The sequence below is a fragment of the Malaclemys terrapin genome, chromosome 5 (assembly GCF_027887155.1).
Source record: "Malaclemys terrapin pileata isolate rMalTer1 chromosome 5, rMalTer1.hap1, whole genome shotgun sequence".
In the NCBI taxonomy this organism is placed as follows: Eukaryota; Metazoa; Chordata; order Testudines; family Emydidae; genus Malaclemys; species Malaclemys terrapin.
In genome coordinates, this window is record NC_071509.1 from 117834048 (window position 1) to 117906136 (window position 72089).

At 41.9% G+C, this 72089-nt stretch overlaps 1 protein-coding gene across 1 annotated transcript; it reads left to right on the plus strand.

The window, feature by feature from the left end:
* The first annotated feature begins 1044 nt into the window (after positions 1–1044).
* On the plus strand, positions 1045–30539 carry GPAT3 (glycerol-3-phosphate acyltransferase 3). The gene is made up of 13 exons (XM_054030692.1): positions 1045–1125; positions 2476–2683; positions 14652–14724; positions 16819–17089; positions 19048–19122; positions 21244–21333; positions 22140–22233; positions 23683–23798; positions 26343–26398; positions 26945–27030; positions 27606–27734; positions 28475–28554; positions 29382–30539. Exons 2-13 carry the CDS (start codon positions 2540–2542, stop codon positions 29506–29508), a joined length of 1341 nt encoding a protein of 446 aa, XP_053886667.1. The 5' UTR covers positions 1045–1125; positions 2476–2539; the 3' UTR covers positions 29509–30539.
* Positions 30540–72089: the final 41550 nt, after the last annotated feature.

Here is a 72089-nt window from a genome sequence, read left to right on the forward strand (position 1 = left end):
ACTAGGTACTTGGAACTAATCTCTGGTTAGTGAGGTGGCCCCTCTCTGGTGATTTTTTCACCGTTTTGTAGTGAGGTGGAGCTGAATGTTGCAGGACAAATTATGAGCACAATTTTATATACACAAATACATAAATTCCTAACCACAGTTTGTGTACATATCTCATAACAATAATCAGGTTCAGAATATCACATGCTTTCATTAGGGATCGAACTTGATATATATTTATACACAGTAATATTGTATACAACCAGTTGATTGAATAGCATATTCTTTAGGGTTCACACCCCTTGTTCTCTCTTTGGGGTGTCTGGACCCTGATTGTCAGAAATGTAGAAATGGGGGGGAACAATCCCTCCCCCTCCCCAAACTCTGAAGCTTCTCTTTTCCTTGTTGCAGTCTAGTCAGCCATTGCATTCAAGTGGACTAAGCAGTTTTCATGTTTGATTAAACCTTTGCCATGAGAAAGTGCATTTTTCCAATTGCAAAATCCAGATTTGGTAAAATAACCATAGTAGCTCCCATTCCATCAGCATTGCCAGGGTGCATGTACAATCAACAAGGAAAACAAATGGCCCCTCCTCAGCTACAGGGCTGGAGTCAGGAGACTTGGGCTCTGTTATGGGCTCAGAGACATAGATTCATTGAGTGTCCTTGAGCATGTCACTTAATAATGGCTCTAGGTCTCAGTTTCCCCAGCTGTAAATTGGAAATAATGCTACCTTACTTACCTTCATAATGTGCGTTGATATGTACAAATGAAAAGCTCTCTGTATAGACACGAAGTGTTTATCATTTATTCATTCATTCATTATGATTAATCATTATTTTTATTATTATCCCAATAGCTGCAGTTATCCTTAATCTGTTCCTTTCCTCTGTTCTCTCTCCTACTGCATTTCTCTTTTCTTCAAGGGAGAACGCTATTGCAAAGAAAAGTCAGGCCAGGGGGGGGTTGGAGTAATACAAAGTTTATGGTAAAATTGTCTCTCTGCTAAGTGAATTATGGTATACAAACATTGGTAGCTTTTCCTGTCTCTTGATTGCAGCAGGAAATATATATGTGCTAGCCCTTGACTGGCATGTTTTTCCTTTGTACTCTTTGCTTAAGAAACCCTGCGTCGGGTAAGAATTGTGTGGCTATTGTACTACTCTGGGTAATGACCATTACAAAATTATTAGCAGGGTTTAAACAGTGTTTACTTAAAAGTTGAGTTAATTGCCTAGCTAAAGTAAAATGTATTAAGGACATCTGTGCTGTTTGCTCATTGCTATAAGTTTGTTTCTACCTTTAACAATGGTAAAGTAGCCTAAAGCCTTGTTCTTAAAAGAAAAAAATAAACAAAGTTACTGTTCAAGCTAAAGGCTGAATTGTTGGCAGTTATTTTTCAAGAGGGAGAAGCCCCTTCTAGACTTTTAGCAGGGAATTTACAACTCGTGTTCTAAATTAGAAACCTGGTCTTATTTTGCTGGTCTTAGCAAACTGTAGCTCTACTGTGGCTGTTTAAACTTTTCTTGCCTGCATCCAATATCTGCTGAGAGAAGGGATCCCAGAGGAACCATTTTAAGTGAGAAGTAACCCTATGCTCTCCGCAATGATAAAATATAAGATAAGGGAAGTCTTTAAAAAACAACAACAGCAACAACAAAAAAAACGCTTGCGTTTGATAAAATTGTATATCGTCTAATGGCATCATTTGTTGGGGTTTATGGGCTGAGGGGAAGGTGGAAAAACTCATGTAAAGACCAGAATATAATTAAAACTGGTAGACACGGGTAGGTGTCTGAGACTATTTTAAAGTGCTGGGGATTTCTTTGAAACTGGCTAGATTTTTAAGATGTGTTTTTGTTTTTGTTTGGGTTTTTTTTTAAGTGACCTCTTACTCTTCCCCTTTTCACTGCTGCTGTTGAAAGCAAAATACCTGACCCTGGAAAAAGGAAATGAAACCTTATGGGGACGATCCACCATGGTGTCTCTTTTCTGGGCTTTCCTTTTTGATGTGTCCCCAGTACCAGAGGCGCATACGTGTGCCCCAAGCATTGTGCGCTAGCCGTATGCAGTTGAAACTGCTATTATCTCATCCACCTTGTCTCTGCATAACCCCAGTCAGTTACACCTGGGAGAGGAAGCGAGTGACAGGCAAACTGGGTTCCCTTTTCAGTTACCTATTTTAACCCCTCCAAGTTTATGGGACTCAAGGGGAACACCTACTCCGACCCCACCTTCTCTCATCTTGGTATGCATCTGGCTTTCCCCTCACATGCTATAGTTTCATGCTATTCATCTCTGGCTTCTTGCACCAAATGGTCCCATATCTGCCCTCTCTCCCTCGCATTTGTTCTTTCCCTACAGAGAGGGTTTGCAGCTGCTGACTGGATCTTGAACAGAATTAGTTAACGGGGCGGAGCAGGGGAAGGTGGAGGAAGGCAAGGATCGGCCTTGGTTTCTGACCATTTTTTTCGCTTGGCTCTCAGTCGCCAGCAGCGATCCAGGAAGCAGCGGGAAAGGCTCTCCTCTAGAGCGGGGGTTCCAGCGATCATGGAGGACCTCCTCTTTGTTGTAGCTAAGGTCATGTCCGTCTGGCTCACGGTGGGGTTTACACTGATAGTGTTGCCATCGGTGTTCGGAGCGTCGCTGGGGATTTCTGAAGTCTACATGAGAATTTTAGTAAAAACCCTGGAGGTAAGTTGGTGGCCCTTAAAACTTTATACTTAATACAAGGGAGGGGGGCGACTGGGACATGTTTTTGTTTTTTTGGTGGTGGTAACGGTGTTTCTAGTAAAAGCTTCTAGTCTGCAGCCGTAATTCTGTTGTAACTTCTGCATAAATACTTATTCTCCTTGCATGAATCAGTTTCTCTAACGCAAGAGGGTGTTTTCTCTCTCTGGATGAGTCTGCCAAAGGCTGGCTAGTCAAGACTAGAAAACAGAGTTCCTGGAAATGCTATATGCTTTAGGAACCTAAATCAGGACTAACTTTGCTCCGGGGTGACATTAAATCTGTCTCCCTTTCCATTGGACGAATAAATGACCTGATAGTCAAGCTGTGCATAAAGAGATCATCCCCATGAGGTATAGACCGTGGAGGAGCCTGCTTTAGAAGAAACTATTATGAAACTCCATAAATTTAGACTAATTTCATGCCAGTCTGAACCAAAAATCGGTTTCCTTGCTAAAATGTTCTGCTGTGTGCTCATCCACCCTTGTGATCGCATAATACTAAACTGTGAATGTAAAACCCCAAACAGCCAGTGATTATTCTAAAATCCCACGTATTAACACCTTGGTCCCTCAGCCTAGAATGTTATTACATGACAGAAATTCAATCTCTGGACAGAGAAGGGCAAGAATATAATGTACCTTGCACTGCACAGTGCAGTAGGGTTCTGCCTTCCTCTCCTTTTTAATGACTCTGACAATAATCATCTGTGCCAAGCTGCTTATGAACTATAGTTTAGGGGACCAGCTATGAATCTTGTATCTAGCTCGGTCCTGCTGACCTTTATGCCCGTTGAATGCCTATATTTTCTAAATCACCTTCTCCTGTTGACTAACATTGAAATTAACTTATTTTTAAATTGTTTTGACCAAACAATGTGTGGGAATATCACAAACGATAGCTCAGGCCAAGCAGGAACGTTGGGTGTGTGTGTGTGTGTGTGTGTGTGTGTGTGCTACATCACAGGTAGCTTGTCTAACCAATCCTGTGCAATGGATAGCTACCCAAGCAGATGGGGGGGGGGGGGAGGCGGGAATCCAGTTTTGGTGCTCTATCGAGCACTTTCTCAAGGCTATTCTTAACAAAACACTTGTCTCACTTTCTTCAGGTGAGGCAAGAATCTCGCTGGGGTTAGGTGCTTAATTTGTAATGCCTTGCATTTGATGTGGCCCCTTGACCTGAGTACGATGCCAGTGTTCAGATTCCACATGGTGTTAATTCCTGGCAGTCCCTGCTGTGCTGTACTTCATTCACTTGGCACATAAATTCTCACCATACTGGCAACAATGGCCACATGCGCAGCTTCTTGAGTGCTGAACTTATGCAGCAATTCAGCTTCCCATCATCTTCTCAGTGGAGTGGGCATGTGAGCTGATCTCCTTCTTTTCCTCTGCCAGTTTCCTCCTCTACAGAAATCTACTTTTCCAGGAGAGTGCTGGTTAGGGATAGGTTGAAGATGGAATGTGCGTGAAGTTCTAGAGGAGCAAAGGGAAAGGAGGAGCTAATGTTGTATTGGCCTCTTTAAAAAAAGGCCATTAATCAGGATGATCTGGGTAACTGTAAGCTGTTTAGCTCAACATTGGTCCTGGGTGAAATTGTGGCATGACCTACTGGGAAGCAACCAGTAAATCATGCTGCCTTTGTTCATCCCAGTCATCATGCGTTCCATTGAAAATGGATCTTGTTAAACTTGGTGGTGGTGGTCTATGAGGTTACCAGTTTGGTTGAGATAATATATTCAGATGCCTTACGGAAGCAGGACTTGGTATCACACAACATTCTGAATTTTTTTTTTAAATGCTATGCCAAAAAGAAGCGCCTATTAAATGGCTTTTTAAAAACTGGCTGATAGATCTTAGAGTAACTTTAAATAAATGAGTGATCCAAAAGTTATTTCTAGTGGGGTTCCCTCCTGGGATCTGTTCTTGGCCCAACGCCATTCAATGTTTTTGTTGAGATGACACAGGTTGATCTGCCATTTAACGCTCCACCAGTTGTACAGGGCAATCTGGATAGCTTGGAAAACTGGCCTTACTTGAGTAATACAAATTTTATCTATTTAAAGTTACAAGACGATGCCTTTTTAGAAGCTAAAAATGTTCATTGTACTGATAGAATGAGGGATGGTTGCTTGGAAATCAGTGACCAAAAAGTCACTTAAAAAAAAAAAAAGGGTGCTAAGGGGAGGGCGTGAGGGATAACCAGCTGAACGTGGGCTGGCTTTGCTGTGCCAGGGATGAGCAAAGGCTATCCTTGTATGTATAAACAGGGGAATATTGAATAAAACTAGGGAGACATTACTACTGTAGATAGCACTAGTGAAATTATTACTGGAATACTGTGTCCAGTTCTGGTGTCATCCTAAAAAGGATGTTGACAAATTAGATGAGGCTCAAAAAAGAGCTATAAAAATGATCTTGCATTTGGAAAACCTGACTTGGAGTGAGAGACTAAGCAGCTCAAACTCTTGGATAAATAAATAGATCTTTGGAGGTGACTTGATCATGGACAGCTTCTAACAGAGTTAGAGTAGACTGTAGAGTCTGCTACTAGACAAAGGCATGACATTATCTAGTGGCTAGAAGGTGAAGTTAAAGGAACTCCGACTAGAAATAACTCTCAAACTTTTAACAGTGAGAGTAATAATCATTAGAACAACTTGCCTAGCGATGCGGTCGTTTTTGTCACCTAATATTTTAAAGATTAGGTGGATTTCCCACCCCTCTTTTCCCCCCTCCTCCCCTAAAAATCTCAACCAGAAGCTATGGGTTTGATGCAGGAAGCACTTCATGAAATTCTAAGGCCTGTGCCATGCAGGACTAGATCACAATGGTCCCTTCTGGCCTTAAATTCTAGGTGAATTGCATCAGTTCCTCTCTCAGAAACCCAGCAAGGTACAAACAACAAATATGCGTTCTGTACTGGAGTAAGAGGGAGTGGAGGCTGTATAAACTAACTGGTCTAAACATATGAATTTTTGTGGCTAGCAAAACTGCTGGATGAATACATCTTGCTTCCCTAGTCATGGTTTTAGTGAATATCATCACTGAGTGACATCTTTTTTTGGCCAAAACGTCTGTTTAAAAAACAAAACAAAACTGCTATTTCTTAAGCACTAAAACGTTTTGTGAACTCCTGTCAGTTTTGCCAAATGGTTTCAGTGGAAACAATCGCTGCCCCTCAAAAGAAAACAAAATGGAATATTTTGGTATGTTCAAAACCCAGCATTTTGAATGTTTGGTTTAAAACCACTTATTATTTTAAAATTTAATTTAGTGTTGTTGAAAATATTTAAATAGTGAAAATCAAAACAAAAATGTATCATTTGACCAGAAATGTGTGTATGTGAGAATTGCCAGCAAACCAAAAATCTGTTATTCATACAGCTCTGCTGGACAGCATCAGCAAATGCCTTTAACTACTTGGTTTTTATCATTGCACGGATCTCTAGGAGAGAGAGGTAGGAATTCAGAGCTATGTAGCATTACTCTGTTTAACAAATTGTTCTAAGTGTCTTCTATTTAGATTTTCTTTGTTTGAAATTTCAAAACCATTAACTTCTTAAATGTAGAAAATACCCTTAAGCTCCCCTACAACTCCCACTTGTGAGGGCTTCTAATAGAGCTGCCTTTAATTAATTGTTTAATTAATGTTTTTGAAGAAGTCCTAATGTGCCTGTCCTTACTGTATATACTTAAGGGACATGAACTAGTGGTGGATTTCTGCCCTCCCCCAACCAATGCAAAAAACCCTAATTGACTTCACTTTCTGATTCTGTTGCATTGAACAACACTGCTTTTTTTGCAGTGCAGGGGAAATTCTCTTTTTAAGAGCCATATCTATTGATCTTGAGGTCTTCCTCTCCCCTCACCCCACGCTTACAAAAGTAGCATAGAAACATCTGGTCCAAACACAAGCTGCCTTAGGGTGACCAGATAGCAAATGTGAAAAATCGGGATGTGGGGGTAATTAGAGCCTATATAAGAGAGACCCAAAAATTGGGACTGTCCCTAGAAAATCAGGACATCTGGTCACCCTAAGCTGCCTGCATCCCTCTACGATGGCACCACTGAATAGATAGCTGAAACCAGGACTGATGTTTCTAATGCTGTACTTCTGAGAACTTGACTGGTCTTTGCTTCTAATCACTGCTCTTGTCTTTTAACTGCAGATGCCTCTTTGCTCAGTTTTAACCAAACAACAAGACCCACTTTTCCTATGCTTGCTCTACTAGAGTTTCAAATAGCACTGTGTGGAAAGCCTCTAAACTCTTTCTAATAATTTGTGGTCTAGCTTTGTAGCATCTCTCTGTGCTTAAGGAAAGCCAAAGTCAAACTGAGCTTAAAAACTAGATTTTTTTTTTTTATTTAAAGGAGGGAATAGGGGGTTTGCAAAACCTAGGACAAATTGTGATTTCCACTTTGAGTTCTAATGTCAGGTTTTTAGTGTGTGCTTCCCAGGGATTATGGAAACTCACAGGTGTACAGTGTTGTGCTAATCCATAAGGATGCAAAAATAAAATTGCCTGGTTCACACTAAGAATTGTAAAAAGTAATGAGGTGGCTTTGTTTTTTATTATTATTATTAAGTGTCAGTGATCTAAGGCATTTGTAACAAAGGTCAGGAAGTAAACTTTGTTTACAAAAGGCATTATCAAGTTTTTCTCAACTAAGATTTACTTGGTCTTGTGACGTACAATATATTCTCTCAGGAATGTGCATATGTGACTTTCATTAGCATGAAGGCTAGTTCGGTATGAACTGAAGGAAGAATACCTTTCTGAAATAGAATGCCCTGGTTTGGCTAATGCTTTAGGCACAGCTCGAAAAGTATATAGCAGCCTAGCTATAGAAGGGTAGGAATAGATGAGAGGTAAATAGCAGGGTCTCAAAGGATCTGTACTGGGACCAGTGTTGCTCAACATTGAGGTGGCAAAGTTTGCAGCTGATACAAAATTACTCGGGATAGTTAAGTCCAAAGCAGGCTGGAGAGTTACAAAGGGATTTCACAAAACTACATGACTAGGCAACAAAATGGCATATGAAATTCAATCTTGATAAATGCCAAGTAATGCACACTGGGGGGAAAAAATCCCAACTATATATATGAAATGGGTTGGGTCTAAATTAGCTATTACCACCAAGAAAGAAATCTTGACGTCTGTTTGGATAGTTCCCTGAAAACATGCTCTCAATGTGCAGCGGCAATCAAAAAAGCTAACAACGTTAGGAGCCATTAGGAAAGGGATCAATAATAAGACCGACAAGATCATTATGCCACTATAAATATGTGGTACACTCACACCTTGAATACTGCATGCAGTTCTGGTCTCCCCATCTCAAAAAAAGCTATATTAGAATTGGAAAAAGTACAGAAAAGGGCATAAATGATTAAGGATATGGAAAAAGTTCCATATGAGGAGAGGTTAAAAAGGCTGTGACTGTTAGCTTGGAAAAGAGATGACTAAAGGGGTGAGATATGATAGAGATCTATAAAATTATGAATGGCATGGAGAAAGTGAATAAGGAACAGTTATTTATCCCTTCACAAACTACAAGAACCCTGGTCACCCAACGAAATTAATAGGTAGTAGATTTAAAACAAACATAAGAAAGTACTTTTTCACACTACGCACAGTCAACCCATGGAACTCATTGCCATGAGATCTTATGAAGGCCAAAAGTAATTCTTTTTTGAACCCGTGATAGAGAAGTTCATGGAAGATAGCTCCATTAATGGCTATTAGTCAAGATGGTCAGGAATGCAACCCCATGTTCTGGGTGTCCCCAAGCCTCTGACTGCCAGAAGCTGGGACTGGATGATGGGGGTGGATAATTTTGCTAAATTGCCCTGATCACTCCCTCTGAAGTATCAGGCACTGGCCACTGTTGGAAGACAGCAGTGGTGCTGGAGCAATTTTTATAGTGGGGGAGCTGAAGGCGGAAACCATGTATTTGGGTTTCTTACTACTTTAAGCTGGGGGGTGCAGCAGCATCCCTAGTTGCAGTACCTATTTAAGAGACAATACTGGGCTATGTGGACCATTGGTCTGACCTCATAGGGCTGTATTTATGTTTAAAAGTTCACATTATTTCAAATAGTTCTTTGAAGTGCAGCACTTGCCAGGGATTACATTGTCAGGTCTCCTGCCTAGAGACGTTATGTATCATTGTGGGATTGTATGTAAACACTTTAATTTTTAATACAATGAAGTCCTAAATTGGCTTAACTGGATTCAGTAAGGTATATCCAGGATAATGCAGGAAATTGCCATATCTGTCACACTTCCTTCCTTAGGTTTCACAGCTGATGACTTCCAAAATATTAGCTACCTGAGGCTACGCATTCTCAGTTCAGGGGAAACAAGCACAAGAAAGGGTGGAGGGTAGAACACCAGAAAACCATATCAAACTTGCCAAAAATCCTGCAATATTACTCGTGTTTCAAGAAATATTACTGGACAAAACATTTCCTGGAAACTAGTGACCAGGTGGAATATTTCCCCTTGTGCCTCAGGTCAAGCTACAACGTGGTAGCTTTTTGTTGTTGTAAAGAACCTATGTTCAGTTCATGTGCTGTAAGTGGCTTGGGGCTGGTCCACACTAATCCCCCCAATTCGAACTAAGATACGCAACTTCAGCTACGTGAATAACGTAGCTGAAGTCGAAGTATCTTAGTTCGAACTACAAGGTACTAACCGCGGGTCCACACACGGCAGGCAGGCAGGCTCCCCCATCGACTCCACATACTCCTCTCACGGAGCAGGAGTACCAGTGCCGACGGCGAGCACTTCTGGGATCGATTTATCACGTCTATACAAGACGCAATAAATCGATCCCAGAAGATCGATTGCTTACCGCCGAACCCAGAGGTAAGTATAGACATACCCTTAGTCTAGTTTACGCTGAAAGACTGTAATGAATGTTTTAACCATGGTTCTGGTGCCATGTTTGTGACTAGGTCGTGTTACATGGTAGCACTTCCCCCGCCCGCATAGTAAATACTCCTCCTACCAAGGCATGAATTCAAGAAAGTGATGAAATTCCTTCCTTTTTTGTGCCTCACCAAGCACATTTCAATCTGATTTAATCCAGACTCTGCTGTTGTATAGCAGATCTTGTGTAGGAAAAGTGACTATGGAGCTCTCAGATCAGGCTGTTTTAGAGCAATTTTTGAGGAATGAAATGTACCCTTTGAGAAGGACAGACAAACACATCTTAGCTGTAGATGTTGCCTGGTTTACTTTACATCACACTTCAATTTTTATCTGCCTTGAAGATCACTGCCTCTCTTGCAAAGCATTGCTGTACATTGTGATGTTGCAACTTTGCAAACACTACAGATGCATGTCTCAATATCCTGTGTTTTCAGGATTGTTACTGATTTCTGCTGTGTTCAGACCTATTTGATTCTGCCTTTAATATGGACTTAGCTGTGTCTAAAGTAGTGCAGCAATAAGATTAAACTTTTATCTGGAATGATTCCAAATGAGAAGCTGCCTGCTCCTTCTAAACTCTAAATTGGTGACTTTATAGATTCCTATCTTTTCTCATGCAAAATGGGTAGGGATCAAAACTTGTCTCTGGTCACTAGTCTTAGACAATTGGCTGGGAAAAAAACAAGGTATTTACCAAAATGTGTCTAGCCTGGACCAGTAATGAAAGATGGAACCTTACATCATGGGTGCAATTTATTGTAATTCATATTTTTGCCATTTATTTGAAAAAGGTAATACCTAGAGGCCCAAAGCAGGTCATGGTCTGACCTATTGCTCTGCACTGTGCAAATATAATAGACATTTCCTGCCCCCAGGGCTGGATTAACTGTCCTGTGGGCCCAGGGCTATTTGATTTTGTGGGGCCCCTGTATACAAGTCTTTTTCCTGAGAGGGAGTTTGGTGCAGGATGGGGCTGGGGCAGGGGATTGGAGTGCAGGGTCTGGGGGGAAGTTTGTATATGACTCAGTATAGAGGGAGGGGGATTCTGATCTGGGGCAGGGGTTGGGGTGGAGGAGGGGGTGTGAGGTGCAGGCTCCGGCAGGGAGGTGTTTATCACAGGTGGCTCCTGGCTGGTGGTGCAGGCTCAGGCAGGCTGCCTGCCTGCCATAGCCCCATGCTGCTCCTGTAAGCAGTCAGCTGCTAGCACATCTCTGCAGCCCCGGGGGGGGGGGGGGGGAGGGAGACAGTTCGTCTCCGAGGTGTTGCATTTTTACATCAAGAATATATACACTTGTTCTGAGGTCTGGAAGGAGGTGAGAGGCAGAGCAGTTGAAAAATCTCTGGATAAACATAAAATGGGGGAGGGGGAAATAAGTGATGACATGGTAGAGGTCTACTATAGACCACCAAATCAGGAGTGTCAAGCTGTCTGGAGTGGCTTAAGAGCATGAGTACCAACCTCAGGGGAGAATGTTAAGAACGGGGGCACAAACCCCAAATTGGTTGTGAGTTCAATATGTAGATTTCACCAACCAAGTCTGAAATATGAACTTCTCAAGCACTGTAACATGGGACACAGACAAACTGGAGTACCCAAAGAGATTATCTTGCCACCCTTAGGCAAGCTTGCCTTTGATAGATAGTCCCTCACAGCAAAATTCAGGTTCTATCCAGTCCCAAAGGACCAGTCACTTACCCCAGGTAAATTGTACTTTAGATCTGACACCAAAGACAATGCTTGTTGTTTATATGTAGCTCTAGAACTCCATTAGGAGCAGGAGAAAGATGAAAGTAAGTGTAGGCCCTCTACTTAGTAGGGAAAGAGAGCTAATGACTGATGACATCAAGAAGGCTGAGGTGTTCAATGTCTATTTTGTGTCAGACTTCATTAAGAAGGCTGATTGGGACCAGATCAGTTAATACTAACAACTGGGGAAAGCAAAACATTGCAGAATAGAGGGGGGAAAAATAGGTTAGATATTTTCAAGTTGGCAGGTCCTGACGACCTAGGTACCCTAGGGTACTTAAGGAACTAGCTGAAGCAATCTCAGAGGTAATTATCTTTGGAGGACAGGTGAGTTCATAGAGGATTGGAGAAGGGCAACCTAGTATTGTCTTTAAAAAGTGGAACCAAGAGCACCTGGGGAATTAGACCAGTCAGCCTAACTTTGATATCTGAAAAGATATTGAAACAAATTGTTAAAACAATCACTTTTTAATAATCATGAGGATAATAGGGTTATAAGGAATAGCCATCATGGATTTATCAAGAACGAATCATGCTAAACCAACCTAATGTCCTCCTTTGACCGGTTTACTGGCCTAGTGGATGCGGTAGATGTGATGTATCTTGATTTTTAGTAAAGCTTTTGACATAATCCAACATATTGTCATAAGCAATTAGGGAAATGTGGTCCAGATTAAATTCCTATAAACTGCACACAACAGGTTGAAAGATCGTACTCAGAGTAGCTATCTGCTGGCAAACTGGGAGTATGTATATAGAGGGGTCCCCAAGGGTCTGTCTTGTTGACTAGTACCAGTTCCATTTTCACTAATGACTTGGAATGGAGAGTACCCATGTAAAATTTGCAGATGACATTAGGATGGGTGGGGTCGCAAGCACCTGGGACATATTAGAACTCAAAATGATCTTGACCAATTGGAGAATTGGTCTGGAATCCACAAGATGAAATTCAATAAAGGTAAGCGCAAAGTACTACACTTAAGGGGGGAAAAATCAAATGCACGATTACAAAATAGGGAATAACTGCCTAGCTGGCAATGCTGCTGGAAAGGATTTGGGGGTGATAGTGGATCAGAAATGGAATATGAGCCAACAATGTGGTGCAGCTGCAATAAAAGCTAATATCATTCTGGGGTGTATTAACAGTAGTGTCCTATGGGAGATAACTATCTCGCTCTATTCAGCACAGGTCAGGCCTCATCTGGAGTAGTGTGTTCAGTTTACGGTACCATGCTTTAAGAAGGATGTGGACAATCTGGAGGAGGTCAAGAGGAGAGAAACAAATGATAAAAGGCTTAGAAAACCTGACCTATGAGGAAAGGTTAAAAAAACTGGGCGCGTTTAGTCTTGAGAAAAGAAGACTGGGAGGAAGGGGGCGGTTGGATAACAGTTTTCAAATATGTTAAGGGCTGTTAAAAAGATGCCGGTGATCAATTATTCTCCATCGCCACTGAAGGTAGAACCAGAAGCAATTGGCTTAATCTGTAGCAAGAGAAATTTAGGTTCGATATTAGGAAAAACTTTCTAACTATAAGGATAGTTAAGTACTGGAATAACTTCCAAAGGAGGTTGTGGAATCACTGTCACTGGAGGCTTTAAAGAACAGGTTAGACAAACACCTGTGAGGGATGGCCTAGGTTTACTTGGTCTTGCTTCAGTGCAGGCGGCTGGACTTGATGATGACCTCTCGAGGTCTCTTCCAGCCCTATGCTTCTTTGATTTTTATGAAACAAGCAGTGTTTCTATTGGTGGCAGCCTCCTGGTTTAGTGTGTATGGGAGTGGGCAGACGTTACTCTTTTTTGTTCCTTGCTCTGTTATGAAACCTTGGACAAAGCACTTTTCTTCACTTTCCTCTTCCACCTTCTGTCTCGTCTATTCAGACTGCAAAGCTCTTAGGGAAGGGATTGTCTGTACAGCATCTAGCACAATGGGGTCCCTTTAGGTGCTCCTATAATACAAATACTAAGCGAATACTTTGATGTTGGTCCAAGACTTTTTAAGTTCTAGGCTTCTGAGCAGGATAATGCTTTGATTCCTGAATAAGGATAGATTTAGTCATTGAGAGAACAACCTCCCCGTTGTCACTCTTGAACTAGCTAGCAAGAATAGTCACAACTTCTTTTCTAGGATCTGTCCCATGGATGGATATGTCTCAGTATGAAAGTGGAATTAATATTCTCTGAAAGGGAATTTAAGGTTTAAATAGTGTCTTGTAATCTCTTCCTGAAGAACTCAGTGGAATCTCAACTGACACTTTTTGACAAGACAGGGTCCGTTTTCGACTGGGCGTTCTGGTTGAAAACCAGACACCTGGCAACCCTATGCACCACCATGGCTTCTTTGCTAGTCTATACCTTCTTGACACAGGATGTCTAGGAGAGGCTGCTGGTGGATTTCTCCCTGTCTGTGAAGCTGCAAATGTGGCACACAAGTTCAAAACACAAGTTCTTTACTGCTCAAAACAAGTGCTGGTGGCTGTTCAGTGGCATTATGCTAGACCTCCTTCGCGAGCCTTTGGCCTATACTAGAGGAGATCGGTCACTAGCACCATGTTCACCCTGTAGGCAGTTTCTTCAACACCCTGTGCTCAAAAATCATGACTGGCATAAAAAAATCATAAGTCCTTTTTTAACTTTTTTTTTTCTTTAGAAAAATAACCGTGGGTTCTCTTACTTGCTCTTTGATATCTGAGCCTTTAGTGTGCACTCAGGTCACACTTTCTAGCTTATCTCTGTAGCCATAAGGGATAGAGTATTCCCGCTACACCGGCCCCTCCCACCCTCTTTCCACCCCCCAACCCCCCGTCCCCCAAGCTCAGGTTCTACTGAAATAATGACTCTGGCAGCTGGGGCATGACTTATAGCTGGTTGGTCTCTGCTTTGCTTGGATGCTGAGGACCACTAACGAAACCTTTTTTTAAAAAAAATCCTGTGATGTATACTCTTCACTTTATGAATTGGCATTCTGTTCTATTAAAGTTGACAGAGTGAGTCTAGAACTACTGGTTGTTTCCACTGACTCTTGCTGGCAGGGTTTTATCTATACCAAGACACTTAAAAACAGGAACAAAATCAGAGGTGGTGTGTGTGTGATGGTTTGTCTAGTGAAGAGAACTTAATGCAGATGGCTTTCAAGGGAAGTACCACTTACTCTCTAGGAAGCTCTTTTAATGGTGAGCAAATGTTAAACATCAAACGCTGTCTCTTAAATGCATACTTTTTTTTTTTTCCCCCCCCCTCTTGAACAGTGGGCCACAATACGGATCCAGAAAGGAGTCAGACAGGAGCAGGCAATGGCACTTAAGAACTCTTCTTCCAGTGGTAAGAATTCTGAATGAAGAATGTCTCAGTAATATTAACCTGAGGAAAATGGGGAACAGATTAATAGCTCCTTATTCCCCATTTTAAAATAATCTTGTTCTTAAATTACTATTGTAGTGCCCAGAGGCCTAAGATCGGGGACCCATTGTGGCCAGTACTGTCAGGCATCTAGTAAGATAGAGGCTCTGCCCCCAAGGAGCTTGCAATCTAAAGGTTCAATTTTGCCGCTCTTACTTGTGACATCTTTTAAATGGTTTAGTCACTCTGCACTCGGTTGCAGAGCTGGGTCTAAATATAACCTTACTTACATGGAATAGTACTGTACGCCAAGAATAGCTCCATTTATTTCAGTGGGTCCACTTACGTAAGGTATTGCTCAGTGCGAAGGGGGGCAAAACCTAGCTAACAGATGGAGGCTAAGGGTGGGAGTGAGCATTCTGTGCACTTCACAGATGGGATCTGAGGCTATGTCTACACTATATAGGAGCACAGCTGCACCACTAAAACTGTGCTGCTGTAAGGGGTCCTATGTAGCCGCTCTTTGACGGTAGGAACCTGCCAGCATAATTAAACCACCCCCAACAAGTGGTGCTAGCGATGTCGGCAGGAGACTCACTCCTGCCGATATAGCGCTGTCCATACCAGCACTTTTGTTGGTGGAACTTATGTCCGTCAGGGAGGTGGGTTTTTTCACACCCCTGTCCCACCAAAGTGGTGGTGTAGACAGTGCCTGAAGCTCAGAAGTCAAGTGACTTGCCCCAGACCATATAGTCTGTGGCCAAACTGGGAACTGAACTCTGATATTAATCCCAGTTCAGTGTTCCAACCACAAGGTCATTCTGCCTCTAAGTTAAACACTAGATCACATCAGTAGACAGCTCATGTGTGGCTAGCCCTACTACTGATTTCCTCAAAACATCTTAAGTAAGCAGGACTTCAGCTCTAGTCAGCACTTACACTTTGTCCCTGATCGTCAAGAGATACCCAGCAATGGCACAGATCTGTTTATTATTATTATTATTATTATTATTATTATACCATAATAAAAAACATTGGGCAATGAATATTGCCTCTTCTAATGCAACAACTCCTTCTGTTTCTCTTGGCTTCCTTTGCATTACATGGACAAAGTTCAAATGTTGCAATTCAATTTTTATTGTGAAATAAAATAGTAGGGGGTAGGGCTCTGCTTTCTTACAGGAACTGTTGGCACGACTGCCTGCAGGATTTTTCTCAGTTGTGAGCCACTGCTGACCAGGGGTGCCAAATGCAGGCTAGCTGCAAGTCTGGCAAAGATGACCTATTTTCAGCAGCTCTTCAGGTTTTAGCCTGTGCTCCAAGTCCTGGCGTCTTGGGTGGTGGTGAACAAAGATGTCCAACACAAACAGGTGCCAGGGGTAGGAAAGATTTTTGAGGAGTGGAGAATGAACACTTTAAATATGGGTTTGCAGCATTGGGGGAGGAGAATCTGTTCCCAAGTCACACTTACGCTTCTCTGGCAGTGCAAAGTGGTCTTGGGGTGAATGTAATTTACACTGGAAGGCTCTATTGCATTGCCAGAGTGGTGTAAAGGGACCTTAATGTAAATGAGATTGGGTCTCTGTTCTGTACTTTTCCAAGTAGAGCACTTCTTGCGTCTAGTCCTAAGCTGCTATTGTCTAAGGGACAAAGCATATGTATCTTCCAGAATAACTGAAGAAACAGGTGGGTGCTCTCATCCTGTCTTCTCTGTGGGGTGACTGGAGCTGTGGCGAGGACACATGGATTAGTTTCTAATGTTCATCCTATATGTGGTTTAGGAAACGCACAGGGAGAGAGTGGACAGGAAGGAAAGAGTCTGCCTTGTTGCATAACTTCCAATTTGCCACAGACTGGACAAGTGTCTGCATTTTGGGGGTGGAGGTGATGAACTGGCCTGCTGCATAGTATTTGCAAATAATCCATGACTCACTGTTCTGGCAGTCAAACACGTGTGGCTCTGATATTGTTAGGCCGCTAGCTGAGCGGCACAGAGCAGCAAGAAATCCTTTGTGACAAAAGATCAGCTGTTTAAATCCATTCTCTGTTCAATTTCTTCACATTTCTGTTATTAAGGCATCATACAGAGAGATGAAACCACTATGGAGAAGGAGATCGCGGGCCTGCACCGAGTAGACTTTGAACTCTCCGATGTGTTCTATTTCTCCAAGAAGGGGATTGAGGCTATTGTGGAAGATGAAGTCACCCAAAGGTTTTCTTCAGAGGAACTAGTCTCCTGGAACCTTCTTACAAGGACTAATGTCAATTTCCAGTACATCAGCCTGCGTCTGACTGTAGTGTGGGTCCTTGGGGTCCTCATCCGCTACTGTTTCCTGCTGCCTCTTCGGTGAGCCAAGTACTGGGAGAATAGTTCTCATGTATATGTATGTGGTGATTCACTGGGATTCACCCAGGCCAGTAAGGGGCTCAGCCAACACTTCTTGCAACTCTAGGCACCTAGAATGCTCTGCTGCTGTAGCTCACAGCCCTGACACCAACTGCCAGTCTACAAGTGTGGAGGTCTCACCCAGGCTCCCACCACCCACTTACTCCTTGTAGGGGAAACTCACCAACCTTTCCAGCCCCAAATTCTCCCCCCAGAACATCTTTCTGCAGCCCCTCTTATTGTAACATCCACAAAACCTTATCAAGTTTGCTGCTCCTCTAAAGAAATAGTACAGAGAGCAGCTTATTAACTTAGTTGGGGCTGACAATCCTTCCATTTCAGTCAAAGCACTGAGTTGGTTTATGGTAAAAAGCAGACAAGTTCCTTAACAAAAGGGCATAGAGTTAAGTCATACCAAGTGTAAGAAATAAAGCTAGAAATGGTTACAAACACAAAAGTAAAAATACGCTTCTAAAATTATAACTTAATTTCAGAAGGTTACATTCTTGGTCTAAGCAGGTTTCTTACCTATAGTCAATTTCCAGAGACTTTTAGCTATCTTGGATAATAATGCATAACTTTTGTGTTCTCTCCCCTGCTCTGTATAGTCTAGTAAACCTTGGAAATGCATTCTTCTGAAGGATATCCCCAGATACAGTTCCTTTCCCCTGCTGGGTATTACATCCATGTAGATGCCATACCAGCTTCTTCCCTGCTGGTGACTTTTACGATGCAAATGATCTTCCTGCAATCTCAGATACAAATGAATAGCCCACTGTCCTTGGCCATGCCTGGCTTGAAGTGTTGGCCTCTTTCCTTTGTCTGGAAAACCATGTTTATCAACTTCCCCTGAGGTGCCTAGTTTAAACATGTTTGTCGCATTTTCAGCACCTCTGTATAATTTGTTGTAGATTAACTGGACATAGGTATATCATGCAAGAATATTAATGATCAGTGAGTTGTTTTCCAATGACCTTAAATGACAGCTTTTAGATACAGATTATGACAACAATGTGTTAGGTGAAGTGGGCATGTCAGGTTACTGACACACAGCAGTAAACCACCAATGGGCCTCTGTGTCACATACGCACTAATGTGAAATGATCACTCTGCAGTTTGAGGTAACCGAGTCCTGCAAGAAATGATGACAAACATGCAAGCAGGGCCGCCCCAAGCAAAAACAATTTTGGCCGCTCTCTTCCCCCCCCCCCCTTTGCCCCCCATTTTTTCTTACCCCACCCCCGGCCCCGCCTCAACTCCACCCCTTCCCCAAATCCCCAGCCCTGCCTCCTCCCCCCAGGCTCTCAAGCCTAGGAGGGAGGGAGGGAGGGGGAGAAGCAGCGCGTGCGCCACGGCCACTCAGAGTCTCCCCCTCCCTCCCAGGCTCTCAAACCTGGGAGGGAGGGTGAGCAGCGGCGCGCGAATCAGCTGTTTTGCATGCCGCGGCCGCTCGGAATCTTCCCCCTCCCTCCCAGGTTTGAGAATCTGGGAGGGAGGGTGAGCAGCGGCGCGCGAATCAGCTGTTTCGTGCGCCGTGGCACATGAGCGGCAGCAGAGTTGAGCTAGGGCGGCCGGGGCACATTTTTAGGGGCGGCATTCTGGCGCCGGCCATGCCACCCCTAAAGATGTGCTGCCCCAACCACCAGCTTGTTTTGCTGGTGCCTAGAGCCAGCCCTGCATGCAAGCTGGGCTTTTTTAAGTTCTCACTGCACCCATCGCTGTGGTGTCTCTGCTTCTTTTACTCCCTCCCCCATCTTAAAATTGAAACTATTGTAGGGGCTCAGATATTCATCAGATACTCTTCAGCATTCTAATGTTCTCTAGTACATGTTTTTGTGACATGAATTGCCATAATTCCCCTCCAATAGGGATCTTCTTGCTGCAGACAAACAGTCTTGTCTCTTCCTTTTCGTTTTTAGTGTTACCTTGGCTGCCATTGGGATTGTTTCAATGATTGTGGGAACCACACTTGTAGGGCAGTTGCCAAACAGCAGGTAAGTGTGTGTTTTTCCCCTTAATTAACCTGTTTGGGAAGAATTTTGTGGAGAACTAGGGATTGACTCTGCCCATGGCAAACCTGCCATGTCCACGATATGGCATCAGTGCTGAAAGAACGCAAAGTTAATACTGTGAATCTTTTCTAGTCCTCTTCTAAAACTGCCAATTTATGTGGCGCTCTACAAGGATGTTCGGTGTCCTGAAGAACTTGAATACCAAAAAAAAAAAAAAAAAAAAAAAAATGCAGGGGAAGGTGGAGATACCAAGGAAAAGATTCCTAGAAGCATGCGTGTGGAGAGTTTTAAGGGGGAAAGAGGTGTTGGGGATTGGTTCTGCTTTGAGCAGGACTAGGTGACCTCCTAAGGTCCCTTCCAACCCTTATATTCTATGAAACTACATCTACGTTTAGGGGGCAGTGTAACAGACTGCAAAGCTGAGACTGAAAAACCCAGCACAAAGGTGACTTGAAGCTGCCTGAAAGAGGGGAATCTTGAGTTGTCCACACGCTAAGGGCCATTATGATCACTTAGTCTGAGTTCCTGCATAATGCAGGCTGTGGAATTTCACCTGATTCCTGAATTAAGCCCAGCAACTTCCAGTTGAATTAGAGCAAGTCAACTTACAGCAATCATGGTCTGCTCTGTCTAACTTGAACTGAAGTCTATTTGGCTCCCAGCCAGAGGTGAAAGTAAGCCGGTACGCCCCGGTATGGCATACCGGCAAGAGCAGTGCGCCGTACTGGGGTGGCCCAGCTTCCCCAGGCAGCAATTTAAAGGGCCTGGGGCTCCCAGCTGTGGCTGGAGCCCCAGGCCCTTTAAATTGCTGCCAGAGCCCTGCTGCTGGAGTTCTAGAGTAGTGGCAGGGCTCCGGGGGTTGTTTAAAGGGCCCAGGGCTCCTGCTGCCTCTTCGGCCCAGGCCCTTTAGATTGCTGTCAGAGCCCTGGGGTAGCAGCGGCAGCAGGGGGCTCCGGCAGCGGTTTAAAGGGCGTGGGGCAGTAGCGGTGGCCAAGCCCTGGGCCCTTTAAATTGCTGCTGGAGCCCCCGGCTGCTGGTGGGGGAGGCGGAGGGGTACAGGCCGGGGCTGGCTCTGATCCCGCCCGTTCCGCCTGAGGCCCCATCTCTTCCGTGGGCTAGAGCCAGCCCCAACCCAGCCCTGTACCGGTAAGTCCCCTATTTTTACTGAATTCTCTTCCTCCTTTGCAGCACCAGTGGAACTGTTAACTAAGTTCCAGTTGTGACACTTGTGCTAACCTACCATTTTAAGGGGATAGCACCTGTGTAACTGAGAGTCTATCTTGCCCTGGAGGGCCTGTCATTACTGATGATTGTCAGAGTCCAGCTTGATTTGTCAGGGTCCAGGTTGAGTTTGCAGGGAGGCAAACAACAACAAAACCTCCTCTCCTTACCTGTGAAGTGAGCATGCTCATTATGGAAATAACTGAGAAGAAAACATGAAACCCCAATACCACTCTAAAGGGCAGTGCTACTCGAAACAGCAGCTAAACACTCCTTCCTTCACTGGTTTCCCCTGTTATGCCTCTATGTGGTTTCTCCCCAAGCTATCCAGAGGAGCCCGGGAGGTCTCTGCTATGTAGGTTGTCTCTCTACCAGTGGTATCACCACTCTTTATAGTATGGAAGCACCTCTGGGAAATCAATCTTTGTTGGGCTGCCTTTGTGCTGCGGTGTGTGTACATAAAATAAACACACTGAGATGGTAGGTCTACTTCAACGAGCCTATCTAAATAGACAAGACAGAGAGTGGGAGGTGAAGTGACTTGCCCAAGGTGTTGCAGCAGTTTGGTGGTAGATCTGGGAATAAGACCAAAGTTCCTAGAATCCCAATCCACTGCCCTAAACACAGTACTATTGCAATAAAGTCTTAGCCTAGTCCTTGTAACTGGAAAACTGCTTCTATTATAGCTCCCTTCCAAGACTGTTTGTTTGTAAGTAGGGTGACCAGATGTCCCTATAAAATTGGGACAGTCCCGATATTTGGGGCTTTTTCTTATATAGGATCCTATTACCCCCACCCCCTTTCCCGATTTTTTTTTTTTTTTTTTTTTTTTGGCACACTTGCTATCTGGTCAGCCTATTTGTAAGTGTACGTGTCTTTCAGCGCTAAAGATTGGCTAAGTGAACTGGTCCACCTGACATGCTCCCGGATCCTCGTCAGAGCTCTGTCTGGTACCATCACGTACCATAACAAGTGAGTAAGTCTGTGTTGCACTCCACTACTGTAAAGGGCAGAGCCGTCCCTTGGGTAGGATGAATTGGGGCAACTGCTCCAGGTCCAATGCTTTTGGGGGGGTGTCCCGTGGGCTGGTGTGATTGGCTGGCATGAACAGTCCAGGAAGAGACAAATCCATCACTTCCGTTCCAGGCCCTACATCCCTATAGGGATGGCCCTGGTAAAGGGGATGCATAACTCTAGGCAAATAGGACTAAGGGGGTAACTTTTTTATTTTTTCAGGGGGAGTCAGTGGTGGTATGACTGTCTAAAAGTGAGGACCTCTTTTAATGATCTTTAATTAGTCTATATGGAATTTGCATGACTCTGCTACACAGGCAGAGCAGCTGAATGATGAAGGTGTTTGCTCAGTGTTTACTTATTAGCTGATAGTGTGACAACTAAATCTTTTACCAGATGTTCTTCTCAAAGCATGGTTCAAATGTTATTTAACACTATTTTCATTAACAGTAGGTCTAGTTTGTACATTGACAACATGTTCACCAACAATTTTCTGTCAGTTAGAAAATAATCACAACCATATTGTAGCTTGGGGGTGCCTACAAAATTATTGTAAACTGCTGTTGTTGTTCCATTGAAGTGCAGGCTCTCATGAACTAGTGAGAAACTGAATATAATCAACAGAATGTTTGTTAACCCTTTGGCTGCAGTTTGACCTGTTGAACCAAACACTGGCTTGTCCAGTAGTCTAGGAAAATATTGTTAAGTAGGCAACATAGTTATGTTTTGTACAGTTAAGTGAATAATACTTCTTGTCATTGCAGGGAAAACAGACCACAGAAAGGGGGTATATGTGTTGCCAACCACACGTCTCCAATAGATGTTTTAATCCTGACTAACGATGGATGCTATGCAATGGTATGATAAGTGAAAACGTGTGATGTTGATTTACACAGTAGCGGTCAGGAGGAGGCCACTAAAGTTTGTGACCTAAACTAGGGTCTGACTCCAGATGTCTAGAATAAACACTATGTACTAACCCAGTGTATCACCAGCTTCTGACTACAGGAAGGATTTCTAACTTCTCGCAGCATTTTCTAGAAGGAACATGCATCCTGAGATCCCAGATTAAACTCAGTGGCTTCTACCAGGTTGTTTGTTTATGGCACTTGGTCCCTTCAGACCAATGTGTAAATGAGAATCTGAACCACTACAGAAGTCACAGAAATGGAATCTGTCGGATCACTTATTAAAAATGCATTTCTTTACACTGCATTGTTAAGTTTCAGGTATGTCTCCATGGCAGATGAAGGTGTGATTGTAGCATGGGTAGGCATGTCTACATTAGCTTTAATCTTGCTCATGTAGGTAACAGTAGTAGTGAAGATATGGCACTACAAGCTGGCAGCCCTATTATAAGCCCAATGGGCTATACACTCAGGTTGGAATTGTGAAATGCCCAGAAAAAAAGTAGTAACAGGTTAAGATGGGGGCATCTCCGTGTACCTTGTGATGTGGTAATGGCACAAAGGTGGTATCAAACTCTAACTTTCATCTTTAGTAAATGTTAACTTTCCTATTGTAACACTTCAGTGACTGACAGTACCTAAAATCTGTGCAAGTCACTGGTAGATCAGAGTACTGCAAAATATTTTGCCTAAAAGGTTATAAAAGTAAAGGCAGAGGACATGGAGAGAGGAAGACTTCTCTTAAGTATTGATGCTAATTGCATTGTGAGTAACATCTTTCTGTTCATGCAGTTGGTGCACAGTTCTTGGTGTGCATGCAAAAGCATGTAAAACTTCCAAAATTTAGGTGTGTTAATACTCACAGCTATATGCCCACCCTAATGTGCATGAGATAACCTAGTGCAAAATAATGAAGAGACCAAGATGGTACAAACTCTAAACTATTTTGTAAAAACAGAACTTCAGAAGGGACTTTAGTAGCCACCATATTGGTTTGAACGTGCTTAAAGGGATTTCTAACTGTGTGCAGAGACTTCACGAGGGTGAGGGGAAACTTGACGCGTCAGAAAAATTCAATCTTAAGGGTCTTTTGTGATTTCCTGAAGATGCACAAAAGTAAATGCTAACAAAATAGTTGTCTCTTTACTTTCTACTGTCTATATATTCAGGGTTTGAACTATGATGTGCAATATTTATATAGTGCTAAAAGCCCAACTTTCCAATACTGTATTTTCTAGGTGTCTAGGAAACTAATGCTTTTACTGGACTTTTTTTTTTTTGGTACATTGCAAAGCTCTAGTTTAAGAGATACCTAGCTGTATTTTAAATAGGCATGAAGCAGATGGACTTTCATTTTTCCATGAGTTTCGTATAGTAGCCGTCTCATTTGGGCTTGCAGGTTGGCCAGGCTCATGGGGGTCTAATGGGACTTATTCAGAGATCCACCGTCAAAGCCTGTCCCCATGTCTGGTTTGAACGCTCAGAAATGAAAGACCGCCACCTAGTGACAAAAAGGTAAGGAATGGGCAATCACTCGGCTGAGTGCTGCTGTAGCTGTGAACAATGGCATTATTCTAACCATAACAATCCTAGCATCTTGGAGCCCTAGTCATGAGCCAGAACCGCATTGTACAAACACAGAACAAAAAGATGGCCCTTGCTCCATAGGGCTTACAACCCAAGTATTACACAAGAGACAGACAGACATACAGGCAGGTGGGGATGGGGGGGCAATAAGGAAACAGTAAGTCATTGGTCAGCATGATAGGCAGTGGCCTTGGCATGCCAGTAGCCAAACAGTCTTGCCTCTTCTGGAGGGTGAAAGGCTAGACTGTAGAAGCACTTTATCTGCAATGAATATATCTGGCCATCTTGTTCTAAATGCTAAACACCTTGCAGAAACACTCGGAATACCAGGACTCAACCTCCTTCTATGATTGTGTATTACCATAGTCTGGAGTGATGTGAATTGCAGTCATTTGCAACATGCATGCAGTGAATGAAAAAATTACAGTTGTGGGAGCAATCCTACACTATTTTTCTTTGGGAATATTACTATGCATCTAATTTGCAACAGAAATGGAACTTGGATATTACCCACAGATGGGGAGGGAATAGGCAAGTGTGTGCTTGCAGATGAGTGCTGAGATACTGCAGAAATGGGGCAACAGTTTGAAAAGTCATTTAGCACTCTTGGAATCTCTTCCTATAGTAAAATAGTTTAGACAAAAGGTTCCAGTAACGAAGGTGTTCCAGGTGTGACTGCCCAGAACTTCTGACATGGGGTTAATCTGATAACTCTGCTGCCAGGGACACTTGGTGAGCAGGTACCCAAGTGTCTTTCTGTTTCTTTCCACAATTATAATCTAAATTGTTTTCCCACATGAATGTCAAGGAAAAGCAGTATGAAATCCCAAACTGGGATTTACTGTTGGGAGGTAGGAACCTAACATTACTCACAAAATATTAATTTTACCATGAAATAGAATTACCCGTAGCTCTTTCTGAAATGTCCTCTAAATTGGAGCCGTCTAAAAACCACAGACTTGCTGGTTTTAGATGAAGTTACCTACAATACTGAGCTCCTCCTGGAAAGGGCAAGATTTCTGCAAAGAAGAACTTTCCCTTAGTGTAGTACAGTAGAGATAGTAGTGCTATATTTCAAGTATCTATGAAGTTTGTAGTCCAGCTTCAGGTTTGTTGTAAAGGGAATCACTCTCCTGACTCAGGAATGGAGTTGTTCCTACTTAAAGATCTGAGTCTGGTATAGCTGACCTCCCATGATGGGAGGGAAGCTCTCAATAACTGGGGAGAATCATGTTCTCTCATCCCTCTTTCTCTTCTTGCATACCTTCACTAACTACTTCATTTACAGAAGATAACTGAAGGGAGTGTCGTTTTTTGTTTTGTTTTTTTGTGGTGTGTGGCTGTGTTTGGGGGAGGGGAGAAGAAGACAGGAGATGAAATATTTAGCCAATTGTCCTGATCATAATAACCTTCCAAACTAAAAACTTTCAAACTATCTGTTTCTGCCCCAGTTGATTCAATCAAAGGTGCACCTGCTGGTTGGGACTGGATTCCAATGCCGGGTGTCTGTATCCTATCTTAAATTTTGTGTAGAATTTTCAGGATAGCCTTATAGGGAATAAACTTGTCTTTCACCTTCCTGGCTTCTAAATGGTAGATTGAAGGGGCATTCCAGAAAGTCTACTCAACCAAGATCGAGGAGTGAGAATTGTGGGCATAATATATATTTCAGAAATGGAGAAGGCCTATGATTAAATAACTAGAACCAAGATTATGTAGCCTGTATCAAACTTGCATATTTTGCTCAGCCTGTTTAAATATTGCAGTCAGTGGGGCTTCCACTTGAGTGTGCCACAGCCTAAAGTATCTTACAGACAAGAAGTTTTTCCAGATAGGCAGCCTAAAACTTAACTTGAACTTTATGCCTTTCCTTTCTTGCATTAACACTACTTCCTCTCAGTGCATCAGCCCTTCAAATACTTGTTGTTGGTTTTTAACCCCTCCGTTATTGCTTGTGAATCTTGCAACAGAGGTGCTTTTTCACAGACTCCCTTGTTGAATCCTTTCCTCTTCTTACCACAGTATATTAGCTACTTATTACTAGAGCTTGCCACAAAAGCGCCATTTTTCATGGGGTGGGGGGAGGAGGGGAAATCTTGCAGTCTGTTATTGAACTTAAAAAATCAGAACAGTTAGAGGCTAAACATGAACACGCACTTGTGCTCACGCGCATGCTCGCTCGTTCTCTCTCTCTCTCACTCTCATACATCCGTGGGCAAGAGAGAGAGCTGGGGATGTCCCTTTTGAAGTAAGAATAATTGGTGAAATACTGGGTAGGACTAAATTAATAGTAAAAGAACTAGAGAGCTGAATCTAGGCTCAAATGATATTCCTGTTATCACTTTGCATCTGTAATTCATATGTTGCATCAAGTGTTGGCTTTTGGCTTCTGTTGAATGTACATACATGACTGGGAAAATTAATCCTGTTTCAAAATGTATTGCTTAAACATCCTTCTTTCTGCTTCTACAGACTGAGAGATCACATAGCAGATAAGAACAAACTGCCAATCTTAATTTTTCCAGAAGGTAAGAAACTGTCTCATTCCACTGGACTTAGTTCTCTTCTCAGTGCTTATGTCGCTCTTCATTGTCCTGTTGTGACACCGATTGCTCAAACTGATCTTGTTCCACACTTATAATAGGAAACATCAAGTGTCAGGATGCCCCGGCTCCTCCCAAAAGTGGTGGGATGAAGGGGATGAGTGCTGAAAGGGTTTTTTCCCACAAATGGCTTAATCCTTCTTCTCTGATGCAGACACAACTGGCTGTGTCTGCATCATGCATGGCCTCCCTGCTTCTACCTACCCCTCCATCCTCTCCCCCAAACCTCAACCCTACTCTTCTAGCACTGCAGGGAGGGGAGCACTGTCCCACCATTCTTTGGCCTCCAATCTTTAGGCCTGGACAAAGCACAGACATTGGAAAGACTAACTCATTCTTCTTGGAAGTGCTTTTCACTGTTCCCCAGTGGTTGCTTGCTTTGCAAACTGGTATAATCCTGCTGTCTGACTCCATTAGAATATATAACAAAGGTTTCCTGATTGCCAACACTCTGACTTCTCTTTTGTTCAGGCACTTGTATAAACAACACATCAGTAATGATGTTTAAGAAAGGAAGCTTTGAAATAGGAGGGACCATTTATCCAGTTGCAATCAAGGTAAAATACAATAGCAATAGGTCTCCAGACACTGCTGTTTACCTGTAGAAAGGTCTGGCTGCGTGGTGGGTGGGTGGGAGATGGACAAGAGTTTGTCTCAGTACTGTTGCTGGTAGAAGCACATGCCTTACAAGTGGCCCTCTGGTGTACTTGGCCATCGGAAAGCGAACAACTGAATACCCATGAATGAAAATAATTCAGTCTCTTTAGAGTTGCTCTCTTGAAATAAGTGGAAACCTGTTGGTGGGTTCTGTTGGCGTCTTCCTTACAACGTGGAAGACTGGAGAGAAGGTAGGCGGTCTGGCCAGCCCATGAATTAACAAGTCAATATTTGAAGGAATAAGAACATGAAACTTGTAATCAAGGCTAGACCTGACACCACTGTAAAAATATACAGCATCTCCCCATGCTGTACCTCGGGGGGTGGAGGCCAATGTGTAATGGTTACTAATGTCCTCCTATAAGCCTTGTGAGTTAAGCGCCCTAACACGTGTTTACTCTTTGGATCTATATTATTTGCATGTTCATTTATGATGAAGGAAATGACTTAAACTTACTATTTTGCCCCTCTGCAGTATGACCCTCAGTTTGGAGATGCATTCTGGAACAGCAGCAAATATGACATCGTGAGCTACCTGTTGCGAATAATGACAAGTTGGGCCATTGTGTGCAACGTCTGGTACATGCCACCGATGGTCAGAGAGGTATCTTTGCATATGGTTGGTTGTTGATTTGTATAGGATGTAAAATAAGTATGGCTCAGAATCAATCTTAAATTGAGCTTCCTTCAATGCTCTTGGTAGCATGATACAACTTTTTTTCAATTTTGCATTTCCCAGTGTATTTAAGTATGGAATGTACCTGCAGTATATTAGCTGTTGGACAGGGACAGCCTCCTTTTTCATGTAGTGATGCTCTGGGACTAAGTGCTGATGGCACAATGGCTACACAATTACTCATGCTAATATGAGCTGTGCTGCTAAGAATAACACTTGCTGTTTGGAAAATTGGTTTATTATTAAGTCATCAATCTGTTCTGAGGGGAAACTTTCTCCACCTTGCCATCACTTCAAAAACAGACCTAAAATGTGTGCTAGATTTGCCTGGGAAGTGTGTGATCTTCCATTTAGTAGTATCAGGTTGCTGATGAGGCGTGGACTAACGTTCTTTGAGGAAAAGAAGGCTAAAAACTAGACCTTCAGAGAACGAGCTTAGTGTGTCAAAGACGCTCCACTTCCCTCTCTGACACCTTCCCTTCTCCGCCCCCCCCACAAAAAAACCCAATGGAAAACCCCCAAACAAAACAGGATGAAGCCTAATGCTCTGAAAGCAAAAGCTTTCTGGTCACAAACTAAAGAATCTGTAGGACTTGCAGCACAGCTGTGTGTTTTTAAAAAACAAAAAATTCCATAGGTCAATTGACTCTAATTTCTATCCCTTGAAGGAAGGAGAAGATGCCGTCCAGTTTGCCAACAGAGTAAAGTCAGCCATTGCTCACCAAGGAGGACTGACTGAGCTTTCCTGGTATGAGATGTGATTCTGCTTGGGCTTAATGTGACACTTTTGCATACATGTCTTGAGTCTTTATGGCTATAGAATGTGGTTCAGATTCTCTAACGTATCTAGGGGACTTAGACACGTCTTCACTATATAATTTGAAGAGGTGTTAATCCCCTAGACAGCTTTGACTGCCTCAACCTTTGTGTTCTTTAATTTAAATGGTCTTAGCCAGGATATGGTAGATAATGAGGGAGTTGGCTATTCAGGCACTTCCATATGAAAGAAGGTTTTCTTCATAATTTATATGATGACAATACAGAGCTCTTGAACAGTGGGTTTCAGCTAAAAGTTTCAAAGCACAATACAGTCTTCCCTGTTTGACAAATAGAAACTAAGGCACATAGAGGTGACATTCTTGTAGTGAAGAGACACCAGGTAAGGAGCAGAGCTGAGACTAGGACCCAGGTCTGCAGAGTTCCTACCCATTGAACACCCTGCCTCAGTATGGGTTTATGGTACCCCAAGAGTATGTAGTGCTATAAAAGAAGTGGATCATGCTGAAAAAACTCTAGAGCAAGGCCCTGATGAGAGCAGTCAAAAAGCACAAGTGTATTCAGTGCTCTAGAGAGCCAAGAAGGATGGGATATGGAATTTAAGTAACATAAGGGACAAATTATACTATTCATGCAAATGCTACTTTCCCTGAAGTCAAGATGAAGTTACATGGGTGCATATATTTAAGGGCTTTGGCCCAGATCATTAAAGGCATTTAGTGGCTCAACTCCGACTTCATTTTTCCCTAATGTTGAAGTTAACATCTAACTGCATCCTTTCTGTCCTCTGTGCTCCAGGGATGGAGGTCTGAAAAGGGCCAAAGTCAAAGACACCTTCAAGGAGCAGCAGCAGAAAAACTACAGCAAGATGATAGTAGGAAATGGATCAACAGGAAATCCATCAATGGGAGCAGAATCAGACTGAATCCCAGCTTTTCCAACTAAGCTTCCCAGGACTAGCTCTTACAGGAATACTGTGGGTTTTTCATTTAGAAAAACCAAACCTATTCTAATGTGCATGTATCTCCTTTATGTGGATGGGGAAGAACATACACACGGGGCAGTATTTTGTTTTTTATTTTTCTTGAAAGCATGATATTCCACTGAATTGCAGCTGCAGGTATGATGGAATAGAACCTGACTTAAAACTGGATGGGGGAGAAAGTGCAGTTTTTCAAAACCGTACATGACATTCTCTTGAATCTCTGAAAGGGAAGTGCAGACAGTGAGTCTAGCCTGATGCTGTCAGGTTACTGTGTGTGCAAATAACTCTTCTTGCTAAAGTCACTTGGAAGTTGTAAACAAATTTGTTTCTTGAACAGCTACTTTCTCTCTCATCATGCTTGTAGGCTGGCTCTTTTGTTGTATGGTTCTTAACTAATCTTGCAGTTTTAGTGGTGTCCTGATGCAGGTCTGTTGTCTCCATTTGTTTGCATTTCTATGTATGTGAAACAGGGAGGTGGTGAATAGCCTAGAATGACAGACCCTAAACAGTGGGGAGAGAGGTGGGCAATCAGAACAACATCCTCTTCAAACACAACCAGGACCTTGGATGGCCTCTAAACCTAGAATTGCCTCTAATGGAAACTGATACCTGAGAAGATATTTAGGAGATTCCTCTAGAAACATCTCTGCATACTGGAACTATTCCCTAAACTACTGTGCTTCTTCAGACTGGGAACAGTAAAGGGAAGAGATGATTGGGAGCTCCATAACTGAAAATGGATACCTCTGTATTATAGTAGATGCATTTTTATTATAAGTGCAGTAATTCTTTTTTTTGCGGAATGCTAACAGCTTAACAAAAATCTGTGGGGATCAGCAACCACAACACAGCTCATACTTGGCTGGGCTAGCAATATCTAGTGTGTCATTTGCAGTAAAAGAAATGGCCTGTTGGGAACGCATGTATACTGCAGCCTTATTGTAAATGGGAAATAAATTCTATATTTCTAATGCGTCTCTGGTGGTGGTATTTTTCCTCTAACTTGTTCGTTCTGGCTTCTATTTCTCCTTCTGTTGGGCAATGGCTTGCAGTGTGGCTCAGATCCACAAAGGGACATGGGCACAGCAGCACCTCGCCACCTGGTGGGATCCATAAACACTCAATTAGCCACCCAGGATTCCTAGACAATGCCTAGGGAGAAACAGGTGCCTCAGAAAGGGATCCACAAAAGCCACCCTGCTAGGTGGGGAGCCACCTAAGCTAGTCAATGGCAGATGCTGAAGAAAGGGGTGTGGCCTAAGCCCTGCCCTTCTTAGAGCATTATGCAGTCATCTCTGCTTAGAATCCACAGATGAGTCATGAGCCTAAGCAGTTTCTTGCAAGGGTGGCAATGACAGAGGAAGCCTCCCCTCGTTAGGGAACTCCTTAGGTTCAATTCTCCCTGTCCCTCCCCGCCTGATGAGGAATAGGGAATTTTTCCCCCTCTCAGGTGAGTGACTTAACAGCTAGTGCTAAGTAAGCATTACTCTTGTGCTCTCTATGGCCCAACACATCTTATTTATACACAGTGGAACAGCTTCAGCAGGAAACTCCTATATCTGAATATCCCATAGTCCACTGATTATTTTTTTTTTCTTTTTGGGGTACTCATCCCCCCCCCTCTCCTGCCGTTTTGGATGGAGTTAAGTATGCTCTGAGCATGCCTGCTGGATTGGGCTCTGCCAGTGCAATAGGTGGGGCAATACCTGATTTGAGGCTCCTGCTAGGCCTTAGGCATGAGCTAGGCCCACAGCTGCAATAGGATTTAGGCACCTATGTTCCTACTTAATGCACTGTCAGAAAACAAAGTGAAAATAGTAGGAGATAAATCGCTGAAGTCAACATTGACTTCAATGCAAGCTGGGTCTGGCTCAGTGGAGTATAGTGGCATGCTACAATTCTGGAGTCCAACAATTTTAATGTAACTTCTGCTAACGTAGGCCCACTTTTTGCCTTTGATATAAAGGAACAAAATGACTTTGTATCCAGGGAAAATAAATTGCTTCAACACAATGCACACTTAAAACTAGTACAGGAGGGAACCCCAGAGACACTAGACCAATTAACTTACAATTAAACCCCAATAACAATGAGCCTCAGCGCAAGAGCCTGTAATAAACTGAACTATTTTAAAAGGGCGGGGGGGTGGGGGGAGAAACAAACAATAAAACCTCTTCCCTCTGCCACAAGAGAACCTATTTAATTCTGACTAGATCACTATAACCTGGGGATTTCCCATATGCTCCTAAATATGAAAACTGCTATTCTTTAATCGAAAATTATGGGCCCAAACCTATATGTACATGAGCACCTCTCTCAGGTTAATTCCTTCCACTGAAGTTAGCAGGGCTACTGACGTGAGCAGTTTTGTGGGTCCACATTGACACTCCGTGAAGGTCTTCCGTAAGCTTAATTGCATATTGGATTATAGCCTACATTTTCAAAAGTAACTAGTAACTTTTAGGGGCCAAAGGTAATATACCTTAAGTGGATATGACTTTTGCTACTAACTTTCTGCCGTTTATGTTGTATGGGCTGAAATTTTCCTGGTTTGGTATCTACTTGAAGATCATTCTTAATTTGTAGAATGTTTTGGGGGGTAGAGGAAGAGGGGTGGGATAATTTCTATTTAATAAAGAAATGCTATCGCTGCAGCTGTAGAGGGAAGTTAAACTGGGCTAAGAGTTCAAATTTAGCATTGATGTAGTCCTGGTAGAGGAGGGTTAAATTTAAGAATCCTGGAGAGAAACTGGCTGTGATTTTTTTTGTTGTGGTTATGGGGCTAGTTACACCTCTGCACCCTCCTGCTCTCATAAATTCATCTAGCTTTATGTGAGTGAGTAGTCCTGCTGAAGTCAATGGCAGTGCTCCTATGTGTAAGTGTTTGTGATGGCTTCCATCTTGGCCAACACACCAATTAAATGGGACAGAACTGCATTTATGAGCCTCTGAAAACAAGCTACTGAAAACTTTTTGTAGGACTTCTTTGTTGAGCTTAACATTTTTCCTAAGGAAAAATACCTTGTCCATTAATGACAGGTTTCAGAGTAGCAGCCATGTTAGTCTGTATCCGCAAAAAGAACAGGAGTACTTGTGGCACCTTAGAGACTAACAAATTTATTAGAGCATAAGCTTTCGTGGACTACAGCCCACTTCTTCGGATGCATACAGAGTGGAATAAATATTGAGGAGATATATATACACACATGCGCTCTGTATGTGTGTGTATATATATATCTCCTCAATATTTATTCCACTCTGTATGCATCCGAAGAAGTGGGCTGTAGTCCACGAAAGCTTATGCTCTAATAAATTTGTTAGTCTCTAAGGTGCCACAAGTACTCCTGTTCTTTTTGTCCATTAATGTCTAATTTAACTGAACATTGTACAGAAGGAATGTGGGCTAAACAAAGGGCTCCTGATACATTTAAGTCTTTTTTTTTTTTTTTTTTTTTTTTTTTTTTTTTTTTTTTTTGCTATTTATAACCTGAAAAGCCTCTAGGGTAAACTAGTTGCTGTTTGAATCATTTTTTCTTTTCCTCTATGGAATGTACTTGATCAGACAGTTTGCCAAGAGTAGCACATTTATTAAACATATAAATTAGACCTCCCCCCACCAAAGACTGAAAATATGTAAGTATCTTATTTGCCACTAGGTGGCAATCAGCTCTTTATTGTTACCCAGGAACCAAAGGCTGCAGGCCCCTACTAGGAAGCAGATAATGCAGAGCTAGAAGCACCCACAAGAACCCCTTTCTAAAACTAAATTTTTTTTCTCTTTCTTTCTTTCACTGTGCAGGGTAAGAGTTGCAATGAATGCTTGATACTACACCCATCAACTCCTTTTTTCTCTTAAAGAACTACCAGGGGAGGGGAAGTGTGTGTGTGTGTGTGTGTGCACATACATGCATAGACTCCCTTATTCTCTGGTTATGGGTCCAAAATCTAATACTGTAGTGGCATTGGGATAAGGTCTGTTGAATGGTCAGGGCCAGGTCTACTACCTACTAGAAAGGGGTCTGTGCAGGATAAATGTGAGTGGTCTTCTTATAAATGGTAGGGGTTTTAGTAGGAAGTACTTTGCACTCCCTGGAGGGTGTTATTTCAGTAAATGTAAAATGCCTCAACTCATTATTAGTAAACTACTCATTCTTCTCAGGAATTTTCCATTCAATATCATCATTCCTCAAACTAGTAGTCTGTCTCAGGTGATACTGCATCTGATCGAGCTTGAAACAGCCCTGTCAGCTCTCAAACAGTACAATATTTGGATTTAAATCCTCAGGCCCAGCTCCTGGACTCATATGATCATGTGAATATCAACGGTCATTTTAAAACAATCTTTTTAGCCCCCATAGATGTGGAGGAAAAGCTCAAAATGTGAACCCAAATGGCTCAGAATCCAGAAGGCAAATAAGTACTACAAACCTATTTTGTTAAAATACATGATTTTTCAGCTAATCACATGACTTATAGGGGCCTGATTCATAATTTTGAAGAGTTGGGGATGTCAGTGCTGAATACTGTGAGAAGTGCCTGTCCTGTAGCATGGCCAATTCAAAGCATAAATATAAGACATCTCTTGTGATGGACCCACCATTTGCAGTGAGGAGGTTTGCACAGGAGGGTTTTTGAAGTAGGACAGAGAGAAAGGTCCCAACTTCTCCTTTTCCCCTTCCTAGCTCAATCCCCTTCCTTCTTTTTAATACAGTCTGGGGAGCTGGCTTGAGAACTTTTGCAGGGGTGGTAGAAGGGACAGTAGAAACTAGGATAAAATGTTAATTTTTGTACAGATGGCATGATATAGGGGCAGACCCTGGCAACATCCTGCCTGTTTTCTGGAGACGGACGATCTCCCTACTGGGATGGCATTTCACACTTCTGGCTCTGGGCCCAGCTGGAATCTAGCTGTCTAAAGGCGTATGTTTGAGGTTTTTCTTCTCTCATTAAGTTTCAGCTTTTCCATTCTAACTGCTTCTATAGCTCCTCTCACCACTGTACCTAAACATTTCAAATGCTAGTGACTTTATCCTCACAACATCCCTTTTATTATCCCCACTTTACAGATAGGGAGCCGAGTCACAGAGACTAAATAACGACTTGCACAAGGTCACACAAGACTGTGGCAGAGCCAGGAAATTATCCCAGATCTTCTGAATCCCCAGCCAATAGTTTTACCACAGAGCCATCCCCACACGCCCCTAACAGAGGATTGCTTTGAGTTTGCTTTGGACAAATGGTCTTTATACTCCTGCTTTAGTGACAATCAAATTGGGTTCTGTAATTATTTTCATGTTGCATGAAAGCTTCTCAATCAACTACTTAGTGCACTGTAAGTATTGCTGAAAATGTTGGTCTTTTGGGGTTTTTAATTAATTTGTCCTAGATTTAAAGGAGTTACACTCTTAATGTGGTTTGTCCTGGGTATATGAAATTCAGACAACTGCTAGATAAACTTGGGCCATTGCCATCTCGTTGACTTACTCAGTCAGCATAAACAGAACTGTGGAAATCCTTGAAACAATAGAGTCTCCTTAGAAATTTGTTATGAATAATCCAGTAGTGCTGCAGAAGCCTCTAGGACAGGGTCTAAGTGTCACTGTGGTTAGACTTGCCCTCAGTACTCAACAGATCCACAGATCTAACCAAGTCCCTCTTTAAATATCTCACATGTGGTGTTAACCTCCTTTGCAGGCAGATGGTGTGATAGTCCTGTGAAGAACTAGGAAAACAAAACAAAGCCTATCTATAAATCCAATCACAACCACTAAAATTACAGCAAGCTCCCAATTCAAGGGTGGGAAAGGGTGGCACAATTTAGAGCCTTCACTAAGCTAAATATTAATTTTTGAACTCTTCTCCATCCCTCTCCCAGTTCTTCACCAAGTCCTCTCGCTCCTTTTAACCCAATTCTTCCATCCCCCACAGACCCTATAGGGTGTGCAGTTAAGGGTCCACTTGCCAACAGATCACTCCATTGCAGGATCATGGCCTAAAGATCCATGCTGCTGCTCTCCGGAACAGAAGGAATCCAGGCTTATGACCTGCCAGAGAAGGGTTAAACCTTTCATATGGGGCACAGCAAACTACATAGAGCCTGTGTGATGCATCTACACCCAAGTTTAAATGGTTGTACCAGACCACTGGGCTTATGAATGACTCAAATGGCAAACTGTCCCCAGACACTTAAGCTACCATGCTGGTTTTATCACAGTTGTGCTGCTTGGCGCTGCCATCTCTGATCGATGCGTCTGCACCTTTATCAGATTCAATCTGATGCCATCTTGAATATTTTTTTGTTTCCCCCTAAATGAACATAATAAAAAAGGCAGAAATGTGACCTCAAGAGGCAGGATACAGACTCCAATGATTGTTCACTGTCTCCATATTTTTATTAGATTTTCTGTGTTTTTCTTTTTTCTATTTGCTGGATAAAATCCATACAAATGAAATACAGGCTCACTCAGTAAATAATAATGAAAAGGTAAATTCATTTTACAGAGAAGCCAGTACATGTTAGACATCATCTTGAATGACGGTGATTTTCTTGAACTGATCACCAAGCTATTACAGTCTCTCAAAAATAATATCTGGATTTTAGGCTCTATGATTGTGCACGCGACCTCTGCTTACCCTTTGGCTCTTAAGAAAAATTGATTTTTTTTAAACATGTGCACAATACATTGCTAAAATTACACTGATAGGGTTTAATTTACATTATATTACTGTTCTAAAGGATGACTGCACATATTGGGGATCTTATTTGTTTTTCACTTTAACTGTGGCCCTCTCCCTCCTATGTTCTACATTTAAAGGGTTATACCATTCTTGCAATGATAGGCTGTGATTCAATGAAATAAAGCCTTTTTAGATCTTTTAACAGAGCAGGAGTTCTCAACCTGGGGTTGCAAACAGGTGTCAGGGGTCGCTTCCCATACAGCTAAATGGGATGGGAGGTCTTGCCTATACCCTGGTTACAGATTGAGAATCACTGTAACACTCATTTATTGTAACATTCAATTTCAAGGGATGAACCTGCAGTGCAGAGGGCCTGTCTGTCTTGTTAGTTATGTACTGATATTATATCTTAAACACGTTTAAGAGGTTTACATTCTGTGTGGGAAGGTTTTCTTTAAAAACAAAACAAAACTGGCCATGATGGACGTGATTGTGACAGAATGTTTTTGTGACCATAATATTTCCATTCCAAAGGCTACTGCCTTGTTCCTTTTTTGTAACTGATGGCTTTAGAAAAATATAACATGCCTGACTTCTCAACATGATTTTTCAACTAATCACATGACTTATAGGGGCCTGATTCATAATTTTGAACAGTTGGGGATGTCAGTGCTGAATACTGTGAGAAGTGTTAAGCACCTGATGTTTCCAAAGATTCTACAGAATCTTGGGTGACCTCTCTGACCCCACTGAAGTCTATGAGAAAACTCCCACTGAAATCAGTGAGGGCAGGATTTCACTCCACATGCTTTTTGACCACTTAGTGGGAAAATAGGCCAACTGGTCTTCCAAATAGTGGCACATTTTTTTGATTATAGCGTTAAAGGAAAAAAAAAACACACAATCTGTAACTTTTTTGCAAATACATCCAACGTGAAATATGCTGCACTGGCTGTTTTTAAACCTTCACGACACGAAAACCTTCTTCATCTGAATGGAACATGGGACAGAGAATGTTTGATAGATAAACAGGAGTTCATAGAAGAAGAGGAGTAATTCATATCTTATGCACATGAGGGGACATAACACAATTTATGATAGTAGGGTTTTCAGATAAGAGAGTCTCTACGGCATTTGGGTTTGCATCAAACTGCCCATGTCAGCTATTGATTATAGCCCCAATTCAGCAAAACACTAAAACATGTGCTTAAACATTTTCTACTTCAGTGGGACTTGGTTGCATGAGTAAATGTTTCGCTGAAGGGGAATGGACTTAAATAACTGCTAGGTTGAATCAGGACCTCAGACCATTTAATACGGTTTCATTGTGCTTTTTATGTTTGTGTAGCGTTTTCAGAAATGCCCAATTGCCTTTGCAATTCAATAAACACATTGATGTATACAACCTGACATCTTTCAGAAATAAGGTCCAACCCTTCTTGATAAATAATTATGCCTATTGTGTGGTTTATTTAATACTGCCTGGATTTCTCCTATAGACCAGCCAGGCACTGTCTCCTATAGTTTGTTTCATTGTGTGGCAGCAGAACAATAGGAAGGTTAACAGTGTGTCATCCTCACTTCATCCCCAGATAATGCATTAGACTAGATGGTTGACAGCACCACAGCATAAAGTGAACATGATGGAATATAAACCAATATTGGGATCGCTTTAACACAGAACTGCTCGTGTACAAATGTACTGTAATTTGTTTTCTTTTGCTCCACTGCATGCAACGGTTACACTTAATTTCTGCACCCAGTAAAGTCAGCGGCCTGGGCAGAGTTTAATCCTCTCCAAATGATCAAGCCATGATCAAACTTGCTCTTGTACACACAGCTCTTAATGCTATGTTTGTGCTCAAGAGAGAGGAAAAGAATTCAGAAGCATGAACTCCTATTGGCAACAGAAATCTCCTCCATGTCACACTTAACAATAAGAACTATACCGTGTCAGTGAGACAGAGAAATAGAGAATCTCATTCAAAAGGCTTTAGCAACAGGTATTAATTAGCCCTCAAGTTAGTCATATGCAAAGAAGCCAGCAGTAAATTCAGTAGGTCCAGGCCAAGCTGTTCTATCTGACTTGGCTGAGTTACTGTGAAAGTTAAGGCTGGAGTTAGGGCCAGAATTTCAAAGTTATTTGGACACTTTAATGTGTAGATAGGTGCCTAGTGGCTTTTTCAAAAGCACCGAGCTACATAACTAAGATGCAGATAGGTGTCTTGTGTGAGTTAGGTGCTTTGACATTTTTGAAAATCCCACAAGGCACCTGTCTGCATCTTTAGGCATCTTTGGAAAGATACTGGCTGGAGTTCAAATTGCTTTCAACATTAACAATTCTTCAATCTCATAAAGTTCTTGAGAACGCAGAATAAAACTAAACATGTAAAACTGCCCCAAACACACACTTGTGTCAGAAAATAATTAATGATCGGTAGGGTGGAGTGTTCATTGCTGAATTCTACTGCTAATTGAAAGATCTCCTAGTATTCTACAAAAAGAACAGGCGTACTCATGGCACCTTAGAGACTAACAAATTTATTAAAGCATAAGCTTTCGTGGGCTACAGCCCACTTCTTTGGATCTAGTATTCTAGTCAATTCAACTTCTTATATTGCACCCAGCCCTGTGGTATCTCAGCACCTTCCAGAAGAGCATGGAGCAATGTCACTACTTGCTCCTCTTTCCCTCACCTGCATAAGTACAGAAAAAACCCTAGTGCAGGGGTCGGCAACCTTTCAGAAGTGGTGTGCCGAGTCTTCACTTATTCACTCTGATTTAAGGTTTCGCGTGCCAGTAATACATTTTAACATTTTTAGAAGATCTCTCTCTATAAGTCTATATTATATAACTAAACTATTGTTGTATGTAAAGTAAACAAGGTTTTAAAAATGTTTAAGAAGCTTCATTTAAAATTAAATTAAAATGCAGATCTTATCAGTTTAGTGCAGTGGTTCTTAACCTGGGGTGCATGCACCCCCTGGGGGTGCGAGATGCCCTTCCTGGGGGTGTGAGACATGTGAGATTTTTTTAGAAGCTGGGGGCGGCTGCAGAGCGCTGGGCCCCGGCCAGGAGCAGAGCCCTGGGCTGGCTGCTGGTACCCCAGGACGGCAGTGGGCTGAGCAGGGCCAGAGGCCCAGACCCCGGCTGGCAGGGGGCTGGGCGGCTGGAACCTCAGACCGTCAGCAGGCTCAGCAGGATGGAGGACAGAACCCCAGACTGGCAGCGGCTCACCCGTTCCGGTTCCGCCAGCTGCTGCCAGCCGGGGTCCCGGCTGCTGGCCCCACTCAGCCTGCTGCCAGCCAGGGGTTCCGTTCACTCAGGCCGGCAGTGGGCTGAGCGGGGCCGGCAGCTGGGACCCCAGCTGGCAAGGGGCCAGCGGCCGGAACTCCAGACCGTCAGCTGGCTGAGTGGGGCTGGCGGACTGAACCCCAGACCGGCGGCAGGCTGAGCGGCTCAGGCCACTGTGGGTCTCAGCCCGGTGCCAGCCTAGGGAGCTGCAGTGCTTCATTATGACCCCTGCCCTAGTGCTTCATTATGAGGCTTACTTTGTGCTCACCCTCCTTCTTCTTGATGTCTTTCAGCCAGTCCCCAATCCTAGTCCCATTGAAGTCAATGCAAGATTTGCTATGAGCTTCAACAGAAGCAGGATCAAATATTTCATCCACACTCAAGACCTGACTGTCGTACCATCCTCCAATAAAACCAAATTCAGAATGAGTTTGTGAAGCAATGAGCCCTTTGTAAAATGCTTTGAGATCTACAGATGAAAAGTGCTATATAAAGAACTAGGATTTATTATTATGGTTTCAGTGGGTTCCTGGTCCTGAAGCTATATGAACATCATAGGGACTAGCATTTTTGTGGCTCACACTAGTGGGACTGAAAAAATGGCTTGGCAAAAGATACATACACACACATCAGTTGAACTAAACCTGAAGATCATGGGTTCAAGTTAGACAGACTCAAACCTATATTATCATATTGTGACACTAAAGCCTTGTTTAGACTAGGATTAAAGGTGTGATGTTAGTATGTGTTAGCTAACGTGCTACCTAACATGATTTTTAGAAGTCTTGTGTAGACAAGGGGCACTGTCTTTAACACCTGCTAAACTAGCTGAGCTAAGGCCTGCTGTTACTCCCTTTTATTAGTGTAAATTACTGTATTTATGCCAGAGGCTGAATCTGAGGTTATAAAAATTATTTCTGTTAAATTAATTCCACATCATTTTAAACTTCATATATCCCTCATTTAAGGTCTTTATCAGACATTGCATCTCCCAGCTGGACCTTGGCAAGTTGAGAGTTCCCTACATCCTTTTTTTTTAAGTTGCAAATGCTATTTATTGATTTTTACATTATTGCAATGTTATAAACTATGTCATATGAAGAAGCATCACCAGGCAGCCTAGAGTGCATATGAACAAAAAAAAAAAAAAAAAAGCTGGTTAACAAGTCAAATCGATTGGCACATTCTCAGACCAGGAAGTACAGGCAGAATTTTTACTGCTTTAAATCCTCCCTTGTTCATGGGAGAAACAAACATGCCAACATACAGTCCTGTACAGTGGTGTAAAATTACTCGGCCCAATTCTTGAGTCTGCTCTGGCTGCTTTCCACTCCTCTAGCACACAGCAGTTGGGAAGCTGAGGATTCCCGTTGTGTAATAAAACTCCCTGAATGGCACAGAACCCCTATGCCACTGCCTCGCCCGGCTCTTGGTGCAGAAGGCAATCCTGGGAGAAAGGACTATTTATAATAAAGGGGAATTTGGTCCAGTGATTAAGGTGCTTGTCTAAGACTTAATAAGGAGACTCAGATTCAATTCATTGCTCCATCACAGCCTTCCTTGGGGACGTAAGGTACGTCTATACTACCCGCCAGATTGGCGGGTAGTGATTGATCTATCGGGGATCAATTTATCGCGTGTAGTGTAGACCCGATAAATAGATCCCCGATTGCTCTCCCGTCAACTGCTGAACTCAAGCAGTACGAGAGGCGGAAGCAAAGTCGACGGGGGAGCGCGGCTGTCGATCCAGCGAAGTAAAGTAATTTTAGTTTGATCTAAGATATGTCAACTTCAGCTATGCTATTCTCGTAGCTGAAGTTGCGTATCTTAGATCGATCTCCCCCCCACACCCAGTGTAGATCTGGTCTTAGTTTCTCTGTGCCTCAGATCCCCCATCTACTTAAAAAGTGAAGAGGTGGGGAGATAATTGTACTATCCTACAGCGGAGGTATGTTGTGAGGATAAATACATTTAAGATTGTGAGACACTCAGATATTATTGTAGATGGGGCCAAATAAGTACCTAAGACAGAGAGAATTTTAATAAATGCTATTTTAATTAAAGTGCTGTTTACTCTCCATTCTAGATCATTAATGAAATTAAGATGAGATCAGAGTCAGATCCCAGTAGTACCCCCACTAGATGGCTCTCCCCAACCTGTGCAGTAACAGTTATTATGTTCTGCAGACAGATTTCAGTACAGGTAATGCTGCTCATATTCCAGCCAATTTCAGTTAATTTTGAGGGTAAGACTTTGAGAAATGCTGCAAGTAAACTACATATCTCAAAACAAACTGAGACCAAACAGGGAAATATCAATAAAGACAAAACTAGAACCTTTTATGTCTAGATATTGCTGTCTAACCCCATGCTGTATGGAGTATAGGCAGGCTGGCAATAATCTCCACAAGCAGTAGTTACATGGTACTGGTTAAAGAGAACTGCACTCCTTTTGCTACTGAAAGTTAATATTTTGAGAGAGCTGCCCTTTCTTGTGAGACTGACACCAGCATAAAAAGTCAAATGCTGCTCTCTGCCCTATAGCAACAGGCTTTGCAAGGTGGATTTGGGGGCAGTTTGGATGAAGAAATTCTCCTTTTGACATACCACAGCTGCTTAGTATGAGGTTGCCGTTAGGCTATTCAGCTGCTACCACATCAGCCAGGTCTCTTGTAGGTCTCTGATCTGGAGGATTTAGGTTGTGTAGTGGTTATAGACTTCCTGGTTTTAATAGACCATCCTGTTCTAAACTCCTTTCAGCCCTTTGGTTATTAATATTACTGTGATGCCACTTGGCAAGGAAACCAGGAAGTCTTTAGATCAGTTTTCTCAGGATCTCATTGAAGTGATTATAATGCATCACTAACGTTTGTAAAGGACAATCATGTTCATTTTTCCTCCTCTTGAAATCTTACAAATGTGTCTTTAACCTTTACAGCTCCTCTTGAAAAGCTGATGGATTATTTGAATGAACTTCTTCTACTCCAGAGTACAACAGGAAACAGTGCAGAGAAAAATTTCATTCTACAGTAAGTCAAAGCTCTGTGTTTTATTTGAAAATATTGCTTTATGATGCACAGTCAGATGTCCAAAACCACTTTCCATTGTAACTGCCTGATCCTTACTAATGCTTCTCAGACTAGGATTGCTTGCTGAAATGAACTTTTTCCCAATATGCCTTTCTAGGACTGGCCCTTTAAATTTGGAAAAGGGGAACAGCTGCAGGCCTAGAGTGGCCATTTTTTACCTGATATCTACTTGCTGTATTTTCCTCATTTTTAGTTTATAAGTAGTAGTAATACTTTTAACTCCTGTTCTGCCTACATTTTCTTATTCCCAAACAGATGACTCATTCTCACAGGCTTTTGCTAAAAAGTGATGACATTATGACACTGGCACTATGGGGCCCCAGTGGAAGAAAGATTGCAAGTTTCCTTTGCACGTTGGTTCTTTTCTTAAAAAAAGAAAAAGAAAAGAAAGACCTTTACCACTCAGATTCATAGATTCCAAGACCAGAAGGAACCATTCTGATCATATAGTTTGACCTCCTGTATAGACAGGTCATAGAACTTAAGCTTTAAGCATCAATGTTTCACTGTGAGGTTCTTCCGATTGTTACACTGTATGAAAGCAGAATTTATTTTTAACTAAGAACCTTTAGTTTTGTTTTGTAATAAACACAATTCAGACTTTAATACCTGGGGTTACCATGTCTTTCAGATTTCTAACAAAAAATCCACAATGAACCAACCAACCAACCAAAAACCCCCACACTGATAAATGTTCAGGATCTCATGAGGACATGTGCACAAGGCAGGGATCATAAATGAAATGTATAATAAGAATGTCCTGAAGTTGGGACTTTCATTACACAATCATCCTTCAGTGCCATGTGCGATTTTAGCACTGTTGCATTTATTCTTCAAGCCACCTATACCATCTCAAAGCCTATTTAAGCAGGAAAGAACAATAGGCATAGGGGATCTGCCATACTAGATCAGATTCAAGGTCCACCTAGTCCATTATCCTGTCTCTGACAGTGGACACTACTAGATGCTTCAGAGGAAGGTGTAGAAACCCTGCAGTAAGCAGATGTGGGATAATCTGTTCCCCACATTAGAACTCATCCTGATCTCTAATAGTTAGAGATTGGTACAAGACTTGATACATGAGGTTTAATATTCCTTCAACAAAATTTGAAGTAATTAATTGTGATAATGATGGATATTCTTGGTATCCATATAAATAACCAATCTCTTTTTGTATCTTATTAATTTTTTGGCCTCAACAACTTCCTGTAGCAATTAGTTCCATAGTTTAATTATCCATTGTATTGAAAAAGTATGTATTTTTATCAGTTTTGAACTTCCAACCAGTTAATTTCACTGCATGTCATCTTGTTCATCTGTTATGGGCCAGGGAGAACAAACACTCCCAATCTGTCTTCTGTAGGCCACTCATTATTTCATCATGTCCCTTCTTATTCATCTTCTTTCTAAGGTGAACAATCCCAATCTTTTAAATCTCTCTTCATGCGAGAGCTTTTCCAGGCCTTTGAGATAGGGGGTAACAAAGTATTTAAAACAAAGAAATAGGATTCGATTAAATACAATGGTGAGACTCCCTCCCCCAACCTACACATCTCAAATCTTTTCAAGGCACGTCTCTCATTTTATTACCACTACATTAATGTGTCCACTTCAAGGAGCTCACTATGACCCAGGAAACAGAAACAGACAAAAACTGGAGGAGTTAGAAAGGACAGTGGAAACCTAAAAGGAATTTTATGTTTCTCTGGCAGTAATTAAAGCAGTACAAAGAAACATGTTAAAAATCATGCTGAGTGGTGGGGAGAGAAAACTCTGAGTAGATACTGTGCAAAAACTGAGATCTAGCTCACAGAACCAGAGGACCAGTTTTTCTTTCACAGATAACACTGTTTTGTATATGCTGTATTGTATGTATAACATGGTTAGCATATGTAATGGTAAATAAGAATGCTGGTACTCCTGTGAAACAGTGTTTAAGCCAAAGCCAGAAGTTTCTTCAGCCATAGTATTCTTTCTATGCAAGAAAATGCTCAGCAGTTAAACCACAGATTAGTGGGCTTTAAAATAATATAAACCACAGATATTTTTAAAATCCGATATTGAGCTGGGAGGAGAGAGGGACCCGTAAAACATTGAGATTTATATATAATTCACAATTTAAGCTCCTTATATGCAAATCCACTCAACAACCCAAACTCCCCTATTTTTGCAATGAAACCTGAAAATATTTCCCTGAGTTCAGTTACTGTATGTAAATAAAATTTGTCTTATTTTTCTTGACCCAATTCATTCAGAGATGGAGGGTACCACTATTCATCTTTTGTAATGTTGTAATCAGATTAATTTCCATGGTAAGAAACTGCAATCTCACAAATGCTAGACTGCTGTATCATTGTATGAATTGGGGATGAAGAAAAAGCTCAGGACAAAGGAGATGGCTTTTGTGTACAGAAAGATATCCTGGTAATCAATATGAAGGGAAAAATAGATTGAAAACATACCTAGATGGCAAGGTCTTTGAGGCAAGGACTGACTTTTAGTTTTGTATTTGTATGGTGCCTGGCACAATGGGGTTGTGGTCTGTGAAGGGGGCTTTTAAGAGCTATCACAATACAAATAAATAAATGAGAAGGATTCAATGGGAGTCCAGCAAAAAAAACCCCCAAAACAAAAAAACAGGCTGGGGTTTTCAAAAACGTATTAAGAAGTTTGGTGCCCAAATCCCATTAAATTTCAATAGGATTTGTGTACTTAGAGGCCTTTGAAAATCCCAGCTCTAGATATTAGACTATTTTTAATGTATTTATTTAAATCTGTCTGTCTATACTACATACCTGGTAGTTAGCTGTATATGTTTAGCCCTCATCTTGCAGTGATCTCTGCACAGGCAAAGAAGTTCTCCTGTGGGAACTCATTGCAGGAATAGGGCCTTGATTTGCAGCAATGGTGCAATGGGTTCCTGTCAATCATGATACAGACTTTTAATTTTAGGAACAGATTGTGATACTCTTAGGCCTTTCCTCTTATGGAAAGGGCACCATTTAGCTAACTCTATTTAAAATTCGATGTAGTTAAACCAGGGCAAACTCCTTATACTGACATACATAGGGGGGAGGGATAGCTCAGTGGTTTGAGCATTGGCTTGCTAAACCCAAAGTTGTGAGTTCAATCTTTGAGGGGGCCATTTAGGGATCTGGGACAAAAATCTGTCTGGGGATTGGTCCTGCTTTGAGTAAGGGGTTGGACTAGATGACCTCCTGAGGTCCCTGCCCACCCGGGTATTCTATGATTCTATACTTAGGCCCTAGTTCAGCAAAGCTCCTAAGCACGAGACTTAATCATGTGCTTAAAGTTAGGCAGGTGCATAAGAGCTTTGGTGACTATAAATATTTGCTGAATTGGGACCTTACACTAGATTATCCCATACTTAAATTGGTTATCTTGCATTTGTAAATTATCAATTTAAAATAAATTGATATAAACAAGGGTTAAATGCCTCCACTTTGGGGATGTACTCGTTTAACTAGGCTAACCATATCAACGTAGTTTAACTGGTGCATTTCTCTAGACAAGGTCTCTCCCACAATGAGCAATACCTTCCTCCACAAATAGACCCATTGACTTCAATAGGGCTATGCATGAGTAAGGTAGCCTTTAATCACAGTGCTTAATTTGTAATGAAAGATGTGCCAGGGCTCAAGCAATTTTTTTACATTCATAACTGATGCAGCAAGCCCAGAGGTGCTGGGGCTATGAACTGCCAAGCACCTAGAGGTGCTGGGGATCAGCCCTGGCACAAATTAAGCACTGCTTATTCACCTTGAATAGTATCATATTCTGGCCCTTTATTTGTAGCGTAGCATTTTGAATAATGTCACAGAGAAAAGTGCTAAACAGAGATGTAAATAGATAAATATAAGTTTCCTGGCTTGTTTAATTCTTTATGAAGATGGACTAGAGGCCATTTACAAATTCATAGTGTGATCTGGGGTCTGGTGTGTTAAGTGCATTTGGATCCAGGGTTTTGCTTTAGTCCTATCTCTACTGTACACATATCAGGTATTTTTACTATTTCAAGCAGTAACAGTTTGTCCTCCTCACTCCATTACTGAATATAGAACAGCATAATTCCTATTAAAAAGATTTTAAAACAAACCACAATAAAAAAAATTAATAAAGGATTAAATTGGGGGTGACTCCAGATTTTGAGCACTCCAACATTGGAAGGGGTTGGAGTTCAGATTCAGGGTTTTGGTTATTATTATATTGGCACATGGGTACCCCATTATGCTAGATGCTGTACATACACATAGTAACAGACAGACTTTGCTGCCAATTGCTTGCTGTCTAAGGTCCTGATTGTGCCATTTGCGAACTCCAGCTGGGCTCTGTGCACACAGAGTGGTGCACTCACAAGCAGCAAATTGCAGTATCAAGGCCTAAATAGACAAATCAGACAAAAGGTGGGAGAACAGGAAGACTATTATCCCCCTTTTATAGATGGGAATCTAAGACACTGAGGTCCAAATCCTCACAGGTATTTAAGCACCATCAGTGAGAGTTAGGTGCCTAAACACCTTTGAGGATCAGGGCCTGATATAGAATCATAGCAAAGCTTTTGAAACGGTCTCCCACAGTATTCTTGCCAGCAAGTTAAAAAAGTATGGATTGGATGAATGGACTATAAGGGGGATAGAAAGCTGGCTAGATTGTCGGGCTCAGTGGGTAGTGATCAACAGCTCGTTGTGTGGTTGGCAGCCAGAATCAAGCGAGTGCCCCAGGGGTCAGTCCTGGGGCCGGTTTTGTTCAACATCTTCATTAATGATCTGGATGATGGGATGAATTGCACCCTCAGCAAGTTTGCAGATGACACTAAGCTGGGGGGAGAGGTAGATAAGCTGGAGGGTAGGAATAGGGTCCAGAGTGACCTAGACAAATTGGAGGATTGGGCCAAAAGAAATTTGATGAGGTTCAACAAGGACAAGTGTAGAGTCCTGCACTTACGATGGAAGAATCTCATGCACTGCTACAGGCTGGGGACCGACTGGCTAAGAGGCAGTTCTGCAGAAAAGGACCTGGGGATTACAGTGGATGAGAAGCTGGATATGAGTCAACAGTGTGCCCTTGTTGCCAGTGCTTGGGACGGCACTTCTCAAGGGGCGGCATTCCAGCCCTTTGGGGGCGGTTCTTTTCAAGGGGTGGCACTCCATTTTGTTTTTGTTTGGTTGGGGTTTTTTTGCTTCGGCGGCAGCACTCCGGCTTTTTTTTTTTTTTTTTTCCTTGCTTGGGGTGGCAAAAGACCTAGAGCCGGCCCTGCTTGTTGCCAAGAAGGCTAATGGCATACTGGGCTGCATTAGTAGGAGCATTGCCAGCAGATTGAGGGAAGTGATTCTTCCCCTCTATTCAGCACTGGTGAGGCCACACCAGTATTGCATCCAGTTTTGGGCCCCTCACTACAGAAAGGATGTGGACAAATTGGAGAAAATTCAGCGGAGGGCAACTAAAATGATTTAGAGGGCTGGGGCACATGACTTATGAGGAGAGGCTGAGGGAACTGGGCTTATTTAGTCTGCAGAAGAGAAGAGTGAGGTGGGATTTGATAGCAGCCTTCAACTACCTGAAAGGGGGTTCTAAAGAGGATGGAGCTTGGCTGTTCTCAGTGGTGGCAGATGACAGAACAAGGAGCAATGGTTTCAAGTTGCAGTGGGGAGGTCTAGGTTGGATATTAGGAAACACTGTTTCACTAGGAGGGTGGTGAAGCACTGGAATGGGTTACCTAGGGAGGTGGTGAAATCTCCTTCCTTAGAGGTTTTTAAGGCCGGCTTGACAAAGCCCTGGCTGGGATGATTTAGTTGGTGTTGGTCCTGCTTTGAGCAGGGGGTTGGACAAGATAACCTCCTGAAGTTTCTTCCAACCCTAATCTTCTATGATTCTATGATTCTAATTGTAGGACTGGAAGGGACCTCGAGAGGTCATCTAGTCCAGTGCCCTGCACTCATGGCAAGGGTAAGTATTATCTAGACCATCCCTGATAGGTGTTTGTCTAACTTGCTCTTAAAAATCTCCAATAATGGAGATTCCACAACCTCCCCAGGCAATTTGTTCCAGTGCTTAACTACCCTGACAGTTAGGAAGTTTTTCCTAATGTCCATCCTAACCTACCTTTGCTGCAATTTAAGCCCATTGCTTCTTGTCCTAACCTCAGAGGTTAAGGAGAACATTTTTTCTCTCTCCTCCTTGTAATACCTTTTTATGTACTTGAAAACTGTTGTCATGTGCCCTCTCAGTCTTCTCTTCTCCAGACTGACCAAACCCAGTTTTTTCAATCTTTCCTCATAGGTCATGTTTTCTAGATCAGTGGTTCTCAAACTTTTGTACTGGTGATCCCTTTCACATATCAAGCCTCTGTGTGCGCCCCCCTTTAAAAATTAAAAACACTTTTGTACATATTTAACACCATTATAAATGCTGGAGGCAAAGCAGTGTTTGGGGTGGAGGCTGACATCTCACGACCCTCCATGTAATAACCTCGTGACCCTCCTGAGGGGTCCCGACCCCCAGTTTGAGAACCCCTGTTCTAGATCTTTAATCATTTTTGTTGCTCTTCTCTGGATTTGCTAAGTAACATACCCAAAGTGCCACAGGAAGACTGTGGTACAGCCAAGAATCCTGACCTCTTGAGTCCCAGTCCAATGTCTAAATGACAAGGCCAGTCTTCTTCTCTGAAAAATGTGCACATATGGTGTCACAGATTCCAAGGCTAGATGGGACCATTGTGATCACCTAGTCTGATCTCCTATATAACACAGGCCGGAGAACTCCCCCCTGCCCCCCAGATAATTTCTAGAGCAGATTTTTTAGGAAATCATCCAATCTTGCTTTAAAAATTGTCAGAGAATCTGCCATGACCCATGGTAGAATCATACAATCATAGAATATCAGAGTTGGAAGGGACCTCAAGAGGTCATCTAGTCCAACCCCCTGCTCAAAGCAGGACCAATTCCCAGCTAAATCATCCCAGCCAGGGCTTTGTCAAGCCGGGCCTTAAAAACCTCCAAGGAAGGAGACTCCACCACCTCCCTAGGTAACGCATTCCAGTGTTTCACCACCCTCCTAGTGAAATAGTTTTTCCTGATATCCAACCTGGACCTCCCCCACCGCAACTTGAGACCATTGCTCCTTGTTCTGTCATCTGCCACCACTGAGAACAGCCGAGCTCCATCCTCTTTGGAACCCCCCTTCAGGTAGTTGAAGGCTGCTATCAAATCCCCCCTCATTCTTCTCTTCTGGAGACTAAACAATCCCAGTTCTCTCAGCCTCTCCTCATAAGTCATGTGCTCCAGACCCCTAATCATTTTTGTTGCCCTCCGCTGGACTCTTTCCAATTTTTCCACATCCTTCTTGTAGTGTGGGGCCCAAAACTGGACACAGTATTCCAGATGAGGCCTCACCAATGTCGAATAAAGGGGAACGATCACGTTCCTCGATCTGCTGGCAATGCCCCTACTTATACAGCCCAAAATGCCGTTAGCCTTCTTGGCAACAAGAGCACACTGTTGACTCATATCCAGCTTCTCGTCCACTGTGACCCCTAGGTCCTTTTCAGCAGAACTGCCATTCGGTCCCTAGTCTGTAGCAGTGCATGGGATTCTTCCGTCCTAAGTGCAGGACTCTGCACTTGTCCTTGTTGAACCTCATCAGGTTTTTTTCTGCCCAATCCTCTAATTGGTAAATGGTTCCAATTGTTAATTACTCTCACTGTCGCAAATTTATTGCTTATTTCCAGTCTGAATTAGTCTAGCTGCAACTTCTAGCCATTGAATCATATTATACCTTTCTCTGCTAGACTGGAGAGCCAATGATTAAATATTTGTGCCTCATGTAGGTATTTATAGATTGTTGTCAGATTAATAAATAGATTGAGCTCTTGGAGTCTGCCATTGTAAGGAAGGTTTTCTAAAGCTTTAATCAATCTTGTGGCTCTTCTCTAAACTCTCTCCCAATATTCAGCATCCTTCCCAAATCGTGGACATCAAAGATGAACACGGCATTCCAGCAGTGGTAGTACCAGTGCCAAATAATCTCTCTACTCCTATTCAAGATTCCCCTGTTTACATATCCAAGGATCGCATTAGCCCATTTGACCACAGCTTCATAATGGGAGCTCATGTTCAGCTGATTATCTACCAAGATCTCCAAATCTTTTTCAGAGTCACTGCTTCCCAAGATAGAGTTCCCCATCATGTCAGTATGGCCTACATTCTTTGTTACTATATGTATACATTTACATTTAGCTGTATTAAACTGCATAGTTTGCTTGCACCCAGTTTACTAAGCGATCCAGATCACTCTGTATTAGTGACCTGTCCTCTTCATTATTTACCACTCCCCCAATTTTTGTGTCATTTGCAAACTTTATCGGTGATGATTTTATGTTTTCTTTCGGGTCATCACTAAAAATATTAAATAGTATGGGAACAAAAACAGATTCCTGTGGAACCCCAGTAGAAACACAACCGCTCAATGATTCCCCATTTACAATTACATTTTGAGGCCTATTGGTTAGGCACTAATTGGCTGAAATCCCTTGCTTGCCAGGTCATTCTGTGCATCTTAAAGTGCCCTCATGCCAGATTCTAGCACGATGGCAGGGAGGCTTTGGCTGTTCCAACAGGATTGGTTTGTTTTCTCTGGTGTGTACATTAGCATATACATATTTTTTATACCTATGTTAAATCTGTATCCTGAAATGTGTTTGAGGGACCAAGCCACTGCATCACCCCCGATGAAGTTCAAGAACAACTGCTCCTGAGAATAGATGTGATTCCAAAGACAAACTATCACCTGCTTCTTGTTTATCCACTTTAAATAAATCCAAACTGAGCTGGCATTATACAGCTCACGCAGCTAGAGGCCAGCACCAGCTCATGTTTGTATCTGACTGGTGATATTGGCTGCAGCAGTCCCCAAGGCAATAGCTGCTCATTTGTATGGTGCATGATTTGCATACTCTAACGAGATGGGCTATAATTGGTCTTCATTGATTTTGTTTTCATTGAGCTAAAATAGAGTCAGAGCTTCTTAGGCTAGAAGAGCTGATTGATTTGCGGTAGGATTCAGGACTATTCAGTTGAAGAAATAATTAATTATGTCCTTATTTAGTAATCATTAGGGTCCAGGCCTGTTTCTTACTGGCCCAGTGTGCTCAGTTGAATTTTACTTTTTAGACTGAGGCTCTGTTTTTTAGAGCTGTGGATGCAACATACACACCATTATTTTACAGGAAATACACAGACCCACTCTCTTCTATATCCCCTCATAGATACATTTCCCTCACACACCTACTCTTAATCAGACACCCTGCAGTCCTTCTCACCCTTCCCATGTAGAGGCTATATTATTCCTTGCTTTTTGTGGGTAAAATTTGCCCATCAGATTAAGGACTATGGAAGATTTCCCCCTCCCCTTGCCTACTGCAGCAGAACCATGGTGGTTCTTTGGCATGGCTCTGTGTGACTATGGAGAGGATACGTAAGAGAACTCTACATACCCAGTGCATGGTGGAACTCTGCGCGGAACTCAGCATAAATGTGCAGAGCTGGGGAGCAAGCGGGATCCCGCCCACTGAGTCAATAATCATGCTGAAACCGTGACCACAAACTCTCTTATGGGGGATGCAAAGAAGTTGCTGCACCTGTTCTAATGAAATTTTTTTGAAAAGTTTTGATGGAAATTTTGAGGAAAAAAATTGCCTTTTGTTGTTTTTTGGTCACAGGCTCTCTTTTTCTTTCTTTCACATAGTCAATTTTGATTGGTCAGTTTAGTCACCTGGTAACATTTTTTTTCAAAATTAAATTTTGCAAATAAATTGATTTCAAAACTGAAAAATTATTCAGCTAAAAGAAAAAACTCCCAAGAAAAAATGGAAACACAAAAATGGGTCATTTTTGAAAAACAGAATGAAAAATGCTTTAAAAATTTCAAAATTCTTGTGATTCTTTAATTTTTCATTGAACCCAACCAACATCCCTTCCACGCTCCATCTCTCTTTTGGCAAGAGCAGGTGAATAGATATATCTACTTGGCTTAGAAATTGGAATATGTCAGGGGTGGGCAAAGTACGGGCCGCGGGCTGGATCTGGCCTTCAGGGCTTTGGATCCGGCCCGCAGGATTGCCACCCCCATGGCGCCATGGGGCTAAGGCAGGCTCCCTGCCAGCCTTGGCCCTGTGCTGTTCCCGGAAGTGGCCGGCACCACGTCCCTGCAGCTCCTGGGGGATGGAACGGGGAACTGCAGCCAATGGGAGTTTTAGGGGAAGTACCCGCAGGTGAGGGCAGCACGTGGAGTCCTCTGCCCCTCCTCCCTCAGGGGCTACAGGGACATGGTGCCGGCCGCTTCCAGGAGCGGTGCGGGGCCAGGGCAGACAGGGAGCCTTAGCCCCGCAGCGCGCCGCTGCCACTCTGGAGCCGCTCAAGGTAAGTGGTGCTGGGCTGGAGCCTGCACCCCTAACCCTTCCCGCAACCCACACCCCAACCCCCTGCCCTGAGCCCCCGCCACAGCCCGCAACCCTCCTGCACCCCAACCCCTTGCCCTGAGCCCCTTCCTGCACACAGCACCCCTTCCCACGCCCCACACTCCCTCCTGCACCCCAACCTCCTGCCTCAGCCCTACATTCATGGCCCTGCATGGAATTCCCCACCCAGATGTGGCCCTCGGGCCAAAAAGTTTGCCCACCCCTGGAATATGTTGATTAAAAGCTGTGAGAAACTCTTTATAAAGCTGCAACAGATCATGTAAGTGTATGCATCCATGTGATACGGTGCTGCTGTAACTGAAAGTTGTTGTCCCTTGCTGTGGCTTTCTCAGGAGCGATTCATTTAATTAAATGCTAGTGCTGTCCTTGGTAGTGGACGAAGCCATAGGATGGAGGCACGTTTTATGAGCTGTTTCAGCAGAGTTGAAAGCAAGGTTATCATGGCCTTATGCAGCAAAGTTAGCTTCAGCAGATGGTGTAATGGTGAATGCGTCCAGTAAATGTCCTTCTTATTTTTTGCTTGCAGCAAAATATGGTAATGATATTTGTTAGTTTTGGTAATGTGGTGAATCTTATTAAAACGATTACATTATATACTAATGAATTGACTGTATTCACTCTCTCTGCTGTTGCCAGTAAAGCAGAGATCAATACATAAATTGAAATGAGCAAGTGAACAAACGTAACATCTGAGCAAGTGCCTCCCCCATGCAAGCAACTACACTTTATAGTGAAATAATCCTCTACTAGAAGGACTTCCCATGATTTCCCTGAATGAAACCTTTTGATTTGATGATTGCATTGAAGAATACACAAGTGGATATAAAATGCATTTACTATAACAACTCCTTGGACTGGCCCCAAGTTCTTTGTAGTAACTGTCTACACTATGGCCCTGCCACTGGGCCATTGTAGCATTTCTGGTGTAGACATGACTTCACTTAAGCCCTACTTTGGAGCACTTACGTGGTGCTGAACCCTGCACAAGAGTGAATTTACCCCAGAGTCAGGGCAGGATTGAGGCCTGGGCCATATCAGCATGCACCTAGGGCCCTGGTTCTTGGAATCCCATGATAATATTTGAATCTCAACTTTCATTTTAAAACATTGGTTCTAGTCCTCATGATCGTAAAAAGGGTTGAAGAAGTGACCCAAGTGGAAACGATTCAGTGACGGAATCTGCAAAGAACCTAAAACAATGGCCCTGAGAGATGTGAATTGCCTTTTTCATCTCAATGGGTTAACTGTGAAACCTGCTGCTTTGAGAACTCCTACCAACACTGAGGGACTCAGAGAGGCAGAGCTTTAGGACAGAATCCCAAGAGAAATGCTGAAAGCCCCACAGCATGAGGCTACATCTACACTACAATTAGTAGTGCAGCTACACGGAAGGGATTTTCCATCGCTGTAGTATAGCCACCACTCTGAGAGGCGGTAGCTAGGTTGATGGAAGAATTCTTCCATCGAACTAGCAATGTCTCCACCGAGGCTTAGGTTGGCTTAAGTGCATCACTCAGAATGTGAGATTTTTCACAGCCCTGAGCAACGTAGTCAAGCTGACCTAACTTTGTAATATACACCAGCCCTGAGATTCAAGTGGTGCATTAGCCTTCTTGATGGCAGCCCCTATGCACAGGGGTGAATTTCACTCCCTTTAAGATAACCTTAAACTAATTCATTGGACATTTCAATATAAAGAAGCAAGGGTTAGGATTTTTAGTAAGTGTGCTTTTTAGTTGGACACTAGAAATCTCTGTCACTTCCTGCCTATGTCTGAAATGCTGAGTTTATTGTCTCATTTAAATAGATTCTTATATTTTTTCCTTTCTGCCTTAGTTTAGAGGTCTTGCACCAGGCAGGGCACTTTAAAAAATATCAAATCTTCTTTAGTATTTTGTCTACTGTATTCTGATCCCTATAAAGTCTGTGATAGTTTTGCCTTTGAATTAATTGAAAGCAGGATCTGGCCTTAAATCTTCCTAAACATACATTTTCTAGGAATCCCAAATGCCATGGTTTAAGATGAAACAATGTACAAAGAATGGCCATTTCCACTAGACTGAGATCCTCTAAAAATGAGGACTCTACACACAGATATCCTCCAAATAATGAATGAAATCAGTAATCAGTTTTGGAGCAGATGAACATCTTGGGGGTTGTAAGGATTATTGGACTGCCTACCCTGTAGCTTCAACTATTGCATTATAAAGATAATGAATGATTAATTGATCTCATATTTTATACTTACGTTAATGGATAGCAATGCTTTGGCAACTCTAACTGCACTAACAGCTTGGGGCATTAGAGAAAGTACTCTGTTCTGACCCAGCAACACAAGGAGAAACATAGGACAAGTAGTGCAATTGTCACCAATAAGGTTACAGAGAAACAGCTTGTCACTGGCAAAGCAAGAGTGATCAGAAAAGTGGAACGAGTCAAAACCGAAATAGGGGGTGGTGGGCAGAATTAGAGCACTCACATTTGAAATGTGCCAGAGAATCTACTGCCTAGCATCTACTTTGTGAAGAAAGGCTACCTTGCACAGCATTGTGGAAGTGGCAGATTTTTTTTTCTTTCTTTCTCCTTCCCCCACTCCCCACTACATGCCTTGATTCCAGCTCTCTAGGGGAATATGCCACAACCGTGCCAAATATAGTAAGTCATAATAACACCATACCAAGCTCTTTATATAAACTGATCCTCCTGTGTCTCTGCTAGTTACTTTTTTACAAAGGCATTTATTGCACCAAATCCCAGGTTGACTCCCAACTACAATGGATTGTTAGCATCCCTGTGCTACTTCCTGCTTACAACATTAGCCCACATAACTTCATGTACATTCTGTGCAACCTCACTGGCTGCTTAGTTGTGTATTTTCCTGTAATTAACCCTTTGAAACATAAATAAGTGGTAGTAAAAACAGCAGCAGTTCTATGAGAAATTTGAAGTTAAAGATGTAATTAGCTCATATTAGCAAATTTTTGAGCAGTAAATTGTTAGGTTCTATCAATGTCAGTGCAATATTTAAAACAACTTGATTCTTGCTAAGTCTAGCCACTTGTAGCTGTGCAGCTATAACCTTGTGCAAAATGGTAAAGTGTGACAACCACATTTTGTCTAGCACTCTGTCAAAAGGTATTAATTTTACAAAGAGGAAGAAAAAAAAATCAACCCCTAAATGTAAATCTAGAAGCAAAGTTTAGAGCCACCTTTTTTGTAAAGCTTTCTGATGGAACAGTAACCTAACAAAACCCATAACAAAGTACAGCAGGGAGAACTCTGGGATGGAAGCTTTCTGTCAGGTGCATAGGTCTGGCATGTTCTACTGTGATATTGCTGCATCTTGTCTCTAATCGGTATTGAGGAAGGGGAAAGCAAAATACCGTGGTAAAGATTATCCCCCTGACTGAAACTTTTCACTGGTTCAGACAGACTGAAGTAAAGCTATTAAATGGCACTTAAAATAATATAATTGAAAACAAGATTGTGGATGGATGGAGTATGACTTGCCAGTACTTCTACAAACAATTAGGTTGCTGTCTTGGGAAGGACGCTTTGATAACACACTTATTACCAGCAGCCAGATGTGTGATAGCTCAATTTTGGAAAAAGGACAGATCCTCCAGCACCATTGTCATCAAGAAATATAGTATGGGAAATCCTTTCCGTGGAAAAAATGACAGATAGATCAAGTACATTTTAGGATGTATTGTTACCGTTTTTGGAATTTGAACAAAATAACTACACTGGTAATAAGAGGCTGATCAAACACAAATGGGTCTTTCAAAAGTAATAAATACAGGTTATGAATAAGAGTTGTTAATACATGGCAATTCCTATATTTTGATAACCAATAAAATAAAAAGTTTAAACAATTAATAACCATGAATGTTGTACATTTCTCTCGCATTTTCCACCTCAGCATTCCAAAACACTTTATGAACATTAATTAAGCCTCACAAAACCACAACAAGGCACAGAAAGTAGTAGTATGACCCCCTTAGACAAAATGGGGAAACTGAGGCAATGAGGTCAAATGACTTGTTTATGTTCACAGGAAGTCCCTGGCAGAGTCAGGGCTAAAACCAAGATCTTTTGACTCCTGGGCTTATGCTTGAAATATATTAACCATCCTTGCTCAGACTGTATCTCCAGAAAGTATGAGAGTCTCTTCTAGTTTAATTGGAATTTGAGAAATTAAGGCCCACAGCAAAACTTATTAACAATGTTCACTGGTTTCAACACTAAATTACAACTTCTCCTTTATGCCATCTTCAGCATTCGAGATGCCCGCAGTAGATAGCAAGTACTGCATATTTCATAACAATGTGTGAAAAATCTCTATGGTCAATATTCTAATTTGTTTCTACTTCAATTAACTTTTTCTTAACTGTGTATCTTGTCTCATAAAATGATGAACGCTTTCCAGTTTATTGAAACAGTTGTTTTGTAAAAGAAGAACAATATGCTTGAGCAACTCTTCGTACTGATACATCATCATCAACCTTAATAATGAGAGGGAGGGAAATATAAGGTGGTTTTGACTCCATGGAGAACATTTGTAGATTCTATCTGGAACAGATTTTATTAAAATTGCAAGAAACTTTATAAAGCCCAATGTATGGTTCATTAAGGGAACATTACCTTACAATTATGATTAATTAGATTAAATTTATGAAAGTGTGTTGTTTGTTCAAATCAAAAGGGTGGAGGAGAAATGATGGATGATGAAAGAGTGTGATAAATGAAGAAAGCAGCTGAACTAAATTGAATGTGTATTCATCCGTTTTCACTTCATAACTAATGATAAATTGAGCATGTCACATTTAACAATACATGTCTGGGCTTAAGCACAGTCTCAGGTTCTGTACTCTAATGTTTTCTGTCAGGTAGCTAAATTCAAGGGATGTGATATTTTGTGTGGTGAAACCTCCTCAGTTCATTATCTATCTGTCGCAGCAACTAAAATCACAAATGAAGTCTCTCACTCACTGCTGGAAATAAAATAAGGGTAGTCTTAATTATAACAGATGTGTACAGGAAGAAGAAAAATCTGATGATAAAGTTTTAGTTTAGTAAGAAATGGATGTGAATCTAAACATGTACTTTGTACACAAAAATACAGTTTTGGAGAACAGGAAGTCTGAATCTAACACCCTTACACTAAATGCAGCGGGACTATTTGTGGAGTAAAGTGCTACTCTCAACAAGAGATAAGGGTATCGGAATCTGGTCCCAGCTGTGAAGAAATTCTGTTGGGCCAAGTGTCTAAGTTTGAATGATTATCCAGGTTTCTGGACTCTGGGAAATGGAGATGGAAATCTCACAATAATGGGCTTTCTTTTGAGACTTCTGTTTCTTCCTGCTTCAGGTCAGGCTAGAAAGAGAAGGAATAGCCTTTCTCATGGCATTTTGGCACTTTTGCTTCCATGCCTGATCAGAAATAAGATGTCCAGGTAGGCATGAAAATAAATGATAGCTTAAAAAAAATCATCTTAACCTCACAAACGTTTGCTTTGGGATCAGTTAAAGTTTTGGGCACTGTCACAGGGTCCACTCACCGTGAGGGGGCCTCTTCCTGGCTGCTCTGGGGATTAGCTCCTTCCAGCTCCAGGGCCCCTTCTCACAGTGGCATGCCATTTCTCTGCCTTTCTCTCTGGGTCTGCAGCCCCTCTTTTGCTCTTCGAGCTGCTGCCTCTTTGTGAGTCAGCCCTCTGGCCAGGTTACTATCTGTGTTTCCCCCTTCTGTGGTAGTCCTTCAAAGTTTTTCCTCAGCAATCATAGGCAGTCTTCCCATTCACTGCCCTATGGTGCCATGCCCTCAGTGGCTGGCAGGGAAACCCAGGTCTGCCCTCTACTCTGGATTCTGGCTCAGGGACCTTCTAGTCAGCAGCCAAGGTCTGTTTCCTTCTAGGCCTCTGTGTCTTTCATCCTCCCTTTGTATCAGGGTAGGGTGACCAGATAGCAGGTGTGAAAAATCGGGACAGAGGATGGGGGGTAATAGGCACCTATGTAAGAAAAAGCCCCAAATATCTAGACTGTCCCTATAAAATCGGGACATCTGGTCACCCTATATCAGGGCAGCTGTCTTAAACGGTCTTTCAGTCTCTCACACCTCCGCTCGTATCAGGGCCAGTCTCCTACACAGTCTTTCATACTCCACTTGTATCAGGGGCAAGCGTTACTGCCCACATTCTCCACCTCACTATTACGGGATATTCCTTCTTCCTGTTTTTGCCACAGGTTGGACACTTTGGGGCTTTTCTGCTTTCTTTCCCTTGGGGCTAGGCTTTTAATCTCCCCTATAGGGGCACTCTCTCAAAGTGTCCCCTCCGCCCACAGACATAACAATGCCTTGCTCAGGCTTCTGGTCTCCTGACCCTGGGGCCTCTCTTCTTGCCCCATCCTCTCTCATTCCTCTTCAGCTGGGCTCCCTCACTCAGTCAGAGGATTACTCAGCCATCTGCTTCTCCTCAGCTGTGGCCTGTCAGGTTAATTAGCCCCCGTTCATTAACCCTTTCAGGGAAAGTGTGGGGTAAACACCCCTTCACAGATTTCACATCACCTCTTGTTTTATCCAAACTTGTCCTCCGATTCCTATTTCAAACCTATTTGAACACGCTAGATCAAATTTGTCTCTGATATAAAACTCGACTGAGTTACACCAAGATGAAGTTTGTCCCCAATGTGTTGGACATTTGCAGGACTATCGCAGTCAATATCCTATAAATCCTTGCAACATGCAAAGCAGGGAGTACAAAGTGGCTGTGCTACAGCTTGAGGATGAGTTTCGGGGGCTAGGCGCAGTGGACCAATTAAATTAAGTACTAGGCAGAATCCTCCACACACTAAATAGAAGTGTGAAGGGTTGTTTACCTCACACAGGTTGTGAAAGGGTTAATATGGGCCCCAGAGGCCAATTAACCAGCCTGGGTGCACCTGGAGGGAGGGGCCCAGGACTAATTAGAAATAAAGCCCAGCTGGGGGAGTGCAGTTGGAGAGAAAAGGCCTGGGTGGAGCGGAATGTTCTCTCTCTCTCTCAGAGAAAAGGCATAGTGAGCAGGTTAGGCTTCTGAGGGGAGCACTGAGATGGAACCTACAAAGAGTAGGGAGATTCTTGAGGGAAGCTTCTAGAATCCCTGAGGAGAGGAGGCAGTGGGGGAAAAGCTGCAGGGAAGAAGCAGTGTAGGATAAGCTGTGCAGGGTCTGGGAGTAGGGGGCCAGGAAACAGAAAACTTCAGTGTAGTCCGAGAGGGGCAGAAGAGCTATTAGTTTGGATATTTGTTTGGACGCACATTTGGATCTTTGTTGCCTCAGAAAAGGGCTGGAGTTCAAAGAAGTCTGGCTAGAGGACTACGGTGCTTCTATGGCTGGAACAGGGTGTAAGAAGGTAAGGGAAACTGAGGCAAAGGATGATGCAATGCTACATCTAGTCAGGAGGGGGTGCCTTGGAGCAGCACTTTCACCACAGGAAGTGACAGGTCTCTTGGAGGCCCCTATCCTGTACCCTTAAGAGCACAGGGTAAACAGGGATAGGCTGTGGACAGAGAATGTGTATCTAAGGACACATTAGCTTAGGACGGTGACCCTTAATAGGCAAGTGAAGTTAGCTTAATTATATGCTCCCCTCCTAGGCCTTTCTCTGCTTATAAGGCAGGGATTACCTGATAGCTGCGTAACAGTGCTCTAGGCAATACAAGGCCAGGTTCCTCTGTGCTCTGTGTGCTACTCCTAATATGTAACACATTCCATACCAGCATTGTGTGCAGTTGAGTCCCTTAAAGCTGGCATTCTAGTCAGTGCTGCCTTTTTAACCCTGGCTAGAAATAGTATGTGGAGCAGGAGTTTGCATGAGAGTTCATTCATCTGCCCCTGCCCTTCCCACAAGCCATTCACACAATTAGATGTATCAGGCAAACAATGAGGTGCCAGAAGAGGGAGAGGGAAGTATGAGGCAAGCAGAGTAGTTTTAGGGGTAATTTCGATCAACAGGGCGTGTCTATAATGCACCCCTCCCCGCCCCCCCCCCCCCAACCCTGTGGCAGCGAATCTCAGAGCCTGGGTCAACTGACTCAGGCTTGTGGGGCTCAGGCTACTGAGCTAAAAATAGCAGTGCAGATGGTTTTTGCTTGGGCTGGAGCTTGGCTTCTAAGACCCACCCCCTCTCTATGTTTCAAAGTCTGGGCTCCAGTCCACGCAGGAACATCTACGCTGCTATTTTTAGTCCCGTAGTGTGAGCCAGAGTCAACTGACCTGGGCTCCGAGACTTGCTGCTGCAAATCTTTTTTGCAGTGTAGATGCACCCATAGAGGTTCGGAGTGGTATAATACTCCATTTTGGACCAGTGAGGGGTTTAAAACATTTATATTGTTGTAGGGCTAATTTCTCTCTGTATGTGTGTGTGTGTGTTAAACTGTTTAAATTTTTTAAAAAATATCCTGGCTTCTCAGGGCTAGAAAAGAGAACTTTTGCCATTGGGGAGGGGAGATTGAGTGACACCCTTCATCTCCACACCATCAAACCAATTTCTAAGCTCCCCAAAAGTCTTGAGTTTAAGGTCTTGTCCTTTCCACCTACAATACTAGTACATACTGTTGGGTTGGTTCTAGAACCCCAAGGATTGTAACGTGAGTAGGATTTGGTTTAAATGACAGATTTTTTTTTTATTTTATTTTTAGAATTGGACATTTAGACAATTTAACTGACATCCTCTATACATTATCAACTTTGTCTGTCCCTCTTTCCATGAACTTCCCTGCAGTCTGTGGTCTGAAATATGCTCATTGTACTTCCCCTTTGACTTTTCCTCATATAATTTTCCATGTACACAGAACTTTCTCACAGGCTGGTCTGATACTGTGCAACGAACTCCCCCAGAGACAAAGGACAGTGACAAATCTCACCACCTTCCACTACAAAAGCAAGCTTCTGAATGTGTAATTTGGAAAACAGGGCTAGACTTTGATGTTGGATAGTACCTGGCAATGGTGCTGCCTTTTGAAATTGTTACCCAGTTTCTTTTGTCTTCAAACACTTGGTCAGTGACAGTGCAATGCCCTTTCAGATATGTATTGGACAGTCTTCCCCATCTTCTTTCCTGTATTTTTATGGGAAAGCCATAAGATCATTTAGCAAACCAAAGTTGTGACTGGCAATATGAAGGGCATACTTGAGTCTACTTTCTTAAAAGTGTGTAGTGATTTTGAGTGCCTGATTTGAGACGCCTCAAATGCACCTGATTTTCAGTGGAAGGGAGTGCTCAGCACTTTTGAACTTAACATGTGTCAAATTGGGCACCCAAAAATTGAGGCACTGAAAACCACTTTTTAAAATGTAGACCTTCATCTTTACAAACTAGTGTAGATATCTCAGATGTCCTCCCCCCGACCCCTGAGAAGAATCAGGAGACACAGAGGAGATGTGGGTTTGTGAATCGTTAAAGTGAAATGAAAGTGAGTCATGTTCATTAAAGATGAGCTAGCAGAATGTTTGATATTAGTGGCTGTGTAATGATTAGAGCTTCCTGTAATAATGATGATGGTGATTCAACTATATGAATTGAACATTCATTCTAAGTTAATTCACATCCTTTTAACTAATAAGTTATTTGGGTGGGGGGAGGAAAGAGACAGTCCTGATTTTAGCTCATAATTTAAATAGACTAGCCAAATGAATACTGAGATGACAAATTATTTACCAAGATTTGAACCTCCCAAAATCTGGATGCAAATCTGGATCAAAATTTCATGACAAAGGCTTATTTCTTATTATTTATTAATACTGCACTACATTTTAAATGCATGGTAGTCAGACCTTAATCCCATTAGAATTTATATGTATGGTCACTAGTAATTATCCTCCCAATTAACCTAATGATGAGAGATTATTTTGCCATCTATTTTTTTAATCAAATGCCATATTGAATTGCAGCAATATAAGGTACAGTGGGAGGCAAATTATTTACTGTTGAGCAGAACTCCCAGGGAACATCACAGTCTACCAATATTTGAAGGGTATAAACAACAAGGGTAAAGAGGAATTATTTAGGAGGAACAATAGAGCGTAACTGGGAGTAATGACAAGAAGGATAGTTTGGGCTAAATATCAGGAAAATCTCTTGATGATCTGAGTCATTTGGCTTTGTAATAGTATCTAAAAAGAGTGGAAGACCCATTGTTTGGGACATTTAAAGCCAGGCTGGAAAAGATAATGGACAAGCTGCCTTTCTGGAAGGGAGATGGACAAAATGAACAAATGGGTCTTCAACTATAGATTTGATGATTCTGGAGGTCTGCACTATTGCTGTCTGTATATTAGAGAGAGGAGAAGATTTGGCTATTGTGTTCCATTTGAGAAAACACACAAAAGCTGGCATGTTTTTTCTGAAAAATCCAAACCTCTGGAGTTAGTAAAACAGGCTTTCTCATGAGATTTCCAGCCCAGCTTCTGGTTTCGGCAAGAAGTGCTGCCAGAACAACCCTTCTCATGGTATTTTAACAACCCTAGCTTCTGCTAGCACCTGGCATAAACAGAACAAACTGATCACCCTGCAGTGATGACAACAACAAAACCCATCCATTCAATCATTCCAAAAAGGTTCACTTCTAAAAATGAGCCAGTGAGATATCAGTGGCAACTGCCTCTCCACACTCCTCTCCCTATTCAGTGCTTTAGCTCTGCAGTCATAGTGGAGCCATCAAAAAAAAAAAAAAATGTTGGTCTGGGCAGATACATGTTAGACCCAGCAAACCGCAGAATCACAAGTTTCCTGCTACTTGAATCATTGTAGGTACCTAGTGTGTTGTATATTATCCACATGGAAATAAACACATGTTTATTTGAGACAGAATAACTCAAATTTGTTTGGAGAATGTTTCCTTTGGGATATCATAAAAGATTCTTGAACATAATAGCACTGAAAGACTACTTGCTATCCTGCTGTTCCCTAGGTTATAGAAGGCACAGGGAACTGTCCAGCATTTTCAATAAGATTAGCATTGGAAATGCTGATTTATTTATTTATTTACAGATAGTTGACTCTAATGTAGTGGTTTTCTGGGAACTTTACAGGCATACTGGAGAAAGCTGGGTCTTCAAAGCTAGATTTAAGTTCTCATTCACAGAGTATGTGGGAAGCATTCTCTACCAGGCAAGATCAAATCTTAATTTGTGTTTTATCATCAAGTATCTAAATGGAGGAAGGGTGGTTTTGTAGTTAAGACACTGGACTGGGATTAAGAGAACTACATTCAATTTCAAGTTCTGCCACAAATTTCCTGTGTGACCCTGGGTAAGTCAATTAGGGCTTGATTTTTCTGAAGGTGCTGAGCACCCATAGTTCCCATTAATGTTAGCTGGAGCAGTAGATGATCTGCTTTTCTGAAAGTCAGGCTCCTAAAATCTAAGTCCCCCATCTGTAAAATGGGAATAATAATATTCCTTTTCTCCCATCCATTGTCTGTCTTGTCTATTTGGATGATAAATTCTTCATGGCAGAGTACTATGTAAATGTACAGTGCCTAGTACAATGGGGACCTAGTTTCCAGTATGGGCCTCTAGGTTATACTGTAATAAAATAATAGTAATTATTATCCTTGTGGGTTAGAAATATTAGAGACTTTGTTGACATTATGACAATGAAGAAGTAGTTCCATATGTAGGTTTATAACAACTAATTTTCCACTGTGTCTAATTTTGCCCACCCTTCTCCCTTTGCTTCCTTAGAAATGTATTTTGAAATATCTCATGAGTGGTCTGTAGGCTGAGGAGAGTTTGTTGTGGGATAGGAGAAAAATGTTAATCCAATAACGTAGTTCCGAGATATAGGATTTTGAAAAATGAGGTATTTCACTTTTTGAGTCTTTTAATCATTTTTGTAAAGCCATATCTCAAAAATGGTGTGCTGTGGAATCTTCACATTTGTTTTATTAATTCATCTTGCATACGATCAAATGAATAGGACTATTTCTGGTAAGGTCAACTGCTTATTTTAGTAATTTCAAAGTGCTAAAATGGTCTCTCAGGTCTTAGTGGACTGTGTCCGCTTAGCTGAAGTTGTGGCAGACTTTGTCAACTTGGCCAAAGGTTTGTCATATTGCTCATAAACTTGATCAAAACAAACTCTGGTGGAGTTTGTAAGCTTTGTGTATGAATGCATGCACAATGTTTTTAAGTTCTGCCATGTGAAATATTCCAGTACAAGAAGGTTACAAAATCTATCACACAGTCTGTACAGTTTGTAAATTCTCTGAGTTGAACAGTTCTGGTTCAATGAATTAAGCTTTATTGATTCAGCGAGAAGTGTTTAGGTGCCATGACCAGAACCTCGTAGGTACAAATAATTATAAACTTTGCCCATAAGCTATTTGATGTGAATACAATTATGTCTTTTTAAAAATTGAATAACACGTATAAACATCTGAAATTAGAGCATAACAGACTCTCAATCCCCAAGAAATATAAAAATCTACACCAAATTTTCATGATTTTTTTAGATATAGTCTTAAAGAAATTCCTTGACAGACTTTATGAAGATATTGTTAAGATTGTAGATAAATATCAAGTAAATAACAAACATTATTACTGTGCAAGCTGTATTTACAAAAATTATGATTGAAAGCTTGGGTTTGTGCTTTAAATTAAAAGAAACAAAATTTGAAAGTCAGGAAATTCACTGTTTATCCCACAAAGAGCCTTAATTATGACCCTGTATCAAAGCCCAAACCTAACACTATCCTCCGATCTTGCCAAACTCATCCATCAAACTGCCAAACCACAAGACCTCATCCACATATCCAAGAAGAAGCACAAAGTTTCAAATATAGGAAAAATATAATGAATCTCAGCTATTGGGGTTACCACCTAATTGGAGTTATATGATTTTATCATATTCTAGATATGGGTCTACAGCTACTTTCCTGTTAATCACATAAGGGCAACCAACTAAAACACAAACCTTCATTCTCTGCAATCATAACAAGAAGTACCAATGTCTTGTTTTTACCTCTCTGTATATAGCTCAGAAATTGACGTGTCTTGGACTAATCACTACAATATGAGTGAAAGAGCCCTATCATCAAACCAAAGCATATATGAATTAAAATATACATAGCTGTAATACCTTTATATGACATAGATATTGCATTGTGAGATAGTTGAATGGCAGGCAGAGATTAGCGATCAACATTAAGGATGTTTATGGATCTTAATTATGAATTACTTTAATATTTTTTCTAACAAAGACCATGTTCTGAAAGTTATAATTAAATCGATATCCATTTACAACCTTAACTGTATCTTAACATAAGTTTTGTGCGAGTGAATCAGCAGTGCACTGTAATCTCTTTACAATGGCATTACTGCTTGTACTGTTTGCTATAATCCTCCTGTGCTGAATGGGAAAATTGCATCTGGCTTTACTATGAAATTCATGGAGTCCTCAGCTTGAAATTGTCAAAAGAGCTTTTTTTATTCAACCTGGTCATTCATCTATGCACACTGAGCTCCTTGGGGAACCACTTGAAAATGGGATTTTTTCCCCTCCCTTCTCTCTTTCTTTTCCTTGCTGCCCCTCCACCTCCTTTTCCCATCCTCATCTAGGTACCTATTAGCTCTCTCTTTCAATAACACCGGTTTGGCTGCAACGAAAGTGCTTTTTAATGTAGGAGATGTACTTCAGCCATAACACCAGGGTCACTTTCTGAGTAACATTTTATGGGATTGATTAAACTTTAGCACCATAACTGTTGACTCTAAAGGCGTGGGAAGAGACTCAGAGTGCTAAGCTCTGGATAATTTGTGCTTCACAATTTTTTTAAGTCAAATAGAGATAAGGGTTTAATGCGTTTGAAAAAGCAGCCATCTATTTTTTCCAAGTCTCCTATTGTAAAAGACCCCTTACATTTAAAATGAAATAATGTCTTTTACACTAATGAAGTAAAGTTACAGTAAATAACTGTATATAAAAAGGTGTTCAGTCTTATAGCAAGAATGTGAGAAAAGATTTAACTTGATCCTCCTTTGCTCTAAATGTAAGCACTTCATATTTTCTCACTGCTAGAAAATGAATGAACAGGTGCTCTTGGCTGAGTTTTCAAGGTTGCAATAATGAGTAGTTCATTGTCATTAACAATCCTTTCCTTGAGACAATATTGGCAGGATAGAGGAAAATGGCTCAGTGGGAAAAATAACACACAATGCTTTCATCTCCTTAGAATGTTTAACTGAGCTCAGGTTGTACTGCTAAGAAATTGCAGGTTGGGATGATAGGACCTATCTGTGCATGAAGAGGAAGAATGAGAATGGTGAGGTGGTTAAGAGACTGGATAAGGGATTTAGGAGATCCATGGTCAATTCCCAGCTCTACTACAGATGTCCTGTTTCACCATGGGCAAGTCCTTTGTCATCTCTCCATTCCCCATCTATAAAATGGCAATAATACTACTTTCTTTCTGCTAGTCTTTGGCTTGTCTATTTTGAATGTTAACTCATCTGGGCAAGAATTGCTTCCTACTAGGTATTTATAATGGGCCTTTCATGATCTTGATTGAGTCCTGTAGGTCTTAAATAATAAAATGCTATTTATGTTTACCTTGAAGTGCTCAGCCTGGGAGAGACACAAGTAAAACTCATGCATTTTCAAGGTGAGGAAGACCTTCCAAATTTGAAAAGCCAAGTTAATTTGGCCATTGAATACAATTATGGGCTGGCTTCAGTGGACTTCTGATTAGTCATCGTAATATTATTATTTTAGAAAATCAATAACGTGGTTAAATGTTTCATCCTAACATTTCTTGGGAAGGGTAATTGTACGGTTTAAAAAATAGTCCAATTTTAAAAGTTTGTGTATTGCCATTTGACCTAAAATTGTAAACTGAGAGCTAAAGAATGTCCTGTTGCAGAAAAACCCATGAGAGGGCAAAAGGCATTCAGGAAGCTCTGAGTTTGCCCTCATTGCCTTTGAGGAATCATGCAGACAAACTGTGTCTCTCCACAGGATAGGCAAGAGGCATGGCCTCTGAGAGGCACTGGGGGATGCTAGAGATCTCAGGGCATCTGCAGAGAGCTGGGCATTGGTGAAGAAGGCTGGTCCCCCACTGCTGCTATCTAGTCCCCATATTTCTACTGGCTGTGCAACTTCTTTGCCTCTCTACTACACACAGTCAGTACCTCACTGCAGCTGTCCAGCCTCCTCCACTCTTCTAATGGGGTTGTCAGCACAGAGCAGCAAACCCTCTGGGGGGATTTTTCAAAAAATGCTCAGCACTATTGATCTCAATGAGAAATGAGTTACGCCAATGCTCGATGCTTTTGAAACTCTCACCCTCTGGCATGAATGAAGACCGAATCAGCATTAATTCCTGTGCCTATTTCCCCATTGATTTTCTGGGAATGATGCTATGTATGCTGGCCATAGCTACCTCATACCCCCAAAGCCATGGAGCCCAAATGCAAGGTGCTGACAAAGAGGAGCTTCCATAGGATCAGGTGGAAGGCTTCATTGGTTCCCTTTCTGCTAAAATACTTTGAACCATTTAGGTGGGTTTTCTTCTATTCTTATCCTTTCTTTACCTGTAAGCAGAGGGGATGGCCTGGCCCTTCGAATTTTAATAAAGTCGGGTATTTGAAGCAAGTCCATCTGAGGTGACTGGCAAATGTTTTGACCACAGACAAAAAACGTAAGCAGTAAGTTTTATTTTAAATCCACCTACGGCACGATGCTGACAAGACACTTGATAGGCAGCTGGTGAGCGGAGACTGCTGCTTATAGCTGTCATACTGTGACCTGTACATGGTCATCGGCAGAGCCAAGAATAGAACCCAGGTCTCTTGAGTCTTACTCCACTGCTCTAGCCATTAGGCAACACTGCCTCTCCAATCCACCTGTTATGCCTCATCTTGTCTTAAACTTAGATTGTAAGCTCTATTAGGTAGGGTCCATCTTTTTGTTCTATACAGTGTACAGTTATCTATAGTGACTAGCACAGCGGGGCCCTAGCTTCTAGGTGCTATTGCAATACTACTAATTAATAAAGATATTTAGATATACACATTGTGCAGTTCCAGTGGTTTGGGGATCTCTTGAGGCTGAAGGAGGTTTTTATACACAGTCAGTATTCTGAATCTTGGAAAGTAGAAAAGATAAATCCTAGTAGACCATCCAGTCGACCCCCTCTGCTATGACAGTGCATCAATTTCAATAAGACCCTGGATCTGGGTACTGCTTAATCTGAAGTATGCTCCACATTGAAATTTTTCTGTTGTCCACTAGCTATACACATTGCGGCACCCCAAAGTGTAGAGAAACCCCAGCCACAGAATATCCAGATTTCAAACCTCAAAGCTCAAGGTGTTTGAATGCAGGGTTTGGCCCAGCAGTGACACAAGAAAATTTGGATTCAGATCTGATTTTGGATTCTGAAACCTCTTTTTATCCTGTCCCACTCTCACACACTTCTCCCTGCTACCCAAAATAGTTAATAGATATTTGGCCTGATTCAAGACTCTGGCTCCAATCTCTAATCTTGAATACTTTCAAATCTTGGAATATCTGAACTCTAGATCCAGATCCAAAACTTGCAGCTCAGGTCCATTTTTAATTTCAGCAAGTTCAATGGATGAGATGCAGAAACCATTTTTGATTCTTGAAGGCTTAACAACAAAGTCACTTTGCAAACTCATAGGTGCAGAGTCAAGGCCCTGATAATCAATTTCCCCCCCTAAATAAATCCTTAAATTCTGATATTCCTAGTCACATTAAGTAACACCTTAGTTGCCAAGCAGCCCCATTGACTTCAGTAGAAAAATTCATGGAATAAAGTGCTAAACAACGTGAGTAAAGAGATCAGAATCTATGCCTTAATGTATTAACATCACAAACCACTTTCAGTTCACACAATACATTTTTTAAACATTCCTCTCTAGGCAGCATAATGCCAAAGCAGACATTAATCAGCTTTACTCTACAAATTAAAATAGGAACACTTTTGTAAATTACAACCATTACATTTCCGGCTTAAATTTCCCAACTCCTTTGGGCTAATATTTAAAATACTAAATCCACCGCACTTGTAAAGGTGGTGATTTGCCTCCAAATTCATTTTGTACTTTCTGTTGAAACTGAAGAATTACATTGCCTCTGTGAAATAACTTTCCCTCTTTAGTTGTTCAATTTGATTCAAGGATTTTTGATTAAGCATGCAAGGGTTATGAATAAATAAGAACCAGCAGCCCAGTAATTGGGATATCATTACTATCTAGTAGCACATTTAATCCTCAGCTTCGCTGCACCACATAACCTTTTCCTTCCATCCTCCCCCATAATATTGCTAGCGCCAAAAAAAAAAAAAAAAAAAGGCAATGTCACTGCAAGCTTCACAAGTTAGCATTAAAATGAATACTTTTTAATTTCTCCGGATGAGATGGGGCCCTGTGCTCTGGGACAATGCTGATGGATGATGTTTTAATGCAGCCGAAATGTTATTTTTACTGAACCAGGGAAAACTATAAATTTTGCTTCATTGCCACTGATGGCTCTATGCATAAAACTATGGTGGCGCCCATTGCCCATGAATAATCACCTCAGCACGGCAGATGTTACTTTGCGGGGAAAGCAATTCTTATGCCGAAGAATTGTGGAAAGATTAATTGTCTACAGCTGTTTCATGGCCCACAGCAATCTTGATACATTTATGATAAGTTTAAGAGCTCACTAGAGGCAGCTCCTATTCCCTGTTGTGAGGGAAGGGGGGTGAATGGCTTTATTTTGACACCTGGATTCATAGAATCTGTCAGCTCCATTACAGCCTTCATATAAACCCTACTGTTGGCAGTTCTGAAATGATTGTGAGCGAAGATGCAGGAATTATCTATACGTAGATAAAGAAAAGGAGACTGAGAAGAATTATTCAAATTTGTGCAAATGAATTACTTCCATTTTTCCTTCCTCTGCCAAGTGGAAATTGAACGTGACCCACTCTGACCTTTCTCTATTAAGTGCTGCAAATTGCAGTAAATGCACAGTTCTGAGTGCCCTAATGAGACAAAGCTCCAGCAATGCCTCATTAATAAGGAAAGTTTGACCTTGCTGGTCAGCCCTTCATTCGATATTGAAAAGAAATAGGAAAAAAGAAGGGATGACCTGCTGTAAATTTTGAACAATACCTTTGATTTAGTTTGTATATACTCCCAACAAGGCACTCCTCAACCTTTTTTTTTTTTTTTCCTTCCATTCCTGCAATACAAGGGAAGAAGTATTTACTTATTAGACTCCAATGGTAAATTCATGAAGACAGTGGTGATCTACAGTAGCGGACCATTCTGAGAGCCTAATCTAATTTTTTTTAAGGTATTTATATTGTACCAGAATTAGAAGAAGTTTGGATATATTCTGTTCTATTCCTTACACCAAGCCCATCACTATGATACCTCAATGCTGTACCTTGACGTACAATATTATAGACATTTGAGTAGTTTTGCAGACTACAGTATGCACTAATTCTAAATTTACAGTGATTGGAACAGGGAGTGTATCCAAGAGGGTGTTATTGTATTATCCCAGCTGAGATATAATTTAAAGCAGATTGCGTTTAATTTACCAATATAACCCAGTAACCCAGTTTTTGCTGAAAATGTGAACATTTTCATTCCCAAAATGTTTTTAGGCCTAAAAAATTTCACTTTTCAGATTGTTGGTGCCCCCCCCATTTTTAATTAAAGTTTATATTAATTTTTTTTCAACCTAACCATCACATCACCATATAAAAAGAAAACAGAACAAAAAAGAACATTCTAAACTTATAATTACCATCTGTAAATTATAATTTCCATCTGTAACAGCAATGATAGCTAAATACAGATGCAAAAATAATTTTACCATATTTAATAAACTATAACATAAAATAAATCAAGATTTGACAGCTAATGGGGGACGGAGGTAAACATAGGCAAGCCAGAGAGGGGAAATA

Coding starts and splice junctions, on each gene's coding strand:
- GPAT3 (XM_054030692.1), top strand. CDS start 2,540: ATGGAGGACCTCCTCTTTGTTGTAGCTAAGGTCATGTCCGTCTGGCTC. Junction 19,123..21,243: donor GGGCAGTTGCCAAACAGCAG/GTAAGTGTGTGT, acceptor CGTGTCTTTCAG/CGCTAAAGATTGGCTAAGTG. Junction 22,234..23,682: donor ACGATGGATGCTATGCAATG/GTATGATAAGTG, acceptor TTGGGCTTGCAG/GTTGGCCAGGCTCATGGGGG.